We start from the raw sequence: 72,089 nt of genomic DNA, 5'->3' as shown, positions 1-72,089 counted from the left end.
TCTTTCCGACAATCATAACCTCAGTCTTTGATGCGTTAAGCTGGAGACAGTGCGCCGTCATCCAGCTGGCCACCGCTTTCAGTCCATTCCGAAACCTGGGGGCATCAACCTCCGCATCCCCACTGAGAGTAACCGCCAGCTGAGTGTCGTCGGCATACGAGACCATGATTAGGCCCCATTGCCTTGCGACCTCAGCCAGCGGTCTCACGTATAGATTAAATAACGTGGGACTCAGTGAGGAACCCTGCGGAACCCCCATGGCCAGAGGATGGAGTTTGGACTGAAAGGGAGGAATGGCCACGCAGAAGGAACGATCGTCGAGGAAGGAGCGGAACCACTGCAGGGCCTGTCCCCCAACACCAATCTCCTCCAGCCGGTGCAACAGAATGCTGTGAGAGACGGTGTCAAAGGCGGCGCTGAGGTCTAATAATATCAGCGCCGCCGTCTGACCAGCATCCAGCACCGTACGCAGGTGTTCCACCATCGCAAGAAGGGCCGTTTCCGTGCTGTGCCCAGCACGGAAGCCATTCTGCGTGGGATCTAGGACATCGGCCCGAGCGAGATGTTCTGACAGGGCCAAGTTGACATGAGCCTCAACCACCTTCGCCGGCCAAGGGAGTAATGAAATCGGGCGATAGCTCTCGGGTTTCACGGGATCCATCGAGGGTTTCTTCAAAATTGGAGATACCACCGCCTGCTTCCATTTGATAGGAACCACACCCGAGGTCAGCGAAAGGTTAATCAAGGAACACACCGCGGATCGACCTAGAAAAGACTGGTCTCTAAAGAGAGCTGATCTTACCGGATCCGAGGGAAAGCCAGACTTAACTTGCAAGGCAAGTGTATTAAATCACTCCGAAAGTAGCGGGGGAAAGGAGTGCAATGTAATGTGTCCTTGAGTACCATCATGAAATCCCGGATCGGGCCCAATACCCGGAAAAGCTTGGTAAATAGCTCGAACCTTCTCCAAAAAGAAGGAAGCCAGTGCCTCACAGTGGGAGATGGAACCAGCTGCCACGGAGGTGGGCCTTTTCGCCAAGAGATCTTTGACGGCTTTAAATATGGTCTTAGACGGATTCGAGCTGTTGCAGAATTCCAGTGCATAGAACGCCGCACGAGCTTTACAAATAGCTCGATGATAGGTCATGATGGAAGCAACGTATGCAGCTTTCATGTCAGCATCATACGTCTTCCGCCAGACTCTCTCCGCCCGTCTGCATATCCCCTTCAGGGCACGTAATGCCCCGTCATACCAGGGGCTCGGATCTCTGGTGCTCAGTTTACACGAGACGATGGGAATCAGAGAATCCAGCGCCCTAGCAGTCCATCTACAAAACTGATCATAACCCGCTTCCACGTCATCCAGTGGGCTCAACGGTACTTCCTGCAGAAGCCGGTGCAGGTCTTCCATCCTGAGCTTATTCCAATGACGCTTGACAACCCGCCTGAATGATGGACTAGAAGGGGTCTCCGGCAAAGAATACCGGATGGACACAAGAAAATGGTCCGACCACCCTAATGGGGAGATGGATACAATACTGGCCTCGATCAGATTAGTAAAAAAGGGGTCCAAAATATGGCCTCCTACATGGGTGGGTTGTGATACCTGTTGGACAAGCTGGAGAGCCTCTAAATCAGCTAAGATACTTTTCACCGCCGGGATGGTGTGACTGTCGAAGTGGAGGTTCAGGTCGCCCATAATAGAAAAGTTAGCACAGCCCATAGCTAATGCGCTGACCGCGTCAGGAAAGGCGTCTCTGAACACTACATCACTACCCGGAGGGCGGTAAACCACCATCCCAGAGAAGGTAAACTGGGGGCTGATTTGGATCTTAAAAGAGGCACTTTCGCAGCCATCGATGTTGAGACCATTCCAGTTACAGGTAAAACAGGACCTAACTATAAGAGCAATACCACCTCATCTAGTTGGCCGGTTCAGAGTGTAAATAGAATACTCAGGAGGGCAGGCTAAGTTGATAATGGCCACATCCGCATCCTGTAGCCAAGTTTCTGTGATGGCAAATATGTCCGGGGACTCATCCTTATTAAGATCGTGGATGGCCTGATGGTGCTTTACCATGGATCTGGCATTCACGTTCAATACCCTAAGGGTACGTACAGAGCCCTTACTCCTGGGGGCAGATAAAGTGTTCAACTTGCCGATAGACAATGGAGGCTCAAGCGCCCATCTCTTACAGGCACAATGGTAGGGGCCAAGAAGAGGATGAACAGGCGCTGACGTACACCTCGGAATAGCATGGCCGATGGTCCGGAGACTCTCACCAGAGTAGGTAAGCATCGCGATACAAGAGGCAGATCTTAACTCATGCGGCTTACTGGCCCGCAGCGCCCCGCGCGGCCTTAGCGCGGACGGGCGCAGACGGGCAGGACTCTGGCACGACTCCGGCTAAGCGAAGGCGCTCCCGCTGCGCGATACCGCTGCGCTAAGCAGGGAGCTTTAAATAGGCGTCTCCCCCAGGATTCTGCGCACTCAAGCGCTCGCTGGAGATGTCGGTCAACAACTACCCCACTCCAAGATGGCGACCAGTGAGGGAGCCTACCCCAGGAACCGGACCCGCTCGAGCAGCGGAGAGCTCCAATTATAGTGCAGGTGAGGGGGCTTCTAAAAGCAGGGGAACCACAAAACTAAAAAAAAAAAAATACAAAAAATGGGTAGATTAAAAGCGATGTCAAAACAAAGAGTGCGAAGCGCTAGCAGCAGTAACTTTCCTTGTCTGGGCAAACCAAGGAGCAGCTCGCCTTAAATAGGCGTCTCCCCCAGGATTCTGCGCACTCAAGCGCTCGCTGGAGATGTCGGTCAACAACTACCCCACTCCAAGATGGCGACCAGTGAGGGAGCCTACCCCAGGAACCGGACCCGCTCGAGCAGCGGTGAGCTCCAATTATAGTGCAGGTGAGGGGGCTTCTAAAAGCAGGGGAACCACAAAACTAAAAAAAAATAAATACAAAAAATGGGTAGATTAAAAGCAATGTCAAAATGAAGAGCGCGAAGCGCTAGTAGCAGTAACTTTCCTTGTCTGGGCAAACCAAGGAGCAGCTCGCCTTAAATAGGCGTCTCCCCCAGGATTCTGCGCACTCAAGCGCTCGCTGGAGATGTCGGTCAACAACTACCCCACTCCAAGATGGCGACCAGTGAGGGAGCCTACCCCAGGAACCGGACCCGCTCGAGCAGCAGTGAGCTCAAATTATAGTGCAGGTGAGGGGGCTTCTAAAAGCAGGGGAACCACAAAACTAAAAGAAAATAAATACAAAAAATGGGTAGATGAAAAGCGATGTCAAAACGAAGAGCGCAAAGCGCTAGCAGCAGTAACTTTCCTTGTCTGGGCAAACCAAGGAGCAGCTCGCCTTAAATAGGCGTCTCCCGCAGGATTCTGCGCACTTAAGCGCTCGCTGGAGATGTCGTTCAACAACTACCCCACTCCAAGATGGCGACCAGTGAGGGAGCCTACCCCAGGAACCGGACCCGCTCGAGCAGCGGTGAGCTCCAATTATAGTGCAGGTGAGGGGGCTTTTAAAAGCAGGGGAGCCACAAAACTAAAAGAAAATAAATACAAAAAATGGGTAGATTAAAAGCGATGTCAAAACGAAGAGCGCGAAGCGCTAGCAGCAGTAACTTTCCTTGTCTGGGCAAACCAAGGAGCAGCTTGCCTTAAATAGGCGTCTCCCCCAGGATTCTGCGCACTCAAGCGCTCGCTGGAGATGTCGGTCAACAACTACCCCACTCCAAGATGGCGACCAGTGAGGGAGCCTACCCCATGAACCGGACCCGCTCGAGCAGCGGTGAGCTCCAATTATAGTGCAGGTGAGGGGGCTTCTAAAAGCAGGGGAACCACAAAACTAAAAGAAAATAAATACAAAAAATGGGTAGATTAAAAGCGATGTCAAAACGAAGAGCGCGAAGCGCTAGCAGCAGTAACTTTCCTTGTTAGTTGCATACATAAAAGATGGTGGACATGACACATTTCTGCAATTATGAATGTTTATTGTACATTCAGTGGAGTGTTGTAGCTGTCGTAATATAGGGATTTGAAAGGTTTAAGTTGTAGTTTTTGGCACATGAAGGGCAGCTAATATATATATAGGTATGTGGTTATTCAGGTACACTGTAGAACTTGATGCTGGAAATCAGTGTTCTAGTCTCGGAGTTGCGTCCACATCCTGTTATTGTAGAGTAATGATGTAATGTACACATGCCTGAACATGTATTGTAAATACGGTGCTCATGTAAATAGCTGATATAGTTTTGGGTTGATTTTGCACTATATAAATATGCTTAAAAAAAAAGGATGAATAGCCCACACTTACTGTCACAGGTAAGATAGTTGCATACGCTATTTATTGCACAATATTATGTGGTAGGGCGGAGGAGCAGCATTTTACAAACACAATAAATACACAGACAAAGAGAGATAGTTGAAGTGGGTACGGGTACGTGTGCTTGACTCCATTTTATTACGTTGTTTTTGGTAACAAGTAGAATTGTAATCATGATATCATATACAGATATTTAATCATAAACGGTTTATGACTTCTGCTGTACAAAGGTAGGAGCAATATATGTGAAATAATACACAGAAGATTCTATCAAAAAGAGGTCATGTGGAGAAGTGTGGCTCAATGGTTAGAGCGGCAGACCCTGATGCAGAGATCTGGCCCGGGACCAGGGTTCAATTCCCGCCTCGGCGGGTCTTGGGCTCAATTTCCTCTGACCTAATAATTCTCGCTTCAGTGCCAATTCTAATCATGGGTACCACTCTGCAACTCTGGGCAATAGCTTGCTTAATCTCCACAACAACCCCGAGAGCGCTGGATTGCATGGCTTCACCTTGGGGGTGCCCAGAAGTGGGCACATCACAGGGAGCGGCAAGGAAGGGGTCCACAGCGGTATGCGTACAGCGCCAGGAAACCCTGGTTGGGGTATAAGTGTGCTTTACAAATTCATTTCATGAGTTGTGGGGCAGTTTGTGTGGAGCCTGTGATGATGCGTGGTCCAGGCAGATTGCAATGGTAAAAATGTGTTTTGACTATTGAATTTTGCCTTAACAAGGGCACGTGGCGATTATTTACGGTGTACTGAGTTAGTGGTACGTCTGGGGTTTATCGTGTGCTCACCCTGCGATGATGCGTGGCCTGAGCGGGCTGTGCTGAAATCATTCACTGTTGCATACTGGACTACATGAACTTTGAGGGGGCAAAAAAAAATAGCATCCATTGTTATCAATTACTGTGCAAACTACGTGTACTGATTGCTCCCCATAACAAATTAAACAATTACACTTCACTCAGTGCATTCTAACTTTCACAAATTGGGGCGTATGTCTGGTGGCGATGTTGAAGGTGATATCCCAGAGGTACTTGGTATTGCCGGTAGTGGAGGTACATTTTGGCGCAATCTTCTACATTGTTTGTTATCATAGTTCACAGGATGCAACGATTGAAGGTGCTTGCGCATACTAGCAGTGCCCCAGCACTATTTTTTACTCTGCTTTAAATAAATCGAGGCTGAATTTAATGCTCTCTGTAGTGTAAATGAAAAGGTAAATTCAAGTTGTGAACCCTACTGTGCACTGTGTACATGGAAGCTAGTAGTCAGTACAGTTATAGAACAATGCTTTTTTTCACTTATTTTAACAAAATCTGAATACATACATTATAATTGTGTCTGCGTTAAATAAATCAAGGTTGAATTCCCTACTGTCTGTAGTGTAGATGCAAAGGTGGATTCAAGTAGTAAACCCTGCTGTCCACAGTGTACATCTTAGGGTGGAGTGTATCATCTGCAATTATAGGGGAAGTGGAAGATCGAACATGTATGCAGAATGCATTTTATTATTCAACTAAATCTATAAGTGATATAAAAAAAATTGAAAGAAGAATACTAAAGGGATATTCTGTAGGGTGTGATAGGTGTTATACTTATTTTGGTTTCCACTGAGTTAGTGGTACCTGAAACAACACGATTCTGTGGAGCCTACAATGATGTGTGGCCTGGGCAGGCCATACTGATAGTAATGTATAGTGTCTTGTAAATTCTGGCTTAGTAAGGCCAAGTGGCGATTTTGTGTAGGTTTGAGGTACATTACTTTATTTGGTACTGCACCTTATACATAATGAATGAAGAATCACTTAAATTCTGCCTGAATACGGCTATGTGGCAATAAATTATGGTGCACTGAGTTAGTAGTACCTTTGGGACTGAGCGGATAGGCCGCACTGGGGATAATGTTTTTTGACTACAGAATTTTGCCTTAATAAAGCCTCGTGGTGATTATTTATGGGGTACTGAGCTAGTGGTACATCTGGTGTTTAGCGTGTGCTCACCCTGCGATGATGGGTGGTCTGAACGGACTGCACTCAAAGCATTGACTGTTGCATACTGGACTGTATGTACTTTGAGGGGAAAAAAATAAGTGCCATCAATGGTTATGAATTCTTCAGTAACAACATTATCAGAATCAGATGATTCTTCCAGTGCTGTAGACATTTTTGTCTCCAAAAAAGAAATTCAGGTTTCCAATGAAGAAAAAGTGAGTTTCAAATTATGACCTATGCTATCCACAGTGTATACTATCATTAAGTGTACCTGTGCACTTGCAGCGTGAAATTTATTATTCAAGTAAATCTATAAGTGATATAAAAAAAGTTGTTAAAGGAAGCATGATAAAGGGATATCGTATAGGTTTTCGATTAATGTTATACTTAGTTTGGTATTGTAGTCTGCAAATAATAAATCAACACATGACCGCAGTGTAGGCAGGAGGCAGCGGTTAGCAAGAACCCACGACCACGTGGCATTGATTAGATTGGTAATTTAGTGTGTGTGAAGGCAGCGATGATAAGTGGTGCAAAGAGTTAGTGGCACCTGAAGCAACAAAGTTCTGTGGAGCCTTCGACGATGTGCGCTCCGAGCAGGAGGTACTGGTAGGAAAGTCTTTAAAATCAAGTTTTCTAATAAATATTGGTTGTCCTTTCACGGTAGTAAGTCACAGTAGATCTCTGTAGAAATCACTTCAAGGAATCAAGTGATGAGTGAAGAAGTTTATTCAGAGAGACAGCTTAGACAACCACCTTCAGCATAACACCAGTAAGATCTGATCAGGTAACCACACAGAGAATGTTACAGTGGGGATGTACAATAACAATTCTAACATGGAATGCCATACTAACATGGAATACTACACACCTTCCCCCCTAAAAGAAAAACTAAAAAAATGGAGAAAAAAAAGTTAGAAAAGACAAAAATAAAAATAAAAGGAAGGAAAGAAGAGCCTCAGCATAAGTAATCATGTAACTTCACAGGAATTTGCTTGATACGAGAACTTTTCCTCTGTATTAGACAAGGAACAACATTTTGTTGGGAAGCAGAACTTTGGGAAACAGGAACAGTTTCTTGAAAATTGGATTTATTGACATCACTTTCATTAACAACTGGGGAAGTTTGAGGAGGAGGATTAAATGCAGGAATTGGAACGGTGAGATCTGGGCTCTCCTGCAAAAAGGTGTCAACCATAGCAGAATAAGAATTACCATCCTCAACAACAGAATTCTTAGGTATGTTAACTAGAGAGGAGTTAGATGGACATGGATTATTGTCTTCCAGACTCAGATTCTTGCATAAAGATATGGCTGAGATACCCGCCACCCCCTCTCAACACAAATCCCCAAGGATGGGAAGACGGAAACGGTTCTGAGCTTTTGGAAGGCGGGAGGGAGTTACCCTTCCCGGCCGTATTTATTAAAATATGAAACAAAAATTAAAACATTAAAATAACAGTTTCATATCATGTACAATTTCAGTTATACAGTACGATGTTCTTGGCTGACCTTAACACATCTCTAATGCAAAGGTTCTCCTAGCCGATACTAAACATCCTGCAAATGCATTTCTGAACATTGAAATTGTACATCCTAACGTTACGGGCCAACGGCAAGGTCGTAACCGGTGTCAGATCCCCACTACCAATTCCCCCCTCACTTGTGAGGGGCGGGCGCACAGAGGACTGTACCTCTGTGCCAACTTCCAATTTCCCTTGCCTTAGCGGGGGCCCCCTGTTAACTCGACGCCATCTTAGTGGTCGTCCGAGGACTCGTGTGAGGTGTCTAGAAGGTAGCGTAGACCCCCCTCCCACCCCACACAACTTACCACACCTGCCGTCGCAGATGTCCGGGCCCCGGGAAATTCCAAGGAGGGGTCCGTACCCCCTCCTACCCAGTGAAGGGGCCTATGGCCGCCTTCCCTTTCGGCGTCCCATCCTTAGATGGGACCGCCTCCCGTTTGAGGGGCCAATGGCCGCCTCCCCCCGGGCGCTCCCATCCGTAATGGGTGACGCCCAAACCTCTAGGGATCTTCCAATTACTGCTCACCGATCATGACCTTACCGCCCGACCAGAAATAAATACGACATTTCAAACTAAGCTAACGAAAAGGAAATTACATTCAAACGATTTCACGTAGAACTCTACTGAGCATCACCATTAAACTTATTCGCAAACGTTTCAGCTAAGAAAACATGTTAAAACGAAAATCATCCTTTATTATATACACATTACTAACTTTATTCCAAGACAACCTGTCAGAGAAACCCACTCTACTGAGCATCATCATTAAACTTATCCGAAAACATTTCTGCTAAGAAAACATGTTGAAAACGAAAATCATCCTTTATTATACACACATTATCAACTTTATTCCAAGGCAACCTGTAAGCGAAACCAATTCACGTCAATCAATTTTATTCAAACAAATCACTGTCAACAGGGGCTGGTGGGTGGGTCAAAATTGGCTCTTCGTTCCGTCTCGAGCTCACGTGCAACGCGGGGGTGCAGCTTCAGAGCACAGGAACAAGAGGATGCTTCCTTGGCTTGTCGCTCCTTTTATCCTTCGTCGGGCGGGCGTAGACCCTCCTCCAATCCGCCCCCCGGGCGTGGCTGGCGGTGTTGGTGTCTAGGACAACCCCTTCTTGGGCGGGAAAAGGCGCGCCCCAGCTACGCCGCTTCGGGCATACCAGCCGTGACGCGCCTCCCGCCCAAAATGGTTTCCCGGGGGGATCGGGGTACTCCACCATACGTTCGGGGGGACCGAGTGGTCGCCCCTTTCCATATGGCTGAGATACCCGCCACCCCCTCTCAACACAAATCCCCAAGGATGGGAAGACGGAAACGGTTCTGAGCTTTTGGAAGGCGGGAGGGAGTTACCCTTCCCGGCCGTATTTATTAAAATATGAAACAAAAAGTAAAACATTAAAATAACAGTTTCATATCATGTACAATTTCAGTTATACAGTACGATGTTCTTGGCTGACCTTAACACATCTCTAATACAAAGGTTCTCCTAGCCGATACTAAACATCCTGCAAATGCATTTCTGAACATTGAAATTGTACATCCTAACGTTACGGGCCAACGGCAAGGTCGTAACCGGTGTCAGATCCCCACTACCAATTCCCCCCTCACTTGTGAGGGGCGGGCGCACAGAGGACTGTACCTCTGTGCCAACTTCCAATTTCCCTTGCCTTAGCGGGGGCCCCCTGTTAACTCGACGCCATCTTAGTGGTCGTCCGAGGACTCGTGTGAGGTGTCTAGAAGGTAGCGTAGAAACCCCCCTCCCACCCCACACAACTTACCACACCTGCCGTCGCAGATGTCCGGGCCCCGGGAAATTCCAAGGAGGGGTCCGTACCCCCTCCTACCCAGTGAAGGGGCCTATGGCCGCCTTCCCTTTCGGCGTCCCATCCTTAGATGGGACCGCCTCCCGTTTGAGGGGCCAATGGCCGCCTCCCCCCGGGGCGCTCCCATCCGTAATGGGTGATGCCCAAACCTCTAGGGATCTTCCAATTACTGCTCACCGATCATGACCTTACCGCCACAGGCCCGGATAGTTGACCGGCTATCCGGACCCCCCCCAAAAACTCCTACTTAAAAGTCATGGCTACAAATTCTTTAACCAAGCTATGAAGTCTCCTATGAGTAAATCATTCCCCACCCGGGACAAATGAACCCCGTCCTCCAAATACATTTGATCCCCCCTGATACACCCATGTGGAATAGAATGCAATGTATTTGTACGAAACAATCTACCAAGTTTGTTATTTACTTTCTTCACAGAGTGATTTAAAGCAGACACAGAATTAGCCCCCCGCCACACCTTCCGTGGGATCATGTGGGACCATGCAATTGTGCACCCAGGGACCCTCTTTGCTAACCAACTTACAGTGGATAGTATTACCTCGAAAAGAACTCGCCGACCAATGGTCACCAAATCATTGCCCCCAAGATGCACTATGAGTATAGATGGCGGTGACCTCGTCCGCCCTAACAAACCCTCCATAAAACCCTGAAACTGGTCAATACAGAGCCCGCCCCTTCCGTAGAAGGTCACCCTGTACCCGTATTCCCCAGCCATGTGAATCATGTCACCTGCTTTGAATACGTCTGCGGCACGCCTCACGTATGAGTGGCCCACGACCCACACCACTCTGTCCACAGCCGGTGTCCTTTGACCGCTGGTTCCCAGGTGTCGGGTCGACTGCACAGTCTGCCCCGCCTCGTAAGCATGCGAAACTGAAAAAACCAAACAAAAACAAGAAGCGTGAGTTCATGATATTAGCCTCATAACATGTTCAACCGCACGTACCGTTTATAACAATTCGAGGACCAACGCCCCGACTGTTTTACTTTATCAACACTCAGACCCCTGGCTGTGGCCTCTGTTGCAGCCCCTATCCTGAAGGAATGGGTCCCGAACTCACATGGGTTTAACCCTGCGGCTGTAATTGCCATCGCAAGCACCCGTTGGAACTGAAACCTCGTCAGCGGGGTGGCATCGGCGTGCCTCAGTAAGCTTCCCCCCCATGCTGCCACCCTCTGCGCCAAATATTCCTCCACGCAGGCTACTGGGCATATGGGCGATCCGGGAATACGGCGGACTATTACACACTCGCCGTTTGCTCCTTGATCGGTCTTGGACCTGGCAAAGGAGACTACCATTGTTTCCCCCGCAATGCGGATGTGCTCTCGCACAGTCCCCCCCCGTATCCTGCTTATTCCTTGCTACAAGCTCGCTTACCCTCCTAGCCCCGTGAAATGCTAATGAAAAAGCGGCTTTAAACAGTACTGTCTCATATTGTGATGAACATGTTGCAGGGAGGACTGACATCAACAGGGCCAACCTTTCCAGACCTATCGGGTGCCTATCATCCACTCTGCGACCCTCAAGGCGTTGCCACCCACGTAGCGCCTTCTGAACCACAAACGACGCTGTGGGGTCCTGAAGACCATGAGCCCGAGCCATGAAAGAAATGGCGGCCCGGTGCCTTTTTGCCGTGGCTACTGTTTTGCCTGCCTGACGTAATGATAACAGAAACTTCAGGACATACTCCTCTTGGCCCCATAGCTCCCCCCCAGCAGAACCCAAAAAGGACCAATAGGAACGGAACGCCCCTTCGTATGCCTTCCTTGTTCTGGGAGCTAGACTCTCTCCCACGAGGTCTTGTAGTCCGGGGCACCGAGAGACCAGAGAGCTTCGGGAAAAGGTGCCGCCACCGGGTCCGCTGAGGGTAGAAAACCCCAGAAGGCCTGCATACGGGAACGAGAAAGCGCATCAGCAGCCTGATTTAACACCCCTGGCACATGCCTTGCCCTAAAGTGGACGTTTAGTCTCATACACAGCAAAACAATTTCCTTCAGCAATCTCAAGATCCACCTACAGCGGGCAGCCTGACTATTGATACACTCAACAACAGTCATATTATCCGACCAGAACACCACAGTGCGGTCACGAAAACCCTCGGGCCATGTTTTCAAGGCCACCAGAATAGGAAACAGCTCAAGAAAACCTATGTTACCTGTGAGCCCATTCTCGTGCCACCACGCCGGCCAGGTTTGTGCTGACCAGTGGTTGCCAAAAATGGCGCCAAATCCCACACTCCCTGCCGAGTCTGTCCACAACCCTAACTCCTCCGAGGAGACCCCGGGTTTGCTCCACACGACCCGACCGTTGAAATCCGCCAGAAATGCCAACCATATGAGCATGTCCTGCCGGACCTCAGCCGAGAGCCTTGTGCGGTGGTGGCCTTCCTTAAGGCCAACCATGGCCTGCGCAATTGAGCGTGAAAATGGGCGCGCCATTGGGATCACCCTCAGGGCAAAATTCAGTTGACCCACGACCTGTTGTAACTGATGTAATCTCACTTTGGTCGCGCTAATACATGCTTTGAGCGATGCCTCGAATTTCGCCACCTTTTCACTGGGCAAGCGGAAGCACCCCTCTTCGGAATCGAGCTCTATTCCAAGAAACTCGAGTGAAGTAGACGGCCCCACTGTCTTACCGGGTGCCAATGGCACGCCAAAGCGCCTCATGAGATCACAAAATGCATTCAAAGCTCGTGTACACTCTATGTCCCCAGGTGCCCCCAGGAACAGAAAATCATCAAGATAATGCATCACATGAGTAAACCCTGTTATTCTTGTGAAGGCCCATTGCAGAAAACAACTGAAACCTTCAAAATAAGCACAAGAGATGGAGCAACCCATTGGCATACATTTATCCATGTAATAGCGACCCTGAAACATGAAACCAAGGAGATGCTGATCGTCTGGGTGTACCGGGAGCAACCGGAACGCCGACTCGATATCTGATTTAGCCATCAGCGCTCCGGGCCCTAGGCGATTCAACATGGCGACGGCCTCATCGAATGATGCGTACCGTACTGAACAGACATCCGGTTCAATCGCATCGTTCACCGAAAGACCCCTTGGAGCTGACAAATTATGTATCAACCTGAATTCCCCCGGATCTTTTTTGGGGACTACGCCGAGGGGTGAACAAACAAAATTAGCAACTGGCGGGTTATCATATGGTCCAGCGACCCGACCTCGGGCCACCTCCTTACCAATCTTTGCTTGCACCACCGCCGCCTTCTGCTGCACCGATAGCTGATTCTTACATTGCGCTTCACCCCGAAAATCCCCCGCCGGGATGCGGAAACCATATGAGAAACCATCTCGCAACACCCCAGCGGAGATATGATCAGGGTATTCGTTTAGCCAAGGGATCATTGCCATGATATCAACCGGGGTCGGTAGCGGTGCCCCCTGGACCATTTCAGACCTGTTTGGCGCTACCCCTACTCCCCGTTTCACTAGTCTTGGCTCTGCACGTGGTCTCCGGATGGGAGGACTGACCACAACCCGAACATTCGTGCCTGAATTTACAAGAACCCTGAGGCCTAGTACATTTGCCCCTGTTAAAGCTCCAGCAGACCCCTTTCTTCCCCGTGCTGCCGCTAGTCTTTGTGTTCCGGTCGTTGCTGGAACCTGCTCGAAAGGGCGTCCCTGACGAATGGCGGGAATACCCGGCCATCTCACTCCCCACTACTGGTGACTTCCCCACTTCCATATTTTGCCATGAAATGGAGTCAAAACAATCCCATGTCAGGGATGCATCATGTTCTTTGGATTTACGAAATATATTGTCATAGGCAAACCATTGATTTCCTCCATATGTTTCATAAAAACCCATGATACGCGTCTGATACACAGCCAATTCTCCCAACAAATCGGGCCTACGTTCCCCCATAATTGCAATGAACATTCCGAACGCTCTGCCCCAGTTGCCTATCGATTCATCAACTCTAAAACCGGCCATCTTGGCTCGCCATACACTAGGATGCAAAAACTCTTTCTGGTTTTTTACATGCTCAATTTCGTAGTGATCGGTCAACAAGGAGAATATGTTTACATATTTATCTGCCCAGATCCTCTCCTTCACCTCCTTCGGGATATGTTGTACAATTTTTTCCCTCCTTGAAGGTACCGATCCCTCCCCAACCATCGGCAATGGCTTACCTGAAGATGCCGCTGCAACTGCCGACCCTGACGTACCAACGCCTGATTCCGGGTGACCCACGGGCGCCTGCGGGGAAACAAAAGGACAAGGTGGTTTTGCGGCCTCCCGTGCCTGCCGCAACTGCCTCATTAATTGCTTGGCCTCCTCGGCCGTGTCCCCTGGAGCAACGGAACCCACGCTGTTACTACCCAACCATGCCGCCAGCTGGGCGGCCAACTCCGGGGGCATGTCCCCCTCGTTCACCGGGGTAACCACCACAGGGATCGGCTGCCCCTCGACAGGAACCGGCGCGGGAGCCTCCACTGGTCTGGGAGGGTTCGCCGGGGGAGCCTCCGGAACTGGGACCTCGTCCTCATTTGCCCCGTTCCTGGCCCTCTTCCTTCTCCCGGCAGGGACCTCCACTGGGATGGTTCTTTTTGGCCGTCCTGTACCATCCCTGGCCGCCATTTTCCTCTTCATCTCCGCCATGTCTTTCACCAGCATCCGGAGCATTTGTTCGGTGCTAACCTTCTTTGCGACCCTTTTGCCCGGCATTCTCTTCACGTAGATGAAAGGTCCTGAACAAGACTTGCAGCGCTAGAAGAGAAAAAAGAGAAATTACAAATTTCAAAATTGGCTCTTCGTTCCGTCTCGAGCTCACGTGCAACGCGGGGGTGCAGCTTCAGAGCACAGGAACAAGAGGATGCTTCCTTGGCTTGTCGCTCCTTTTATCCTTCGTCGGGCGGGCGTAGACCCTCCTCCAATCCGCCCCCCGGGCGTGGCTGGCGGTGTTGGTGTCTAGGACAACCCCTTCTTGGGCGGGAAAAGGCGCGCCCCAGCTACGCCGCTTCGGGCATACCAGCCGTGACGCGCCTCCCGCCCAAAATGGTTTCCCGGGGGGATCGGGGTACTCCACCATACGTTCGGGGGGACCGAATGGTCGCCCCTTTCCACACTCTCCTGAAATTCCATACCTTACCCCCTTCAACACGAACAGCTTTTGAAAAAACTTCGATCACCTTGCAAGGATCTGACCATTTGTTCCACTTGTTCCCAACAGACCTTCCAAACTTGACTCGAACAAAGTCACCAACCTTAATCTTGCTACTCTGGCTATTTAGGGACAAGAAATTGTTTTTCATTTTCTCTTGGTATTTCAAAACTCTATCTTTAACCTCATCACAATTAAAAGAAGATTCAAGCGGGAGTTTGGTTTTCAACCACCAAGGGAGAAGCTTAGAACTAGGTTTTCTACCCCTAAGCATCTCAAAAGGGGACAGACCTGTGACCGAATTAGGAGACGTTCGATAAGACAATAGCGTAGCACGTAGAGACTTTCTCCAATCAAGGTTACTCTTAATGGCCAGTTGAATGGATTCCTTGATAACCCTATTGAAGCGTTCCGTTTGACCATTGGCCTGAGGATTATAATTGGACACTCTCTTATGCACAATCCCACACCTATCAAGAAAAGATTCAAATTCTCAACTGATAAATTGTGGGCCGTTGTCAGATACAATCTCAGCTGGTATTCCTTCCTTACAAAAGACTTCATCCAGAAACTGAATAACTTGTGTGGAACCAACCTTATCCACAATTTTAAGTTCAGGCCAATTAGAAAAATGGTCGATCAAGACTAAAGCAAATACCTCCTTATTGGGAGACAAAAATAGAGGTCCAACAATATCAATACCAAGTTTTTTCCAAGGACAGGTTACAAATTCGATAGGGGAGACATTCGTGGATAAAGGCTTGACAGTCTTGTCACTTTTGGCACACGGGGAACACGAACTTACCCATTTATCCACCATTCTATCAATCCCAGGCCACCAGTAAAATTCACGGATACGTCTCTTGGTACTGGACATCCCCATATGGCCTTCATGCGCCATTGAAACAATCCTTTCTCTCAAAGTAAAAGGAGGAATGATCTTGTCACCTCTGATTACGAAACCTTGGTCAAACATAAGTTCATCCTTGATTTAAAAAAATGAGAGAACATCACCAGAAAGATACCTTTCTTGGGGCCAACCATGTTGCAAGTAATCCACCACACCAGATAAACATGTGTCATTAGTCATTGCTTCTCTCCAAGCAGTCTCAGATATGCCATCAGACGAACCAGAGGTGCCACATTCATTAACATCGTCAATGTTAAATACGACATCAGAATCACATTGTCCAGGGCAAATAGAGTTAATTAATGGTAACCTAGACATACAATCGGCGTGTACATTCAGACGACCAGGGATGTACTCTACAATACACTGAAACTCTTGTAGTTTTGCTGCGAGACGGGCCAAACGTGCAGTTAAAGTTCTACCCCCACCAGCTGCCAACATATTTATCAAGGGCTTATGGTCAGTTCTTAAACGGAACCTAGTTCCCCAAATAAACTGCCTAAAATGCTCACAGGCCCAGGTGCATGCTAAGAGCTCTTTTTCTATAGTGGAATAGTTAAATTCAGCACCACGCAGTGTCCTTGAAGCATATGAAACTACGTATTCATCCCCTTTGTCATTCTGGATTAAAACAGCACCTAAGCCTACATTGCTTGCATCCACGCATACTATGCATTCTTTACCCAGGTCGAATGGTTTAAGAAAAGGAGCATTCGCTACTTCTTGCTTCATTAAATCAAAAGCAAGTTGTTGTTTGTTACACCAAACAAACTTTGTATCTTTCTTTAACAGGGATCTTAATGGATGTACTTTAGAAGCATAGCTCTGAACAAATTTGCTATAAAATTCAGTTAAGCCTAGGAACGACACTAGTTGTTCCTTGTTCAACGGTGCTGGTGCCTTTAAAATGCTCTGTATATGATTAAACTTGGGTTTGATACCATCTGAAGATATTTCGTGACCAAGATATTCGACTTTGCTTTGCCTGAATTTGCATTTTGATAACTTTAAAGTTAAACCTTTTTCTTGAACACATTTTAAGACTTTTTCTAAATTGGCATCATGCTCTTCATAAGTCTTTCCATAAATAAGGATATCGTCTTGAAAGGCGATGGCACCCAAACAACCCTCTAAGACAGTCTTCATTAGTCTTTGGAAGACCGAAGCCGCACTGGCTAAGCCGAAAGGCATTCGGCAATACTGAAACATGCCTTCCGGTGTAATGAATGTCGTTAAAAACTTTGACTCTTCATGGAGCAATACTTGATGGTATGCACTAGTTAGATCTAGAGTAGAAAATACTGAGGCACCTGACAAAGTGGAAATGAGTTCATGGATATGGGGCAAAGGATGTCTATCAATCCAAATTTCCTTGTTTAAACTTCGAAGGTCAACACATAGACGGAGTTCGCCATTACTTTTGAGGGACAAAACTACTGGCGAAACCCATGGAGAGGATTCCACCGGCTCTATGATTTTCTTGTCAACTAGATCTGCTAAAATTCCCTTCAATTTTTCACGGTAGGCTAAAGGGACATTTCTTACTCTATGCCGGATGGGAATAGCTGAATCTTTGAGAATGATACGGTGTTTGAAGTTTGTGAAGGTTCCCAAATTGTCTGAAAAAATGGATGAAAATCTTTGCTTCAATTGGATAATGAAGTCATTTTCAGGAGGGACAACATAGACAGGAGGTGAAGCGTTTGGATCAAGCTTGATGCCAAGATCATGCTGGTGAGGCCAACATAATAAGGATGCACCCTTAGAAGAAACATAAACTTTCCCCTTAATCGTCCTGTCTTTAAACTTGATGTCTGCCCACATGTAACCTTCAATATCAATCTTCTTGCCAGTGTACCCACCAGGGTGTACATCAGGTGGTAATAACTCAGTAGAGTGCCAATAACGATCAAAAACGTTTTTGCCAATTAAAGTGTACCAAGCACAAGAATCTATTAACATAGGAATCTCCTTACCATTAATAGTAATAATGTCAGAGGGAAACCCTTCACATTTTGAATCACCTACACATAACAGAGTGTTGATCTCGGAAGGTTGTTCAGCATCCTCACATTCTTCATAAGATAAAAAGTTCACTTTCTGAGAAGACTTACACATTTTGCTAAAATGGCCAGATTTTTTACACTTGACACAGATTTTGTTCCACGCAGGACATCCTCTATAGTTGCCTACATGGTCGTTTGCGCCACATCTATAACAAATAATTTGAGACTTTTTGATGGGAAATCTATTTTCTCTTCCAGAAAAATCCTTTTTAAAAGGAACAGAAGTTTTCTTAAAATTATTGAAACTTTTTATCAATGAGACCTCAGGAATAACTACCTTATTTTTGACATCTTGGTTTCTGATTTCATTTACAAACAGTTCAGACTGTTCTATGCCCTTGGCAATGTTTAATACAGCACTGAAAGAGGAATCAGTACCCATCCAGAGGCGTTCTTGAATTTTTTTACTCTTGGTGCGCATCATAATTTGATCTCTAAGGACCTGTTCGAAATTTATAGTTTCAAAAGCACAGGACCCAGCCAAAGTGCGCAGCTACGTAATTTTCTATGGATTCATCATCTTTTTGTATTCTGGAATAAAATTTAAACCTTTCCATTACAACATTGATCTTTCTTCCAAATCGAGTGCTTAGTTGCTTTATAACTATTTCAAAAACATTTAAGTCACCAGAACCAACATTTTCAATGGGAGGTAAACTTTCTAACTCTTTGAGTCCTGCACCACCTAAACAGTTTTTTAACAAAGCTAACTTTCTTTTAGGAGAACAACCATCCTCTTCAATGACATCCACATAAGCTAAAAATGTGGGGTACCAAAGATCCCATTCAACTTTTGGATCACCAGCAGTAGGTAAAAAATGTGCAGGAGAAGTAATATTGTTAGACATTATGAATCAAAAGTACTTTTCTATATCATAAATGACAGAATTAGAAGTGAAAATATACCCAAAATAACAAAAGTAGTCACCGTTGTCTGTAGAGAAGGAGCAGGAAACATCCACAGTCAAGTCTTTCAATTTGCTCTTTTCTTTTTAAAAAAAAAAAAATGGTAAACGTTAAACATATGTAGAAAGAATAGTTAATGTTGAAAACGGAGTACTCTGCAGTGAAAACGGGTTGAAATCAGTTAAATGGTTAAAATTACGATCGTGGCTTCGTTGCTATGGAAACGATGAAATAATAACAACCAAGATGGCCGCTGAAACGCATACGTAGATACGTGATGCGTGGTGACGTTATACTGAAGCGTTGTGCTCCTTCGTTGCAGGTTGGCGTTGGAGAGGCATGGGAAAAAGCGCGCAGCGTGCGTTCAGTGAGTTCTCCGTTTATCTTTAAACGATGTAGTAATGGTGCAACAACGGCAGCGCGCGTTCGGCAAACTGCAGGATTGAATAATGCAATGTCACAACAAGACAGCGCAAGACGGCAAAAATGTCCAAATAGTATTGGCAGGGAAAATGCGCCACACGAGCAGTGCTCGATAGTTCAAGGGCGGTTAGAAATGGTTTTCTAAACAAAGAGAGCCCCAAAAAAAAAACGGTAAAATAGAATAAATAGGATATAACTCCCGCTGGTGCAATCAAAGCACTTGATACTGTAAACAGCCGCTGGTGCAATCTTCATACACAATAAAAAAAATTGTAAATACCTGGTTACATTTGAGCGCTGTAAAGGCGAACGCTTCCAAGTAAATCTTTAGAAACACGAGGTTCTTCTCTGGACCAGTGGGTCATAAATCCCGATCGTCGCCAAATTCATGTAGAAATCACTTCAAGGAATCCAAGTGATGGGTGAAGAAGTTTATTCAGAGAGACAGCTTAGACAACCACCTTCAGCATAACACCAGTAAGATCTGATCAGGTAACCACACAGAGAATGTTACAGTGGGAATGTACAATAACAATTCTAACATGGAATGCCATACTAACATGGAATACTACAATCTCAAACAACTATGATATATTTTCTTCCAAATGAGACATCTGACTCAATACGGTCACGTGGCGATGACTTGTGGTGCAGTGAATTAGTAGTACCTTTGGCATTTAGCGTGTACGTACCCTGCAATGATGCGTGGTCGGGTAGAGGGAGGCACAGTAATTGAAGTAATGTCTTTTGTCAATTGAATTCTGCATGAATTCCATTTAAAAGTGATGGTATGCCTCATTACTGACATAAAACTGTTCACTCTTCTTTGTGATGATTTATGATGCACTGAGTTAGTAGTATCTTTGAGCTTGTACGTACCCTGCGATAATGAGTGGTAAAGAGGGGCCGCGTTCGAACCAATGTCTTTTCTCTATTGAATTCTGCTTGAATACAACCACGTGGCGATGAATTATGGTGCAGTTAGTTACTGGTACCTTTGGCACTGAGAGGGTACGTAACCTGCGATGATACGTAGTCCGGGCAGGCCGCACTCGGAGCAATATTGTTTTGTTTTTTGCCTAGTGAATTTTGTCTTAATAAGGCCATGGGGAGATGACATGCGGTGCAGTGAGTTAGTGGTACCTGAAGAACTCAGTGTGTGCGCACCCTGCGATGATTCGTGGTTCGGGGGGTCCGCCCTGGTACAATGTCTCTTGGCTGTTGGAATACGTCATGTGCAATTGCCATTCCACCTGAATCGTGAGCCCTCACAATGTAGATCGAAGGCAGTTGTCAGCACAGATATCGCCGAAGGATTTTTGTGACTTATGTAAAAAAAAATCTGAACACATACAGTAGAATTGTCTCTGCATTACCTAAATCAAGGCTGAATTCCCTCCGCTAAGATTCGTCCACCGGCGCCAAAGTTATTCCAAATATAGAATGTTGCGGATTTCCTACAGAAACTAGGTTTTAACTCTAACTACCTACTTGCGACCGCCAGTAATATCTGTGTGTTTGAATCTGGGCATACTAGATGAGAGAGTGAATTATATAACCTGACCAATATGAATTAAGCAGGGGATTCAATTGTGCCCCCGCTTTAGGTCAATGAAATGCTCTCGTAAAAGTACATTGGTCAAATATTAGATCAGGTTGTGCAGTTTTAAAGTATCTAAAATATTTAAATGTTTATTTATTTACATGTTTTATAACTTGTATGTATGCACAGATGAAATGTACAATGTAAGCATGTGAAACAAAGTATTTTTTCCATGTTTGTTACTTCTGGTGGAAAAATAACGCGCGCACTGGCACTTTAAATCTCGGCACTTGCTCTCAGCAACTTGCCATGTGACCAAGCTTCGCAAGAGGCGAAACGCGTAATGGCGGCGGCAGGCTTGCTGGAGAATAAAGACTTCAATTGAGCACTGAATCTGGGTCTGTTCCTTCGTCATTGTATAGCTGTGTACTGGGGCGGCTGCTTCAGCTTGACGAAATTACGTTCATTTATTCTACCGAAAGAAAAACTTCCACGGTACGAACAGAACCCCTCCTGACCTTTGGGCTACGCGGCAGGAAGTGACCCCTTGACTGGTTTCCGGACGAGGACCTACGTGACTCCTGGAGGAGTATGCTGCAAGTGCCCCCGAGCTCCGGTGAGAAGTAATCAGCTGCTACAGCCGACATCGAAAGTGGAACGAACGCCGTTGGTGTTTGGATGATCGAGCGGCAGCAGATTTTAAACGGATTGCTCGGTAAGGAGTGTGCTGGTGACTGAGGCGGGTGATTGAGAGCCGACCGGACACCATTTTGAAGTAGAGCGAGTTTTAGCTCCCAGCCTAAATTGCCATAATGTCCGCCAACAAGTTGCGTGAACGAGAGGAGGCGGCAGAGAATATGTTTCTTGACTCCCCGGCCGGGGGGTCGAATGCAGCTCCGCAGGCGGCACAGACTGCAACAGGGAATCCCACCACCCGAGACTTGTTTAAAAAACTAGAGAAGCTGATGCGCTCGGAACAGTCAAAGTGGTGGGAACATAGATCCCTTTCTCGGTACTTGGAGGTGAACAGGGTGCCGAGGGGGCTCAGAATAACTTTAGCCCCAAGTTACGAGAATCCCGACCCTGCAATGTTGAAAGACTGGGCGGAATCCAATCTTGAATCCTCAACGAAATTGATAAAAATTTTAGTAAAATATGCAGCAAGTGACCGCATAAGGCTACAGGGCGATATTGAGAAACTTGAGGAAGAAATTAGTGCCCTGGGCGTGAATGAACAAGTTAAAAAATTGCGTGATGAAATGATGATTCGGCTCAATAAGGAGGAAGAGGTAATAAAGAAAAGAAAAGCATACAAATTCGAGAGGGACAGACTCGATTACCTCAATGGCCAAATCTTTACCTTTGCCAGGAAATATGACGCTGTGAAAGCGAGGGTTAAGGGAATGCAAAACAGAAACCCTACCCGGCGTGAAACTTCAGTGTCTGTCTCTGGTTCAGACCTTAGTTCCATCATCGAGAGCGAGACAGAAGGGGATAATATCTCTGAATCTACCTTGGGGTTTACCAAAATGACTATGGCAGAGGAGGTAGACTGTCTCTGCGTAGATCGGAGAGATACGTTGCGCTCAAGAACGAAACAAACACCAAGCGCAACTTCAAGCGGAGCCAACGCCGGAAAAGAAACCGGATCCGCCAGAGGAAAATCAAGGGGAGCCCCAAGGGGACGGTGGAACAGGTCCCAGAAACGCAACCCGGCACAAGGGGGTACAACTCAGTCATAAACCTCACAGGGACGGCTCTAACAAGACAGGAGGAATCAATACTGTCCCTTGGTTTATCGTACTGTCCACCATGTGATTTCAATTATGCGGACGCGAGAATGGACACTTACAGGTTTGTCCGCAAACTAAAATTAAATAAGTTTCACAGTACACAGTCCAAACGTAACCCTGTGAATGCAAATAGAAGTCCCACTTTACTAACTGTAGGTGATCAGGATGCAATTGATGAGATATGGTCCCTACAGCAAGAAACCATTGGCAGTCAAACAGGAGAGACCAGTTCAAATAATGACATTGCAGCAGCCGGTTTAACTCCATTCAAACCCAAGTCCACGTTCCAGCCAATTATGCTTCGTGACAATATCGATGTATACCACGACTTAGTAGTTAAAGAGTTGAAACAACTATACTCTGTTACCAATGGACGGCGGAAACATATGACGAAGCAGAATCTATGCTATAACCAATTGATTAAAAAAATAGGCAGTGATGATAACATTGTGGTACGTCAAGCGGACAAGGGGGGCAATGTTGTCCTGTGGCCCCGGACTTTATATCTTGAGGAGGCCGAAAAACAATTGAGCGACATTGCTTGCTATAGGAAAAGTAACTGGCCTACACTGAGGGCGACATGGGGGGATCAGAAAGCAAAACTCCAGGCATGGAGGAGTGCAGGCATCATAACGGAGGATGAGTTTAAATTCATGAGGAATGAGTATCCGGTGGTGTCTACATTCTATCTGATCCCCAAAGTACATAAGGACTGTGAAATACCACCGGGTCGCCCTATTATTTCGGCCATTGGTAGCTCCCTGGAAAATGTATCCAGGTATATTGACTTTTTTTTGCAGGACTGGGTGAAAGGGCTTGATTCTTATGTGAAGGATTCAACTGATTTTATCAACAAAACTAAGAGACTAGAATGGAGCCCAGGATTTCTGTTTATGACCCTGGATGTATCTTCATTATATACATCAATAGGACATAGAGATGGACTGAAGGCAATTGAACACTTTTTGAACAAGCGTCCTATATACTTTGGGGTACACAACAGAATGTTGTTGGCAATGATTCAGATGTGTTTGGAGCAGAATTTCTTCCTATTCAACAACCAAATTTATCAACAAGTAAGAGGTGTTGCAATGGGGGCCTGTTTCTCCCCGAGCTACGCATGTTTGCACATGGGGCTCTGGGAGGAACAGGTCCTGAGGGGGGAACTGCGTACCACCATGGATCAGCATGTAGTAACATACCTAAGATATATAGATGACTTGTTCTTTATTTGGAGAGGAACGGAAAAATTGGCAAAACAGTTTGTTGACAACCTAAATGCTAACGGCTTGAATTTACATTTTACATCATGTATTAGTGCTAATGCTGTGAGTTTCTTAGACATGGAGGTCTATGCAGAAAGTAATTGCATTCGGACCAAACTGTATAGAAAGCCCACTGCGGGCAACACCATCCTGCATGCCTCTAGCCACCATCCACGCCACCTGATCCGCAGTATTCCCTATGGTGAGTTACTGCGGATCAGGCGGATTTGCAGCAGCGATGAGGAGTGCGAACTAGCACAGAGAGCCAGTATCAACAGGTTCCTAGCCAGAGGGTATTCCAAAAATGTACTAGAGAATGCCCAAAAGAGAACTAGGCTTATGTCCCGTGAAGTTGCACTATTACCTAAGGTTAAAGAGGTACCCCAGAGTGGTGAGCTAATTAGGCCCCGCATGATCATTACATACAGCCGTCAGCATTCTGCCATTAGAAGAATTTTCAATCGTAATTGGAACCTGATATTGGGGGATCCAATTATTGGCAGCAAGGTTGTCAACAGTCCACTCGTCACTTTCAGGAGGTCTGTATCTATGGCCAGATCTTTAGTCAAAAACAGCTTGGAACCACAGATGTCAAATACCTGGAAGGCCCTGGGGAGGGGTTTCAAAAAATGCTCGCAGTGCAAAGCGTGCAAGCATGGAATTAATAAGACCAATTATGCTGTTCCATTCTCAGAGACCCCAAAAGAGATTTCCAAGCGTTTGAACTGTAAAACAGATTATGCGGTCTATGTGCTGGAGTGCAGTTGTGGGCTCCGGTATGTGGGCAGTACCCGCCTGCCGGTGCACCAACGTGTGCTCCAGCACATTAGAGCCATCAAAAACAAAGATCAGGCCTATCCTGTGGCGAGGCATTTCGAGTCAGACCATAATTCCAATCCAGCTCATCTCACATATTTTGCAGTAGACACAGTTTGGCCCATGAAGAGAGGTGGCAATCGAGATGCGAGGCTTCGTTTACTCGAAACCAGATATATTCTGGAAATGAACAGTAAGCAACCACATGGGCTTAATGCAACTGAAGATTTGTATACATGTCTGTAAATAATTTGCATTATTTTAGACATACAATCTTTTTTGAGCATGTGCTTTTTTTAACAACCAGATGTTAGGACTGTTTTGACAACGTGTTCTAAGAATAGCATATGGCTAATTCAGTTGTAAATATACTATTAGTAGGATATCAAGACTGTGGTAGATATTACTTTTAAGAAGGGATTTTCGTTGATATGAAATATACAAACACATAGGTATATTGATTGTTGTCGTTTGTGCCAAATGCTCTGACTACAAGTACTTATATTAATGGAACATCATGTTCATTAATACATTCTGCCTTTTCTCGTTTCATGTATTTATGAGAGCAATAACATCTAGAGAGGGCAACCTTGGATGGCTATCCATGGAATTTTTGTGTTGAAACAAGAACATATAGGATGTGGATTTTTTCAATTTATCACTTGCACAAAAAAAGAGGAAAAGTTAAAAAGAAAAAATTATACAATTATGCACTCATTGTTCTGTGCCGGGTATGAAACCTACACCAAACAGCGTAGTTATGAATTTTCCAATGAAGTACATGCTCACTTGAGCTTTATTTTTTCACAAACAATATTTGATGCTGCCCACTTGGGCTTTATTCTGTGTGTTTGAATCTGGGCATACTAGATGAGAGAGTGAATTATATAACCTGACCAATATGAATTAAGCAGGGGATTCAATTGTGCCCCCGCTTTAGGTCAATGAAATGCTCTCGTAAAAGTACATTGGTCAAATATTAGATCAGGTTGTGCAGTTTTAAAGTATCTAAAATATTTAAATGTTTATTTATTTACATGTTTTATAACTTGTATGTATGCACAGATGAAATGTACAATGTAAGCATGTGAAACAAAGTATTTTTTCCATGTTTGTTACTTCTGGTGGAAAAATAACGCGCGCACTGGCACTTTAAATCTCGGCACTTGCTCTCAGCAACTTGCCATGTGACCAAGCTTCGCAAGAGGCGAAACGCGTAATGGCGGCGGCAGGCTTGCTGGAGAATAAAGACTTCAATTGAGCACTGAATCTGGGTCTGTTCCTTCGTCATTGTATAGCTGTGTACTGGGGCGGCTGCTTCAGCTTGACGAAATTACGTTCATATATATATATATATATATTTTTTTTTTTTTTTACCTACTGGCGGTCGCTATAGTTAGGATCTAGTTTCCGTAGGAAATCCCCAACATTCTATTTTGAATAACTTTGGCATCAGTGGACAAATCTTCGCGAATTTCTCCAGGAAAATGGCCTGCTTAGTTCCGCTCCTTCCCTGAAAGTTTGGGGGTGATTCGTCAAGCGGGGGCCGAGAGAAAAGGGGGGTCCCAAAATGTGTTTTCCCCATGCAATTATCCATGGGGACCTTTAGCCAGGGCTACAGCCCGAACGGCTGCACGGAATTACACGAAATTTGGCAGAGAGGTAGAGTTCTGTTTGCAGATTGTGCTTTTTGTTAATTGGTGTAAATCCGTTCAGTAGTTTCTTAGAAAATTGCAAGTAAAATCATAGCGATATCTAGAGTCGGAGTTCAGTATGCATACTGAAATCTGTTCAATTACGAGCGCGAGCTGCATGCTGATTGGTTGTGAACTGTCTGTCAACACTCGAAACCAGGAAGTGTTGACGGCCATCTTGTGCCTCGCTAGAACCGAGTCAGAAGAAAACAGTAAAACAAAGTTGAGAAATTAGGGAAGGGGGTAGAGTAGAGATATTCTGACCCTCTAGGTTTGCTTATGGGGTCGTATATGGATGTTTAGGCTTTATTTTGGTTTTAATTTTTTTTAAAAGAAAAATCGCGGCGTACGCGTATGTAAATACCTACAATTACGAGTGGGAGCTGCATGCTGATTGGCTTTCAATACTCCAAACCAGGAAGTATTGGCAGCCACTTTGTTTGTCGGAAGAGCAGAGTCACAATAAAACAGTAAAACAAAGTTGAGAAATAAGGAAAGGGGGCAGGGTAGAAACATTCTGAGCCTATAGTTTTGGTCAGGGGGTGGTACATGGATCTTTAGGGGCAATTTTTATTTAAAAAAAAATAAAAAATGGCGGGGTACTCGTGCAGTACTTGTACGCGGTGGAAAAGGTGGGAAAAAAAAGTAGCAGTCCGTTTTATTCATTAGGTCCCCGGGGGAGTAAATTACGGGGGAAATTTTTCTGCATAATGGGGTATTTTAAAAAATATATATATGTTTTGAGCTCTCTCTCTCTGTCTCCGTACACGCCGCGGGGAACGCCACATTTCTTGGGCATTGATATGTAAAATGACCTTCCAGCTCTGGGTATCTGCATTGTCTGGAGTTTTTTATTAATGTTGGGAGGGTGGGCTTGATAATACGTCCTTGTTAAGTCCCATAGAAGCCTATGTTCTGGTGGTATCATGGGGTTCTATGGAAAATAACAAGGCCGTTTTATGAAGCACATTATCGCCGCTTTATCAACAGTTTCCTGTCGATAAAAAAAGGGGCGATAATGTATCGCTTTTTGTATATAAAGCTTCCCTTTTTTTTGGTGTAGCAATTGTACTCTCTTTGCATGATCAGCGTCGTTTCGAAGTTCACGTTTTTTTCTTCAAGTTCAACGAGCAAACCTTTCTTTATATCAGTTAGTAAATCTGTCGCTTTCTTTTCCCGGTTCGTGTGATTCATCCGGTGCTGTACTTTTGTACAGTGTTAATAGTCATATTTTTTATATATTTATTTGAAAGGTTGTGCCGAGGCGCCAAACGTTGATTACGTACTCCGTCCACCGCCATTTTAGTAGTTTCTCACCGTTGTATTTATTATATCAGTTAGTTAGAACTCAGTAGTCTTCAATCCTAGTCTTACTATAGTATTTCAACATTATTTTTATGGTGGACCGTCACCATAAAGGAGACAGTGGCAGTGTCCCTGACCCGCTTTGTGACCTGACCTGAGTGTAAGCTAACGCGCTGCGCTGAAATAACGCTATTCTTTGAAAATTGTTCTGAATGTTTTGTACACTCTGACTAGTGCTTTTTAAAATTCACTTTCCCCTGCACCACACGCCACTTTACTGATTGTAGGATCCGTTTCCCTGCATCGGTTCGCTGGGACACTTCCGGTCGGCCAGCATGCAGAGCGGTTAGCGCTCTAGTGCACAACTTCCTGTGGCTATTTAGGCAGTACAGGGGCAGCAGCGCTTCGCGGAAAGGAGACAGTGGCAGTGTCCCTGACCCGCTTTGTGACCTGACCTGAGTGTAAGCTAACGCGCTGCGCTGAAATAACGCTATTCTTTTAAAATTGTTCTGAATGTTTTGTACACTCTGACTAGTGCTTTTTAAAATTCACTTTCCCCTGCACCACACGCCACTTTACTGATTGTAGGATCCATTTCCCTGCATCGGTTCGCTGGGACACTTCCGGTCGGCCAGCATGCAGAGCGGTTAGCGCTCTAGTGCACAACTTCCTGTGGCTATTTAGGCAGTACAGGGGCAGCAGCGCTTCGCGGAAAGGAGACAGTGGCAGTGTCCCTGACCCGCTTTGTGACCTGACCTGAGTGTAAGCTAACGCGCTGCGCTGAAATAACGCTATTCTTTTAAAATTGTTCTGAATGTTTTGTACACTCTGACTAGTGCTTTTTAAAATTCACTTTCCCCTGCACCACACGCCACTTTACTGATTGTAGGATCCGTTTCCCTGCATCGGTTCGCTGGGACACTTCCGGCCGGCCAGCATGCAGAGCGGTTAGCGCTCTAGTGCACAACTTCCTGTGGCTATTTAGCCCTCACAACATCCTGAGCGCCCAACGGTCGCGCGCAGCCCCGCCGAAGACCCGCCAAAGAGCTGCCCGTCTGCGCCCGTCCGCGCTAAGGCAGCGCCAGGCGCCAGGCACTCTGCTCCTCATCCTGGCATTAAGGCGGTAAGATGTGTTACTCCAAATCCGAGCTGCTGAGCTTTCAGCATTCCTCCTGCTCCTGCACCAGACGCAACCCTGCTCATATACACCATCCGCTTGTTACTCCCTCCCAATTGTGCTCTACTTCCAAACGTAAACCCAAACCCCTCCCTGTCCACACCTTCAGGCTAGGACACCTTAACGTAAGATCCATGTATAAACATCATTCAGAAATTCATGATCTTTTAATTGACCATTCTCTAGATGCCCTGTTCATGACTGAGACATGGCTCCTTGACGAGATGGACTCGGTCTGCAACCTGGCAACTCCTACAGGCTATTCTATCTATACTGTGAACAGGGGCACGAGAGGGGGCGGGCTAGCGCTCATAATCAAATCTCACTTTAAGTGCCAACTCGATAAAGTAGACATCAGAGGTAGCGAAAGTGCTCGCTTCTCGATTAAAGTCAACCCCCAGTTCTGTGCTACTGGCCTTCTGGTCTATAGACCTCCTGGTGCTGACATTCCTTTCACTAACTCCCTTCTACAATACCTGAATACCAATGTTATTAACTCTGCCAACTTCACGATTATTGGCGACCTTAATTTGCATCTTGACAAGAACACCGAGTCTAAAGCTGCAACTTTTTTAGCGGATCTTGCGGCTTTCGAACTCAATCAACTTGTCTGTGGCCCTACCCATAGAGCAGGACACCTCCTTGACCCCATTTTCTCCAACATCACCGGCGGGTCCTCTGGCACACCTATTCCCATGACCTGGACGGATCACTATTTAGTGATGTTAACCATCCCCTGTAACTCAAGTCCTGCAGTAGCATCCACTCCCTCAGTTCAGAAACGGCCATGGAGAAAACTCCGCCTTGAAGATCTACATGATATCTTGGCATTAAATCCTCTACTCCCGAGTGACGACCTGGATGCAGGCTACGATCAGTTCTGCCTCTGGATTACCCAGGCCCTCGACACTCTTATCCCTGCCAGATGGACCAAGGCCCGCATTCACACGGCGAGTCCATGGTACAACTCAGAACTTGCTACCTTGAAAAAGGAATGTAAGAAGGCAGAGAGACGCTGGAGAAAAAGTTATGATGCCAGCCTTAAACAAGAATATGTCCAGCTCCAAAAAACTTACCACCGTAAAGTCTGCAGAATAAGAGCGGCATATTATGCCAGTGAAATTAACAATAGCTCTAACACCTCAAAATCGTTTTTAAAAATTCTGAAAGACCTCACGGCAAAAAAATCTGTCAACGCCATCACTACCTCGCCCGACCTCTGCAACAACATGGCTAATTTTTTCACAGATAAAATCAAGAAGATATACGACACCTTCCCCAAAGGCCCACAGTCACCGGTCACCTTTGATCCTACTAGGCCTTCCCTCACTTCCCTTCCTACACTTGACCGTGAGACTTTCTCTAAAATCTGTAGAAAGATTAAATCCGGGTCTCCGGCAGATCCCTTAAAGCCTGACCTTTTCTGTGACGCTCATGTACTCATCACAGATCACGTCCGTGACATCATCAATCGGTCACTCTCCACTGCCAGTGTTCCTATCAAATGGAAGCAGTCCCCTATTCTAAAAAAACCTACTTTAGATCCCTCACTTCCGGAGAACTTTAGGCCGATCTCCCTGCTCCCTTGGCCTGCTAAAGTGGCCGAGGCACACGTCAATAACATCTTGTCCAACTTCCTCCTCACCAATAACATCCTGGATGACTCCCAACACGGGTTCAGAGCTGGCCACAGCACCGAGACAGCCTTGCTCAGTGTTTCTGAAGACCTCCGTTCCATTCTTGACGCCGGCGGTACTGCAGCACTGGTCCTATTGGACCTCAGTGCTGCCTTCGATACGGTGTCACATGAGGTCCTCTTGATGAGACTGGAGGAAATTGGAGTCACAGGGGCAGCCCTGGGGTGGTTCAGAGACTTCCTGTCTAACAGGTCTTTCAAAGTCTCCACCCCCCCTTACATCTCGAAGGAGCATAGCATTGGACAGGGAGTGCCGCAGGGCTAGTCCCTTAGCCCTACCCTGTTCAATGTCTATGTCCGCCCGTTAGCGGAGGTGCCAGAAGGAATGGAATGGCTTTGGTATCATATGCAGATGATACCCAGTTGGTGGTGGCTTTGAATAACAACAGTGGTCTGGAAGCCCATCTCTTTAAACAGACACTCATTGACATCACCAACTGGATGACGGCGAATTTTCTCCAACTAAACGCCGGTAAAACCGAGATTCTCCTCTTGGGAAAAAACACCGCTTCCTGGGGAGATAATTGGTGGCCTGACATTCTAGGCCCACCCCCCAAGCCAAAAGACTGTGTCAAAAATCTAGGTGTCTGGGTCGATTCGGATCTAAAATACACCATCCACACCAAGAAAGTGGCCGCCACGTGCTTCGGCATTTTACGCAACATCAGGCCTATCCTGAAGTTCTTTGACTGTCGCACCCGCCAGCTCATCGTCCAGGCGACGATCCTTTCTAGACTGGACTATGCCAGTTCTCTCCTTTTGGGAGCGAACCTGGCCGAAACCACCAGACTGCAGAGAGTCCAGAATGCGGCTGCCAGGGCCTTGGTCGGCCTCCCTCACCACTCTTCAGTCTCAGGAACCTTAAGAAAACTGCATTGGCTCCCGGTGGGAAAAAGGATCCAGTTCAAGGCTCTATGTTTAGCCTTCAAGATCCTCAAAACCGCCTCTCCCCTACTGCTGAATCCCCTCTTGTCTGAGTACACACCTAGCAGATCTCTCCGCTCAGAGGGACAACATCTAGCGATCATTCCCCGCACTAGACTTGCCAGAGTTGGTGGACGATCTTTCAGCCTCCTTGCTGCCAAGCTATGGAACAGCCTGCCTGTAACCATACGGGGGATGCATGATCTCTTAGCCTTTAGAAAGGCCATCAAAACCCATCTTTTCCAATAATCTGTTTTTTTTGTGCACCTTCATTCTGCACTCTGGTCAGCTCGCAGCGCCGGGACGCCCCTTGGCTGGGGCAGCCGCGCGCTATACAAATTCCCATAACATAACATACCCCTCCCCCACAAAATAAAAGAAGTATGTAGTTTTTTAAAATTAACTTTTACTAAACAATAAATATAAACGAAACTCAATTATAACTATATTCGAACTGGCAAAATAAGTTAAACAATGTTATAAAGAAATTGTGAAATGGATTCCAAAAGGTGTCCGATTGTTAATCTGCAAAAGAAAAAAGAAAATTAGAGTTTAGAATTATGTAGCTGTGAGTAAATGAGCTGAAGCATTACAAGTTGTGGTAACTCTACAGTTTTACGTGTGCAGTGTGACTCGTATATTCCTGTTCTGTTATAGTGCCGAATTCAAGTGGTGTCTATATGGAAGTGCCTACTGCGTTACTGACGCGCGTTATTGCGACTTATTTCTAATGCATTCCTATGAAGGATTTGTAGATCTAGGCCTGTGTGCTTACCGTTGTATAAAGCTTGTGGCCAAACACTGCAGGCACTGGCATGGACAACTTCAGCTGGGCCGATCTTCTAGACGTCCAAGCAGACAGCAGTGTCTAAGTTTAAGAGAGAAAGAGAAATGATGTCACAGAGAGTCATCACTTTACCCATGTTAAAAGTGACTCAAAAGTGGCGTAATAAGGTTGATGATCTGTTTGTCAGACTGTTGTAACCTATTGGTTGTCACTACTCTGAGGTAATTATACATTTTACAGAGAAGCTGCTGTACACTACGCACTCTGGGCCATAATATCAAGCTTGGACGACAGAAATTATTGCCAATTTATCGGCAGGAAAGTGTCACTAAGGTGGCGATAATGGGTTTGATAATATGCTCTATGGAATTCCAATCGAAGCTCATGTTAGATGTCCTTCACATATAACATGAGCTTCGATTGGAATTCCATAGAGTATATTATCAAACCCATTATCGCCACTTTCTTGACGATAAAGTGGCAATAATTCTGTTGCCAAGGTTTGATAATATGGCCCTCTCTCCTTTCATAAATAAAAGTTACACTACAGTTTTACAAGTGCAGTGTACCTGGTACATTTTACTTGTTATAGTGCCGCGTTCAAGTGGTGTCTATAGGGAAGTGCCTACTGCGTTACTGACGCCCGTCATCGCAACTTATTTCTAATGCATTCCTATGAAGGATTTGTAAATCTAGGCCTGTGTGATTACCGTTGTATAAAGCTTGCGGCCAAACACCGCAGGCACTGGGATGGACAACTTCAGGTGGGCTGATCTTCTAGACGTTCAAGCAGACAGCAGTGTCTACATTTAAGAGAGATAGAGGAATGATGTCACAGAGAATGAGAGAGAGAGAAAACATTAAAACTGTGTCGCAGAGTCTGGAGCTGAGATTTTTTGTTGAACCAGACGTAGATTTACTAGCTCTTTGTATCACTTTACCCATGTTAAAAGTGACTCAAAATGGGCGTAATAAGGTTGATGATCTGTTTGTCAGACTGTTGTAACCTATCTGTTGTCACTGCTCGGAGGTAATTATACATTTTATAGAGAAGCTGCTGTACACTACGCACTCTGGGCCATATTATCAAGCCTTTGGCGACAAACATTATTGCCACTTTATCGGCAGGAAAGTGTTGCTAAAGTGGCGATAATGGGTTTGATAATATGCTGTATGAAATTCCAATCAAAGCTCATGTCAGATGTCCTTCACATCTAACATGAGCTTCGATTTGAATTCCATACAGCATATTATCAAACCTATTATGGCCACTTTAGCGGCCGTTTGCTGCCGAGAAAGTGGCGATAATTTTGTCACCAAGGGTTGATAATATGGCCCTCTCTTGTTTCAGAAATTAAGCTAACACTACAGTTTTACGAGTGCAGTGTACCTGGTCCATTTTACTTGTTATAGTGCCGCGTTCAAGTGGCGTCTATATGGAAGTGCCTAATGCGTTACTGACGCCTGTTATGCCGACTTATTTCTAATGCATTGCTATGCAGGCTTTGTAGATTTAGGCCTCTGTGCTTACCGTTGTGTAAACTTTGTGCCAAACACATTAGGAAGTCGAGTTGACAACTTGAGTTGAGCAGATCTTCTAGACGTCTGTTGTAACTTGAGTCTTCCTGCTGCTCAGCTAGATTGCATGTGATGTGGAATGTTGGATGAATGGAACGTTGCAACAACGTACAAGCAGACAGCAGTGTCTAAGTTTAAGAGAGAAAGAGAAATGATGTCACAGAGAGTGAGAGAGAGAGAAAACAACATTAAAACTGTGTCGCAGAGTCTGGAGTTGAGATTTTTTGTTGAACCAGACATAGATTTACTAGCTCTGTGCATCACTTTACCTATGTTAAAAGTGACTCAAAAGTGGCATTATAAGGTTGATGATCTGTTTGTCAGACTGTTGTAACCTATCTGTTGTCACTGTTCGGAGGTAATTATACATTTTACAGAGAAGCTGCTGTACACTACGCAATCTGGGAAATAATATCAAGCCTGGGCGACAAAAATTATTGCCACTTTATCAGCAGGAAAGTGTAGCTAAAGTGGCGATAATGGGTTTGATAATATACTCTATGGAATTCCAATCGAAGCTCATGTCAGATGTCCTTCATATCTAACATGAGCTTTGATTGGAATTCCATAGAGCATATTATAAAACATATTATGGCTACTTTAGCGGCAGTTTGCTGCTGATAAAGTGGCGATAATTTTGTCGCCAAGGGTTGATAATATGGCCCTCTCTCGTTTCAGAAATAAAGCTAACACTACAGTTTTACGAGTGCAGAGTACCTGGTACATTTTACTTGTTATAGTGCCGCGTTCAAGTGGTGTCTATAGGGAAGTGCCTACTGCGTTACTGACGCCCGTTATGCCGAATTATTTCTAATGCATTCCTATGAAGTATTTGTAGATCTGGGCCTCTGTGCTTACCATTGTGTAAACTTTGCGCCAAACACATTAGGAAGTGGAGTTCACAACTTTAGTTGAGGAGATCTTCTACATGTCCAAGCAGACAGCAGTGTCTAAGTTTAAGAGAGGAAGAGAAATGATGTCACAGAGAGTGAGAGAGAGAGAGAAAACAACATTAAAACTGTGTCACAGAGTCTGGAGTTGAGATTTTTTATTGAACCAGACGTAGATTTACTAGCTCTTTGCATCACTTTACCTATGTTAAAAGTGACTAAAAAGTGGCGTAATAAGGTTGATGATCTGTTTGTCAGACTGTTGTAACCTATCTGTTGTCACTGCTCGGAGGTAATTTTACATTTTACAGAGAAGCTGCTGTACACTACGCACTCTGGGCCATAATATCAAGCTTGGACGACAAAAATTATTGCCACTTTATCGGCAGGATAGTGTCACTAAAATGGCGATAATGGGTTTGATAATATGCTCTATGGAATTCCTATCGAAGCTCATGTCAGATGTCCTTCACATCTAACATGAGCTTCGATTGGAATTCCATAGAGTATATTATCAAACCCATTATCGCCACTTTCCTGACGATAAAGTGGAGATAATTCTGTTGCCAAGGTTTGATTATAAGGCCCTCTCTCCTTTCATAAATAAAAGTTACATTACATTTTTACGAGTGCAGTGTACCTGGTACATTTTACTTGTTATAGTGCCGCGTTCAAGTGGTGTCTATATGGAAGTGCCTACTGGGTTACTGATGCCCGTTATGGCGACTTATTTCTAATGCATTGCTATGCAGGCTTTGTAGATCTAGGCTGCTGTGCTTACCTTGTATAAAGAGTGCGGCCACCGGAGTTCACCACTCCACTTGAACTCTGCTTCTATACGTCAAAGTATATTCAATAAGTTGCAGAAAATTCCATTGCTGGTGCTCGATAGGCCGTAGTTGCTTCTGAACGATGTTTGCTGAAGGAAACAAAAGGAGATTTTGATTAGTCATTGAAACTGAGTTGCGTAACTACTATCAAAAGTGAATTTTAATGTGGGTTCTTAATATTCTGTTGTTAAGACTGTTGTAGCTCCAGCAAACAAAGGAAGATCAATAAGTTAATAAAGGCCTGGGACGGCGTCGTGATGCAGAAAAAAAATACTATCATGGACGCACAATTAATAATAATAGAGACCTAAGCACGTGGCGCAGTACAGAAATACGACACAGAAATTTATGCACGCACAATTTTTAAGATTAGAGGTGTATAGGACCTTGTAACTTATAAAGAAATATTTCAATTTTGTAAGTACAATTTAAAACCATTGAGGGGTAGGAAAGCCATATGAAGGATAAAAAAATAGTATTATGCATATACAATTTACAGTGGAGGCTGATGTTGTGACATCTTCTCTTACCTTTGTTTCTGTCGTCTTTTGTCGTGTCTTGAAAGGGTGTGGTTTCGCTGAGTCTAGGGTGTTTTCGACAGTCTGTGTGTCATCGCAGCAGAGGCAGGCAAAAGAGAGCGTTCTCACGTCGGTGCCCGCATTATATGGGAACTGCGGGGGCGGACCAAACCAAGCCCAGGGCCGTCATTGGTAGCGTTTTCGCGGTCTATAAGAATGATGGCCCTGGGGGAGATCACATTGGCTAATGTATAGGTTTCTAGGCTAAATGATAGCAAGCATGCTTGGTGGTGGCATGTGGGTAGTGTGGGTAGGTGTGCACCGCGCATGTACAAGTATGAGTGTGTGCACAAACAATTAACAACAGAGAGAGAGATGGGGCAGTGTTATAATGTACGCAGAGGCAGGCCTAGAATCGGATCTGCAATGAGTCAGCACTTCTAATCATTCTCCTTAGCGCGCTCTGAGCTCTAATTTGTCACTGAGAGGGTGATCGCAGCATAGTTTGCAATGCTTATCATACTCAGCGTATACCCGCGCATACAGTACGAATATGCTTTGACATTCGCGTCGCATTAAAGCTTCGTTGTGACGTCATGTACGGCGTTCTGTAGGCGAAAGGGGGCAATATTTCTACTTGGTTTAAAGCATTTATTTATGTATTTAATGTAGATACTAAGGGCAGATATTTGGGATAACTATGATTTTTTTTAAATACTTTTAATAATCCTATATTACTTTTAAAAAGAATTACACAAATCGCGGAAGAAGATCATGCGTACTTGTATTGAAAGAGCTGCGCAAGCGCTTCATAGGCGTACGCAAAGCCATGTGACTTTAAAAGTAGAGATTTGATTGGTTCGTAACTTTTCCTATTGCGAGTAATTATTCGACTTTGACTTTCTAAGAAGAAGCATTTGTTGTGAGAATCTTCTCAAATAGAAGGAAGAGCACCATAATAAGAGCCATGGAGTCATCTTCCAGCAGTTCTTCAGATGGAGATTTCATTTGTGAAGATCCTCCAAAGAAGAGGAAAGAAGCTCTAATTTGGATGTTTTTCACTTTTCCAGAAGGTCAAAAAAAGGTTAATGCTGCAAAAGTAACTTGTAAAATTTGCCAAACAACTCTTTCAAGGGGTGATCCATGTAAAAAATACTCCTTTGGCACAGCAAATGTAGTGCGACAAGTGAAGAACTTGCACCCCAAGAACTTTGCTCGAGCTGAAAGACGGAGATTGTAAAAGACCCCACCTGCTGCTACACCAAGCACATCAACTGCCGCAGCATTTTCAGAAAGCAGTCCACACCCATATATTGATTCTGACTTTGCTAAAGTAAAATTTCTTTGCATTTGTTGCGATAAACTTTTGTGTTATGGGGAACAGTCTATCGACCTGATAAAACACAGGATACAGGATCATTGCTGTCCTCGACATTAGTTGTTCTTTTTTTCATTCTTTTGTTCCGCTTGGAATTTGTTGTTAATGCACTGATGATGACGTCACATATAACATCACTCATGACATGGTCAGTGACATCACTCATGACATCACTGACGACATCTCAAATGACATCACTGATGACATCACTGATGATATCATCCTTGTGAAAGAATGGCAGACCTCTTTTTGGCGTAATATAACCTTTGATACACACCTTCTGGAAATAGAAAGTACAAATTTTAAACAAAAATGGAGATAACAATACCAATTACCAACAACCTAGTCAGTAATTCAGCCATCTACGTACCCATGCACTCATTTACCAAAAGTTCTATATAGTCACTTATACATGTACTCACTCATCATATGTACTCATATACTTATAAATACTGTTACACACCGACACTCATCCATACAGTTACTCACACACATACTCACACATGTAAATAAACTATCAAACATCCATTTGTTTGCATATACAGCAATACACACACCACTACATTTACTTTTACAGAAACGTACACATACTTACTCTCTTAAACAATCAGTGATAGAAACACATACTTATTTATACAGGAACTTTTTGAATCTGTCACTGTCATATATCCTTACTTATATACATCAATACTCACACATGTTTAAAACATATGTACTTACTCATAAAGACACTATTGAGGCAGTCATTCACTCACTAGCACACCCATTCACACATTCATCCACCCGTGCAGTCCTGCACACACGCTGTCTTCAAAACACATACAAACAGTGAGTCAGTCATTCATGCATCTGTGCTCTAAGTAATACCCACCACCAAACCATACAGACAGTCATTCTGATACTCAGAAAACCAACTAATAACCCATATAGACACTTGTGTAGCTACTCACCAACCCATGCAGCCACTTATACACAAAGTGAGACACTGATACAGATATTTACATATTTAAACATTACTCGCTAATACATGTATTCACTAAGATACACTTAATAAGTCAGTTATACAATGACATTGACAAAGAAAACATCCATTTAGACACTTTAGATATACATATATAAAAATATTTATTTTTCAGAAAGACGCACATTCAGTGGATAATGTCATCAGTGATGTCATCAGTGATGTAATTTGAGATGTCATGAGTGATGTCATGAGTGATGTCACTGACCATGTCATGAGTGATGTTATATGTGACGTCATCAGCAGTGCATTGCGGGCGCTCAAGATATAGTTAGCTGAGCTAACTATAACGGAGGAATTTAACAGGTTTTGTATGAGAGAAATGTTCAGCTAACTATAACGTGTGAAAACTAGGGTTTTTTTCAATGAATTAGCATGGTTTTTTAAATGCTAATTCCTAACTATAATGTGTGTGAAACCTATGGTTTTTTCAATGAATATATATATATATATATATATTCGGCACTGAAGTTTCCAGCCATCACCTTTCTGGAAAACACTTCATAATTGGGAAAGTGCAGCACACGGATGCTGTAACAAAGGACTTTGGGATGTTTTCAAGTGCAAGCATCAATCGCACATAAGGAGAAAGCCATTTTTTATTGAGCATATTTCATCAAGTAAGTGACTCTGAAATACAACACAGACTGGTATTGTGCTCACAGAAAGAGAAACATGTGGAACAAGCACGCAGTCTAAGGTGCTATTATATTATAAAGAGACTAATGCTTACCTGATGCATTCTGGTACTTGCATGCACGTAACCTCGGTGTATTTAAATGAGGTTAACGTTGGCATATTAGGTCACATGACACGCCGCAAGCAGAATGAGCTCACCTGTGATCAAGACTGCCTCAGCAGTTGAAACGCGTTAGGTTTGGAGATGAAGGCATTCTTTCTGGCCAAATAAAGCACAAGTTACCCCACGAAGTCCTGGTCAAGCGTGCTTCTTATCTTTGATGGGAGGTTTTGTTTTGGATTTAAATGGAGGTTGCCCGCCCCCAGCACTATGACCGCCCTGGATAGAGGTCGCTGCTCCCTGTGGGAAAAAAGAGGTGGATATATATATAAGCCTTCACTTATTTGGGTTCCTGTTCGATGGATTTATTAAGCCTACCCGGGCTTTAGTGAAGCTCACCGCCTGTTGGCGGGTCCGCTACGGCACCACGGAGGTGTTGTAGAAGCCGGAACAAAAAGCAGCTGGTGCATTGCAGGGTTGGGCCGGCTGCAACTGCAAATTTTGGCATCAACAAAGCGTGGCAGGACCCCTTCAGGACTTTGACACCAATATTGGTTTCAATTTTCGGGACATTTAAAATGCATTCACTTGGAGTCACCGTGAGCAATTAGCAGCATTTTCACATCTTGCCATGAATGCCACTGAAGAACTGAGAACATCCTGAAACGCGTCTGGCAATATGGAATGGTGTTTTACTCCTCGAACTGGGTCCTGCTGGCAGGGTGCCAAATACGAAATAAATAATCGTGAGCAGCATCTTATTCTGTGAGGCTGCACTTATTTGGGTTCCTGTTCGATGGAGATATATATATATATAGTTAGTTAAAACAACAGAGGGGAAGGACTGTACTTACTTCGCAGCGCTAGGAACAGTTGGAGAGGGGCGCTGAGGAAGGCTGATATTGCCGAAATGCATTCGCCGAAACCATCTGTTCAATAAAGTGCTCCTGATTGTCTCCCTTCGGGTCACAGCCTTTTTCTTTGGAGGAGGTAGCTGCTCATACTTTGATGCGTATGCCAGTGCGCATCTACGTGTACCCCCGCTGCCAAAAGTTGGTCTGGATTCTCTGGCAAACTCGGCTGAAAAGGACAGTGCAGTAGCAGTAACTTCCAGAACCCACCTCCACGCTTGGCGGAGACTGCGGCAGGGGATATTCTATCCTCTAATTGGGTAATCAGGTACCTGTGTTCACCCACGCGAAGGATTCCAAGTAGAAGGGTTGCAGCGGCAAAGCAGGGGGACTTGAGGGGGCACGGAGTTGTTTCACATGGCTTACCTCCCATCGACATCCTGAAGCTGTGCCTCCTACGGACACTCTCTCTGAAAATATCACCCCATTCAGGGTGCATCCAGTCACACGGTGCTGAACATTGGAGCATTGTGGGTTATGCAGTTCCACTACGCGGGACTGCACGAGGATGCAGATTACATAAAGGGGGTTAGTTAAAACAACAGAGGGGAAGGACTGTACTTACTTGGCAGAGCTAGGAACAGTTGGAGAGGGGCGCTGAGGAAGGCTGATATTGCAGAAATGAATTCGCCGAAACCATCTGTTCAATAAAGTGCTCCTGATTGTCTCCCTTCGGGTTACGGCCTTTTTCTTTGGAGGAGGTAGCTGCTCATATATATATATATATATAAAACACAAGTTGCCCAAAAGAGGTCCCACCCACATAGGCATAGCAGAACAGGGCATGCTGGTCAATGTAGTAGTGCCCATAGTAGCTTGACACAGTTCCATCCAAAACCCGGTTGGGAACCACTTTGCACATTGAAGAGTTCACTAAAATGTCTTACCCAAGTGGGCACATGAAAATCAAAGGGCTGCTTCCAAGCCCGCCAATGTCAATCCAGCAGCTAGGTCCCCTCACTTCCAAACAGCACTCGGCATGTTGAACGCCATGGATCCGCATAGATCGCAACGGGACATCCTCGCAGCCAGGCTGCCGCTCTACATGAAAAACACATGTGAAGGGGTTGACACACACAAGAAGCATGCCCTGTTCTGCTACGCCTATGTGGGCGGGACTATACAATTGAATAAATGAACGTTCCACTTTAAACCGCTTCCCACAATTTATTTGACGAGAGCCAGTGAAAAAGAGAATTACTTTCTCGAAACGCGTATGGCAGTCACGTTACAGGAAACGGAGAGCGAGCTGAAGGGTCTGCTACCAGTGGCTGTGTGTGTCAACCCCCCAACCCCTTCACAGTGCGATATCCTCTTTTGGGCAACTTGTGTTTTATATATATATATATATATATATATATATATATATATATATATATATATTCACTGAAAAAAATCATAGGTTTCACACCAGTTATAGTTAACTGGAAATTTTACTGTCATAAAACAATTGAAATTCCACGTTATAGTTAGTTGGACTCACTATAACTTGCGCGTGCAATGCACTGCTGATGACGTCACATATTACATCACTCATGACATGGTCAGTGACATCACTGATGACACCATCCAGTGAATGTGTGTCTTTCTGAAAAATAAATATGTTTTATATATGTATATGTAAAGGTCGATGGAAGAATACATGTTTAAATAAGAGTCTAAAAAGATATTTAAAAAAAAATTGATTGGTTAACTGGCTTATTAAGTGTATCTTAGTGAATACATATATTAGCGAGTAATGTTTAAATATTTAAATATATGTATCAGTGTTTCACTTTGTGTGTAAGTGGTTGCATGGGTTGGTGAGTAGCTACATGTGTGTGTATATGGGTTATTAGATTTTTTTTAGTATCAGTGTGAGTGTCAGTATGATTTGGTGGGGGTATTACTTAGCACATAGATGCATCAATGATTGACTCACTGTTTGTATGTGTTTTGAAGACAGCATATGTGCAGGATTGTATGGGTGGATGAGTGTGTATATGTGTGTGTTAGTGAGTGAATGGCTGTCTCACTAGTTTCTTTATCAGTAACAAGATATGTTTTAATCTAGTATTTGTGAGTATTGATGTATATAAGTGAGTATATGTGAGATTGAGAGATTGTAAGAGTTCCTGTTTAAATAAGTATGTTTCCTACCTTGGCGTCCTCTTCGATGAGAAACTAGAATTTAAAAATCTGGCCGAAAAGCATGCATCCAAATTGGTGGCCTCTACGGGTGCTATAATGGCATATGGAAGGAGGCTTGGTAGGTGATCACCGGAATAGATACTAAATTTATACAAAGCTGTATCCTGCGCAAAAGTGTTATATGGAGCAGAAGTGTGGGGCTGCAAAATTAATCACATACAACAAATACAATCGGAGGAAAATAAATTCTTCAAAAGACTACTTAAGGTCCCTCATAGTACCCCGGCACATATAACCCATCTGGAACTGGGAGAACCCTATATCGAGGATAAAAACAAGATTCGACCTCTTATGGCCTGGATCAGGATATGGACAAACCCAGAGGCCAGCTTTAGTAGACAGATAATCATGGACTGTCTAAACCGGGACAAATGGGAACAAATCACATGGTTAAAATACGTTAGAGATACCCTGGTCCGCATTGGCTGTAAAAACATGTTCACTGACCCAGAGCAGCTGACCACACAGAATAAAACATTGCTTAAAAATTCATTTGAAGCATGGTCAACTGATAGGAGGGCGCTCACTGAAAACAAAAAACCCTCGGTAGCGGCTCATGGGCCAGTGGTATCCACAAATTTTAAAATGGAACCATACTTGGCTGTACTGTATAATGCGCAGGAAAGATTTTATATGACCAGGTTTCGTTTGAATTTATTACATCATTTATTGGCAAGTCCTGCTGGTTACACATCTACGGTAGAGGCGAAGGGCACCTGCGGCTGCGACTCTAGGTCTCCGCAGGACACCCTTCACTTTGTTTTATTATGCCCTCGCTTTTCAGAACCTAGAAAGAAGTTTTTAGTAAGGATTTTGAAAAACCGAAAATTTAAGCACGCCAAAGATGCCATTTTATTTTTGCAAAAGGCACCTAATCCTCATACTTTGTTAAGTGTTATTGGCTTTATTAAATCTGCTATAAAATTGAGGAACATGAGGGAAATAACTGTAGACTCCACTTGAACGCAGACTGAAACCCCCATTACCTGAAAATGACAAACTGTACTCTTTTTTATTATATATATGAAATTTTTAATAATTTTTATATTAACTGTTTTTATATAAATTGTACGTATGTATTTGTTATGCACTTTAATGGTATCTTTTTAAGTACCGAATAAAGGAATTTGAATTTGAGTATATGAGAGAGTGAGAGATTGTAAGAGTTCCTTTTTTAATAAGTATGTGTTTCTATAAGTGATTGTTTAAGTGAGTAAGTATGTGTAAGTTTCCTTAGAAGTAAGGTAGTAGTTTGTGTATAGTTGTATATGCAAATAAATGGATGTTCAATAGTTTATTTGCATGTGTGAGTAACCTTTGGATGACTGTCGGTGTGTAACAGGATGTATAGGTGTATCACTACATATGATGAGTGAGTATATGTATGAGTGACTATATAGAACTGTTGGTGAATGAGTGGATGAGTATATAGATGGTGTAATTTCTGAATTGGTTGTTGTAACTGGTATGGGTATCTCCATTTTTTTGAAAATGTTAGTTTCTATTTTTGAATATGTGTTTCAAGGGTTACATTACACTGAAAGGAGGTCTGTCACTCTGTCACAAGGATGGTGTCATCAGTGATGTCATGAGTGATGTCACTGACCATGTCATGAGTGATGTAATATGTGACGTCATCAGCAGTGCATTGCACGCGCAAGTTATAGTGAGTCCAACTAACTATAACGTGGAATTTCAATGGTTTTATGACAGTAGCATTTCCAGTTAACTATTAGGACCCGTACCCTCCAGATATGCCCCCGCCGCCCAATACCCTAGACATGCAAGATCCCCACATTTGAAATCACCAGAAATTTAGGTGGGGTTAAAAAGGCCATGTTTATTCACACATTATATAAACATGACAAGCAATAACATGCATATCAAAATCACAAGTTATAACATAACTACATTTATGAGCATATCAGCTCCATGAGCATATCAGCTCCATCACCTTCCCAACCCTAAGGGAGGAACACCATCTGGTTCGCATCTCGCAACTGGGTATCCTACGCCAAGTGCCGTGCACCTGCCCCTTAGAGTGGTGGGTCCCGCCCTTCTATCCTTGTCTGCCATTACCGGGGCCCACCTCTCGACCACCAGGCTGCCCAGGGTCGCCCGGGAGGCTCGAAATCTGTCGCCCTAGCCTCCCCAGCCGGTGGTCACTTCCTCCCAGTGGAGAGCTTGCCATATCCCCCCTCAGAGCTGGCCTATGGAGCCCGGCAAGTGGGCTCCCATCCATCTTGTTTAGCCACTATTTACTGATCGCAGGTCTCTTCTCCGCAGAACGCCCCTCAAACCATTAATCTAAGGGACGGGTGGGTGGGAATTTCGGAAAGCCGGCCTGGGTCTCGAGAATGGCCAGGAGCCGGAGTGAGCAGTCAGGTATCCAGGAGTGATAGCGGGAACAGAGACCCCAGTCACAGGGAGTTGACCCTAAATAGGCCCAGAGTCTCCACCCCCTGACCCTCGGGTCACGCGATATCGCCAGAGCGGAAATGGGTCGGCCGGACGCCGATTGGGCCGTCCGCTCGACCAACCACCAGAGACCAGGAGCGGGCGGGGTCCGGAGAGGCCGGGTCCTAAGTGCGCGCGTCGTGATTCTCCACGCTTGTCATAGGACCCGTACCCTCCAGATATGCCCCCGCCGCCCAATACCCTAGACATGCAAGATCCCCACATTTGAAATCACCAGAGATTCAGGTGGGGTTAAAAAGGCCATGTTTATTCACACATTGTATAAACATGACAAGCAATAACATGCATATCAAAATCACAGCGGGCTCCCATCCATCTTGTTTAGCCACTATTTACTGATCGCAGGTCTCTTCTCCGCCACAAGGGTGGCCAAGGCCCACAGGTCTGACACCCTCCCCACCTGCGTTCAGAATAAATGACCAGAGTTCTTGGATAAACGTATCAGTTCCACAGTTCGACAAATGCACCCCATCCTGGTGGCACATTGCCTCTCCGGAAATCATCCGGTGCTGGAGGTAGCGCAAGCGGCCCTTCACTGAGCACAACCTTGCTAGTTCGCCGTTCAATCGCCTCACCGAGACGTTCAAAGATCTAGGACGCACTCCTGGCCCTCATGCCCTGCGTGATATCATGCCAGACCAGACTAGTTTCGTTGATGGGAACACATGTCCCAGCCAGGCAAACTCTGCTAGTAGGGCTTCCTTGACAGCCAAGCGCCCCCTGTCGACCATGTCGTTGCCTCCCAAATGCAAAATAATCCAATCCGGCGATTTGTGCTCCCGTGCTCTGAGCTCCTCGACGATCCGCCTCAAGTGTCGGATCCGCATCCCTCCAATGCCATGCCATACGAATTCGGTCTCGCCCAATGCGGCCGGTTTCACCACCTCTCTTCGCTGCAAGCGCACCGCCGCGCGACGCACGAAAGAGTGCCCGATTACCCATACCACGGAAGCGGGCATACTAATCAAAAGGAGAGAGATGGAACCGTTAGACACTGCACACATATGCATTACAATAATTCAGGCCGTACATATCGTTTGTAGCAATCAGAGGTCCAGCAAGCTACACCTTTCACCATGATGGGGGCAGACCCGCCCCTGCCGCTAAAGTTGTGGCGCCAATCCTAAAGGAATGAGAAGAGTAACCCGCTGCTCCCAGTCCCAGGTTCCCCAGGGCCAACCCAAAGACTGCCTTAAACTGGTATTGAGACAGGCAATACCCGTTTTCGTGGACGAAGAGAGCCGACCCCTCCCTGCTGGGCGTCGGGCTAGGTACGCCTGCATATGGGATACGGGGCAGGCAGCTATCCCTGGGGCAGGCCGCAACTGGATGTTGACCCCCTTTCCTGTTTGGTCTGTTTTGGACCGTCTCAACCGCACTACTAGGCCCCCCGGGGAAATGGAGATATCCTTGAGCTGCAGGCCCCCCCGTGGTCTACTCTGGAGGCCCCCACAATCTCACCCAGGCGGAAGGCCCCGTAAAAGGCCAGGCAGAAGGCCGCCCCAAGCATGATTCCCTCGAATGGTGACTGGCAAATAACAGGCAGTACCCCCAAAATATCAATCAAGGTCGGGAGATCCAAAGGCCTACAACAGTCCCGCCGTGTCCCGTCTAATCGGGCCCATCCCGCTAAGGCCTTTCTGATCAAAAATGAAGCCCCAGGATCCCGCTCCCCCGCCAGTTTAGCAAAGAAACCTATCGCGGCCAGGGCAGCCCTAGCATAGGACACTGTTTTGCCCTGATCCCGCAGAACCTGTAAAAAGGCGTACATCGTTTCAGTTGCGAAGACCTTCCCCCCACCCAACTGTTCAACAAATGATTTGTAAACATTAAACTGCGACTGATAGGGGTGTTTGGTGCGATCATTTAGAGCGGCCCCTACCAGCCCCGCTAAAGCGGGGCTCCAATTTTCCACAGTGACGTAGGGAACGTCGTCATGCGCACTTCCGCCTGCGGGTGGAATCTCCGGAAGTCCTGCAACTTGGAACGAGACAAAGCGTCAGCAGCATGATTATCAACACCAGGTATATGCGCAGCTTTAAAAGTCAAATTCAATTTCAAGCATGCCAACACCAACAACTTCAGCAACCTCAGCACGTGTGGGCAAGTCGCCCCTTGCCGATTGAAACTTGGACCACCGCCATGTTATCCGACCAGAAGGTCACGACCCTGTCCCTGAAGCGCTCTGCCCACACCGCAACAGCCACCCAGATGGGAAAGAGCTCTAAAAAGGCTAAATTCTTAGTCAAGCCTGCTACGTGCCATTCCGCTGGCCAGACCGCCCCGCACCAGGCAGGGCCCAAGATTGCCCCAAAACCAACACTACCAGCTGAATCGGTGTACAATCCTAGTTCTTTACTGGACACTGGCGGCGCGGGCCACACTACCCACCCGTTGAAATCTGTCAGGAAATCCTGCCACACCTTGAGGTCCTCCTTCACCCCTGCTCTTAACCTCACCCGGTGATGCTTCTGGGTAAGACCCACCATCGCTCTGGCTATAGACCTCGAGAAAGGGCGTCCCATGGGGATGATCCGCAAAGCAAAGTTTAGCTGCCCCACAAGCACTTGTAACTGGTGCAGCGTCACCTTTGGATATGCCAATGCTACCTCAATGGCTAGGGAAAAGGCCTTTACTTTCTCCATTGGCAATCTACATTCCCCCGCTACTGTGTCAATTTCAATGCCCAGGAAGGACATGAACGTGTCAGGGCCGACTGTCTTGCTCGGTGCCAGCGGCACCCCAAATTCCTTTAACATGGCCACCAGCTGGCTTAGGGCCAACGCGCAGGCATCCGACGATGCGGGACCCATTACCATGAAATCATCTAAGTAATGCACCACATCCGTACATCCTGACTTTTGCGAGAACACCCATTGCAGGATGGAGCTAAAGGTCTCAAAGTACCTGCAGGAGACCGCACAACCCATAGGCATACATCTGTCGTAATAAAATTGCTGTTGGACCTGAAAGCCTAACAAATGGTAATCCTCAGGGTGTACCGGCAACAAGCGGAATGCTGACTCGATGTCGGTTTTTGCCAGTAACGCCCCTCGGCCTAGCTCCCTCACTTTCTGAACCGCGGCATCAAAGGACGAGTACGTCACTGAGCACACCGCCGGGTCGATGGCATCGTTTACCGATGCACCTTTCGGTGCGGATAAGTTATGGATCATTCTGAACTGTCCCGGCTCCTTTTTGGGCACCACTCCTAAAGGGGAGCAGACAAAGTTCTCCCAGGGAAGAGCCGGGAACGGGCCTGCTACTCGGCCTAAGGCCCGCTCTTTCTCTACCTTTGTGACCACTACTGAGGGATGGGTTCTTGCTGAAACTTGGTTCCTACACTGAGTAATAGGAGGGACATGCGATGCTGGTATACGAAAACCGCTGGAAAAACTTCAAACAACATCCTGGCAGCTGCCCTATCCGGGTACCTGCCCAACCAAAAGATCAGTTTCTCTATGTCAACAGGAGTAGGCAGATTAGACTTGGGGAGGCTTGATATCCTTAGGGGCGTTGCACCCCCGTTCTTTGGATTTCTTATTGCACATTGACTCAGGATGGGACTGGTGACCGCAGTAGGCGCATGCGTGCTTGAACTTGCACTGCCCGGGGGGCCACGTGTACCCTTTACCATTGAATGCCCAGCATGTACCTTTCTTCTCGCCCGGCCCTCCCTGGGAAGTCCGAAAGGGCTGCCTAGCCGGGTGTTCCCTATTGCTTATGCTCTCTAACCAAGCATTGACCTCATCCTGGTCCCAACAAATGGAGGGGTTTTCTTCCTTCGCCCAGCGAAACTCCCTATCGTATGTCAGCCAGGCAGAACCGCCATGAGTGGCGTGCGCCTTTACAATCTTATTAGTATAAAACACCAGCGGAATCGCCAACTCTGGCCTTTTCTCCAACAACACCGTAACATAGATCTGAGAGCCGAACAACCAATTGGTTATAGTCTCCTCTATCCTAGGTCTCCGATCTCGGAAGGAATGATCCTTCCCATCCCTGTCCTTGTAATCCTCTTCTCGCCTCTTCGGCCTGATAAGGGAGAATATATCTACGTAGGCACCTCTCCAAATCTTCTCTCACATTTCCGTACTAACATGCGTAGCTAACATCCCTGACTGGGACAACAAGTTCCCCTGACTAGTTCCCACCTCGCTGCTCCTTAGCGTAGTGTCACCAGGCTTACCTCCTGTAGGTGGCACCGATATCGCTGTCGCGGGGGGCTGTGCTCCAATCGCTATGCTGGGCAATGCTTTGCGCGACTCGACTAAAAGCGCCAACTGCCTCTGAATATCCTGCAATGCGCTCTGTATAGTGACCTGCGGAGGCACCCATGGTGCTGCCGCCCCAGCGCTCCCTCTCTCTAATACCCTTTCCGGGGCTGCTAATTGGCCCACTAGGGCGGAAACTGACGCCAGCAAGCTATCCAACGGATCGCCAACGGCTGCCACTGCGGCCACCGGCTGCGGTGGGAGTGGTGCCGGAGGGACCGTGACTAATGGTACCGCGCCTCCCGGCGACAACGCCCTAAGCGCCTCCCTAATCTCAGACAAAACTGACCCCACCGGGTCTGCTGGTGTGACCACATCCGGCTCAGGGTCCGAAGGAAAGACCCGTTCTGCATCTAAAGGAGGAGTGGAGACGGGACCTACTGATCCCTTGTCCTGTTTCCTCCCAGCAGGGCCAGGCCTATTCTTCGTCCCTTTCCCTTTTGGCTACGCCTTGGCCTTCTTCCTTAATGGCGGACAGGCAACCTTCGGTAGCACCCCCCTGCGCGGCCGCTCTACTGCTTTGGGCTGCTCCTCCCGGGAAGAGTCACTCTCGTCCCCGCTATCGGGGGTCTCCTTGTTCAACTTTTTTAGCAGCAATTTCATAATCTGCGCTAATTTAGGTTCAGAGTCGTTTCGCTTTTGTCCACCCTTTTTGGCGCCATGCTAACTATCGCGTGCTTCGCACTACCTCGCTATAGCACCTAACGCGCCCTGAGTTCCCTGTTCCCACACCCCTAAGCACCGTTCACGCAGCCCGGCAGGAGCCCGCACCACGAAGAACCCCGCACACAGCCGTAAGCCCCGTAAGGCAGCGACACTCCAATCCCTACCCTGCACCCACCGTGACTCACGGCTGCCCACGAGGCCCCCGAGGCACTTGACCCCTTACCTGGCTACACGAACGATGCGCAGTCCTTCTGCTTCTAGAATTTCGGAAAGCCGGCCTGGGTCTCGAGAAAGGCCAGGAGCCGGCGTGAGCAGTCAGGTATCCAGGAGTGATAGCGGGAACAGAGACCCCAGTCACAGGGAGTTGACCCTAAATAGGCCCAGAGTATCCACCCCCTGACCCGCGGAAATGGGTCGGCCGGACGCCGATTGGGCCGTCCGCTCGACCAACCACCAGAGACCAGGAGCGGGCGGGGTCCGGAGAGGCCGGGTCCTAAGTGCGCGCGTCGTGATTCTCCACGCTTGTCAAACTGGTGTGAAACCTATGGTTTTTTCAGTGAATTTAATAGGTTTTTTTAAATGCTAATTCCTAACTATAACTAGTGTGAAACCTATGGTTTTTTCAGTGAATTTCAAAGGTTTTTTAAATGCTAATTCCTAACTATAAGTCTCACTTTATAAGTAAGACTGTTAGCGCTCTAGTTGTTCTTTAGAACACTCTGGTACATTCTGCCATTGGGCTATAGTTGCGCTACATCTGGCTGATATTTGGGCTACATTTGTATTTTTTGTCTCTGGTGGCCATCTTTGGGCTACATTGGGCTACATTGGGCTACATTTGGGCTACATTTGGACTCTAACATATATATAGCCCAATGTAGCCCAATATATATTTTTTCAAAGTAAATGTTCTTAAAAACCACTGGAGCATATATCTTGAGACATAGCAAAGGCACATCGGGCTACCAGTCCCTACAATTTTTCAAAAATGTTTTTTTTTGTATATTTTTTTTGTATTTATTTTTTTGCCCTGGAGCGCTCCCGGTGCGCGCCCGGTGAGCGCCCCGGAAAGCGTAGTATTTTGAAGCGCCCCTGTGCGCGAACCGGGAAGCGTCCCGTTAGCGCCAATGTCGCGATCGAAAACAACATCGTGATGCGTCGCGTGAGCGTGACGTATCGCGAAGCCGCGCGATGTGTCTTATGACGCGCTGTGTAAACGCACCCGGAAGCGCTCCGCGGTGCGGCCCGGTGCGCGAAACGTAAGCGCGCCGGAGCGCGTAACGTGAGCGCATCGGGTCATGTGACTTGAAAATAACACTTTTCATTGGTTCTCATCATTTTTTTTCTCCAAATAATGAAAGCCCCCTCCTTTTTTCCTCATTCTAACTTTCTTCATTGAGAGAGCAAGAGCTATTTTTGAGCAAACAATGGCATCACTTGTAGCTGCAGCTGGTGCACCCCCACCACCAAGAAAAGAAGGTCCACCACCACAGTTTCTTGGAGGACAAGAAGAAGAGGAGGAAGAAGAGGAGGAGGAGGAACAACCAAGGCGCTTCCTGCCTGAAGAACCAAGGCAAAGGCACGTTAAAGTGCACTTTATTTGGCAATTCTTTTCTTTTCCTGAAGACCAGAAAAAGGTGAACGCCCCCAAAAAGTCACCTGTCTTATTTGTGGCAAAGTCCTCTCCAGGGGCAATCCCAAAAAGAAATATTCTTTTGGTAATTTTACCATGATCCGCCACATGGAGAGGTGGCATCCAAATAACTTAGCCCAGGCTGAAGTACTGGAACTTCGAAACAACCCACCCCCTGTGGCCAGCACCTCCTCTACTGTACACTCACTTTCTGGTCCTGAAGCACGCCAAATGGTGCCAAATATTCAACAAAAATTTGGCACCATCAAAATTGTTTGCATTTTCTGTGGCAAAACATTATGTTATTGTGAACTTAGTGTCACCTTAATAAATAATGCTATGGACAACCACCAATGCAGCAAGAAAAGGAAGCAGTAATTATTTTCTTTTTTTTGCTTCTGTTGAGCCATTTCCAATTCCCTGTTTTTTGTTTGTTCCCTTAAAAAACACCAAAAAAATATAAAATTGTTCAAAAACACCAAAAAAATGTTCAGAAAAATAATAAAAAAATATAAAACAACAAAAAGAATTTAAAAAAAGTTCTTTTCAGAACTACCTCCCATTTATAAAATATTGCTAAAAATTTTAAACTCTGGCATTCTTTTTTCTCTTTTGTGCACTTCCCGGTGTGCTCCCCGGTGCGCGTACCGGGCGCTCCATCCGCGAAAATCGAAAAAAAAAAACATTTTTTTTTGCCCCGCGAAGCCCTTTTATAGCCCCCACATTAAACCTAGGGGTCAGGGTGGGTCTACCCTGCCCCCTTATGGTCATTTCCCCCTTTGTTTTGGCCACCTCTTGTGTCTCGATCCTACCGAGACACAAGATGGCGGACGCTCCGGACTGTTTCGAATGTTTACAGACACCCGAGAGCCAATCAGCTTTCTGTGCTCAAGTCGCGTACCGCGCCCGGTACGCGCCCCGGTGCGCGTACCGGGGCGCGCTTATAGATATATATATTTTTTTAACCTAAATTACTCAAAAACCACTGGAGCACATATCTATAGACATAGCAAAGGCACATCGGGCTACCAGTCCCTACAATTTTGGCAAGTTTGGTGCAAATCCATTCAGCCGTTCGGGCTAAAAGTGAGTTTGACCGCCCTATGGAAATTAACATGGGGAAAACACGTTTTGGGACCCCCCTTTTATCTCGGCCCCCGCTTGAGGAATCCCCCCGAAACTTTCAAGGAAGGACCGGAGCTCCGCGAGGCAAATTTGAGGAAGTTTTCAGGCAGATTCGTCAACCGGCGCCAAAGTTACTCCAAATAGAATTTTGAGATTTTGCATTGAAAAAAATCCTAACTATAACTACCTACTGGCGACCGCCAGTAGGTAATATATGTATATATATATATATATATATATATATATATATATATATATATATATATATATATATATATATATATATATATATATATATACACATACACACATATGTATATATTACCTACTGGCGGTCACCAGTAGGTAGTTATAGTTAGGACAGTATGTGCAGCTCCCCGGCGCATACTAGAGGTACCTGGTGGGCTAGTTGTCCCTCAGGGGACCTCTGGATTAAAGATGAATTAATTCCCCAACTTAAAATGCGCCACAGGGCGTGTTTGCACACATATCACTTCAGGCCCCGCCCCCTGCCTTCACCACTGTGCAAACGCGCCTGTGGCACATTTTAAGTTGGGGGATAAGTCTCCTTGAATCCTGAGGTCCCTTAGCAGCCAACTAGCCCACCAGGTACCTCCAGTAAGCGCCACATAGCATTATAAAATATGGAGTAGCATATTTGAAACAAATGAAACAACAATACAAGTTTCTAAAAACCCACTCAGTGATTCCTACATCTACACATACATCTAAACACTTACCTATAGATTCACTCATACATGCTAACAAAGATCAATAGAACACTATTAAATATACTCATACACCTACATCAACATTACACAACAGCACACATCCTACTCACTTATGCAAACAGTTGATCATACTTATATTTACTAAGCTACACACTTACACAAACACTGCTTTATTTATTGATATAGATAGTAACTCATACTTAGTATGTTATAAAATCATTATTACAAGTATACAGTTATCCATACGTCACTCAAAAAATGAGTCCTTTGTATAGTTATTTATATACAACAACTGTCACATACACTGCTTTTTATATTTCTAGTTTCTTGGACATGTATCATTGAGAAATATATTTACTCATCACAACACCCATAAAGAGATTCACTCACCCAAACAACTGTTTCCACAAACAGTCTTAACCTTATATATCTACTAAATCAACTATTTACACATCTTTGGACAGTCACACACCTCCCACCCAACCACACACACATTCATTCACAATCCCATACAAATACTCACTTAACTAATTAATAACTAATATAGACTTTCACATAGCTAGAAACCAACTTATGTAGTAGTTTATACAACAAGAGATAGAGTGATACAGGTGAATGAATGAATGAATTTAGATTTCTAGAGCGCACATAGCTGCCCTGAGGCGTCCAAGCGCTAAGAATACCAACTGAGGTTAAAATCAGGAAAAGGAAATGTCAGCTCCACTATTTATGTGGTGAACAAGAGCGTTTTCAGCTGTTTACGGAAGGAGAGGATGTCGGGATTAGATCTTAGATGCTGAGGAAGGGCGTTCCACCTCTTGGGTATATTGTAAGAGAAGGAGCGGCCTCCGGACCTTGATTTCTTTATTTGCGGCACAATGGCTAGATTTGCAGAGGTAGAGCGCAGCTGTCTGGTGGGGAGATAGGGTGTGATGAGAGGGAGATTAATTGCCGGGCCTAGAGACCAGAAGGTCTGGTATGCAATGCAGAGTGATTTGAAGTTTACTCTTTCCTTTACGGGAAGCCAGTGCAGTTTCCTTAGTCCGGAATTTACTGAGGATCTGCGGGGGATTTGTAAAAGCGTTCATGCTGCGCAGTTCTGTATTAGTTGCAGTTTGCGTAAAGTGAAGTCAGGAGCTCCGAGATACAATGCATTTCCATAGTCCAGCCGTGATTGGATCAGGCCCAGAACCACAGTTTTTCTTGCTTCAAAGGGGAGTAGAGGTAAGATCTTCCTGATGACTCTCAGGATGCCGAAACAGATGGCAGAGAGTTTTATTGCCTGTTGATCGAAAGACAGGGACCTGTCGAGCCAGACACCGAGGCTCTTAATGGCGTCTTTGGGAACATGGGCAGGACCTAAACTGGAAGGCCAGAGAGTGTCTATGGAAGATGGTGCAGTGTGACCCAAGAGCATGAGCTCGGTCTTGTCTCCATTAAGTTTGAGATAAGACTTGGTCATCCAGATCTTGACCATCTCCAGGCAACCAGCAAGATCTACACTCACCGAAGGTCCTCCTGCCTGTGCCAAGGAGACCACCAGCTGAGTATCGTCCGCGTAGGTAACGATCTTAATACCATACGGACGGACGATCTCTGCCAGTGGCCTCATGTAGACGTTAAATAGCGTCGGGCTCAATGATGATCCCTGCGGGACTCCGCATCCCAGAGGCTTGCTAGAGGAGGTGACATTGCCCTCATACACCTGGAAAGATCTGTCACTCAGGTAGGACCTGAACCACTCCAGAGCTCTGTCAGATATTCCGGTGTCCAGGAGACGCTGCAGAAGGATACCGTGGTTAACGGTATCGAATGCCGCGCTCAGATCGAGGAGGATGATTGCCACCGATCCTCCCCGATCTAAGATTCTCCTGGACTCCTCTGTGACTGCCAGCAGTGCCGTCTCGGTCCCATGCTTGGGGCGGAAGCCAGTCTGGGAGGGATCGAGCAGTTGGTTTTGCTCAAGAAAAGTTGTTAGTAAGCTGTTTATATATTTCTCCAAGATTTTGGCTGCCCAAGGCAACAAGGAGATCGGGCGGAAGTTGTTGAGATTCTTGGTGTCCAGGTTAGGTTTTTTGACAAGAGCCCTCACCATAGCCTGCTTCCACGCTACTGGGACTGTGCTGGTAGAGATCGAGGTGTTGAGTACTCCGAGCAGTGTGGGAAGGATGGTTTGAATAGCAGAAACTAGAACATATGGGGGTGCTGGGTCTCTAGGGGAGCCTGACTTCACTTGATGCATGAGGGAGGTAAGGTGATCCAGCTCCAACTGGGGGAATTCCGCCAACACCGGAGGGCGGTTGGATGTATTTTCTTGAGGGGGGCATGAAGATGCTTTAGTCAAAGCAGTCTGTTCTGTGGATGGAAAGGAAGAGTAGATGAGATTAATTTTCTGGGAAAAGAAGTTGGCCAGATCTTTACAACGGAGCTGAGGGTTCTCAATTCCAAGAGGGGGTGTGGGGAGGGTGGTGAGGATTTTTACTATTTTGTAGATCTCTTTCGAGCTGGAGCTGGCCTCTGCGATCTGGTTTGAATAGTATAGGGATTGCGCACTTTTTATGTCTTTTTTGTATGTCATGATGGCCTCTCTATAGATAGTTTTGTCTGCTTCCGCATATCCCAGTCGCCATTTACGTTCCAGTCTCTTACAAAAACGCTTTTTCTCCCGTAGTTCATTAGAGTACCAGGGAGCTGAGATTCTGGATCTTTTAAAAACCATTTTCTTCAGGGGGAGCGTGGCGTTTAGAGAATTCTGTATCCATTCATTAAATGTTTCATTGGCCTGCGAAGGAGTCTGACCGACTAGGGGAGTCAGGTATTCATAAAGTTTAAACACTATCCCATATATTTAGTGAGACACTTTAAATTCGTGTATATATATATATATATATTCCATATGTGAAACCGGATACTTGGAGACTCGCTCTCATCGTGTTGAAAGTCTTTATTCTGCAATGTGGCAATGATCAGAAGCATGGTAGGTACAACAAGGATTATCAGCAGTCAAGTTCCCAACGCGTTTTGGGCGTCTATTCGCCCTTTATCTCGGGATGGCAATGAGAAGCAGCTGGCAGATTCCATTAAGTAGTTCAAAGTCCCGCTCAGTGGGCGTGTGCTCTGACTGCACTCTGGTAGTGGTAGTCTTTTGCGAGTAATGTAACCTTTAGTAGGAGCCGCCGCCAGTCTTCTATTTGTATTTATCAGCCACAGTGGATTTGCTGCATCCACACAAAGCCGCTATCATACCACTAAAACACCTCACAGAGCACACGATGTTCCTTACTGCTCTGCACTTATGGCATTGCTGGACCCGCTCGTCTGCGGGGAGGGGCTCTCCGCGACCTAGGTGGTCTAGGTGGTCCTAAAACGTGTTTTCCCCATGCAATTTTCCATAGGGACCTTTAATCGCAGCTACAACCCGAACTGCTGAACGGAATTACACCAAATTTGGCAGAGAGGTAGACCTTGGTTCAGAGTCTTGCCTTTTGGTTAAATAGTGTAAATCCGTTCAGTAGTTGCTGAGAAAATCAAAAGTAAAATCAGATATATATCCATGGACGCTCTGGATCCGCGCATCCTGAGCACACCCTTACGATCACAAGCTGCATGCTAATTGTCTGCCAACTGTCTGTTAACATTCCAAACCAGGTAGTGTTGGCAGCCATTTTGTGCTTTGGTAGAAGTGTGCGTGAAGAAATCAGTGTAACAAGTGTGCAAAACTTATAAAGGGGGGATGGTAGAAATACCCTGACCCTCTAGACCGGCTTAGGGGGTCCCGCAAGGACACTCAAGGCCCCAAAAAATATATATATTTTTTTAAACAGAAAAATGCATGCAGGGTGCGCAGATCCTGCTGTGGAAAAAAAAATGTGGGCTCCGCGCTTCTTTAATAATTAGCCCCCGGGGCCAAATTACGAGGGTAAAATATAAAATTTGTTGGGGGGGCCAGAAGGGCCCCTTAGCCCCAGGGACCGCCACCCCTCGGGGCTACAAAATAAATGGGTGGGGGGCTCAAAGGCCACCCCCAAGCTCTGGGGATGACCACCCCTGGGGCTTTTTATATTGTGGGAGGGGGGCCGTGAAACGTTGAGGGCCCTGGGGACCACCACCCTCCAGGGGCAGCTTCTGCAGTGTCTCCGGGTGCCCACCCTCGGGCCACTGCTATTTGGTATGGCAGGGTGGAAGCCGAGGCTCCCGCCCTGCCATGGCAAACTTGGTTTGGATTTTGAAAGAGAGAGCAAGGAAATCTGCTCTCTCTTTCAAATTGGAAAGCAGATTGCTTTTCCCCATGGGGAGCTGCATGTTAGCAGCTCCCTGTGTGGAAAAGCAATGGCGGCTCCCGAAGGACGCGGGGAGCCGGCTGGGACCGTGGAGGCATTGGGCTCCCCCCATGGTCCCCAACGTTGTATATAGGTCCCGGGAGATAGGGTCCCCGGGGAGAATAAAAATTAGTGGTAGGTGGTAATTTTTTTACGGTAAGTTTTGGAATGTCGACAATCCTGTTTCTCACTTAAATAGTCACAAAGTATTTAGTGAAGCCCACACTGTGAAGCGTTTCAGAAAACGTGAAACAGCAGTGTTTGACTGGGGTCGGAAAAGAATTGCGCACTGACGATTACAGAGTAGGCAAATTGTACATGGGGTATTGTAATGCCAGTGGCTGCTGCTCGCGCCCTCTCTTGAGGCTAATTCGAAGAGTTGTATACTCCTTTTGCTCCTAATGTACACAGCGCTCCGTCGTCTCTGTTTGCTTTCCCCTCTGTCATGTAGAGGTCCTTGGGGAAATATGACGGCTTCCCTACAGCCAGCATCTCTGAAAAGGTAGAAGAGCTAGTAAAGAGTCAGCCTGGGTATTACACTTCCAGTCATAAACACCATTATTTTCCTAGTAAACTTTGAGCCCCGGCACTTACTCTTTTACAAATCTTGTATAAATAGATGTTTATCACAATAAATAATAGTCAGGTGTTTTCAGAAAAAGAAGACCTATACACTCAGTTATTTATGTTTATAAAAAGTAACCTTTATTAAAACAGAAATAAATAGAAATGTAACTTTAACAGAACAGTATTATAAAAAACGTGGGTTGGACCCCAGTGGAAGCAGCGTAGGAAACCTGCAAGACAAAAATGAAACATAAGTATTTGTGCTATGTGGAAGAGGTAAAGAAATTTAGTTCGAATGAAAGGACCATAGTGAGAATGGAAGGGAGGGGCAGTGGGTGGAAGTGAGAAGGGGAGGGAGAGTTAAAAGAAGAGAGGCAGGAGGAGATAGAGCGTCGGCGTATTGCACTCAGCCCTTAGTGTGTACCCTCTGTCACCCGTTTATCTAGGATGCAGAGATCTGCAAGATAGACTGTGATTTAAGAAGTCCTTAAAATTAAATACATGAAGCCAGATATTATGGGCTATATTATGAAGGAAGGGCAATAACATTATTGCTGTTTTAGCGGCAAGAAACCACCACTAAAGCGGCGATAAGGTGTTCATAATATGCTGTTGTGAATTCCCTTAGAAACACAGGTTTTGGTGTGAACCTGGGATTCTATGGGAATTCACAAGGGCAAATTATCAAACCCTTATTGTCGCTTTAGCAGCAGTTTCCTGTTGATAAAGTGGTGATAATGTTATCGCCGTTCTTTGATAATATAGTCCTACATTATTAGTTACTGGAAAATCGCTTGTATTCACCTGTGCACCGAGAGTTCTGCACCCCAGTCCCTTCCCCCGCAATGCGCTCAATTGTAGGTCTTCCACACTGAGGCTTCACAGCTCACCTACCACCACTGGTGTGTCCCACGACGTGTTGGTGCAAGCCCCGAGTCCGAGGTACATTTGTATGGAAGACCAGGTCTCCAAAATGGAAGAGTCTTTAACTGCCATGGAAGGTAATAGAATTCTCAGGGCATCATTGCAGGAGAGCGCTCTGGCTTAGCCCCTTTTTAGCCAATCAAGGAATTTCTGTAATGGAGAAATAATTTAATGGTGGAAACGTCTGGAGGTAAATGAAGGTTTATTTTAAGCTTGATAGAAAATAGGAGTTGAGTGCATCCTTCGTTTTTGAAATACGATCAACCATTAGTGGTAATCGTGGTTCAAAGAAGAGTTGGAGTGCACGAGAATACACAAGATTAAATAATAATATGTGATGGTAAAGTTTACATAGAAAGAAATACAGCACATGCTAGAAGCTTAATGTTCGCGTGTAATGCAGTGGCGGGAGCCTGTGTGCATGTACACTCAGTAAGGAGCTAACTACAGTGTCCTAAAAGCCAACACCACATGTCAGTAGGGGAGCGCTGCCTGCTGGCTCAGGTCTATGGTACGGTCCAGTAGGTCCTTAAAATTAGACCGATGTGACTGAATGAGGTCAGAGATCACAACATAACACTTGGCAATATTGCTTATTCGCATGTGCACAGTCTGCCTGATGCATTCCACCCCTCTCGCAGCACCGCTCTGAAGAGGTGTCTGTAGGGCAGCGCTGCCCACTGGCTCAGGTCTACAGAATAGTCCAGCACGTCTTTAAAATGAGACAGAGATGAGACTGAATTAGGTCAGAGATTATATCATTCCGCACAGCAATATCGTTTGTTCGCACCTGCGCAGCGAAGCTGATGCACCCCACACCTCTTGTCGCACCGCTCTCAATTGGAGGCCCTGTGCACCTAGGCCGCTCTGCTTACCTGCTGTCACTGCTGTGTGAGCAAACTCTACAGGCAGCAGTGCTCATAATTCAGATGGAGTGTTGATTGCAGGAGAGTGTACACCTCATGGATCCCTTTCATGGACAACGGGCAGTAGGGCTCACAATGTAGAGCTGTGTTGTGATCTGAAAGATAGTATAGAATTAGTAATTGCAGAGTACATACAACTGCACACGCATATTTCTATGTTTCGCCTCTGCGCACCCAGGCTGCTGCACCCCATCAACTCCCAATGCAAGGAGGTGTCTGTGCGCTCTTTTGCTCCCAGGGTGCTGTACCCATCCACTCCCACTGCCCAACGGTGACTCCCCATTCCTGTACACCCAGACTGCTGCACCCTATCCGCTTCCACTGCCCGGAGGTGAGTGCCCGTTCCTATGCACTCAGGCTGCTGCACACTATGCACTCTCATTGTCCAGAGGTTACTTCTCGCTGCTGCGGAAAGAAGCTTCTCTGCACACCTTGTGCCACTAGCGTGTTTGAAAGAGGGTCCATCACGTGCCGAAGCAACCTTCTCAGGCATTGTCAGGATGGCCACGCATTATTCCAGGCTCCACAGACGTTGAACTCTGGTGGTGTTGGGGGGGACGCCAATTTGTGAAACACAGCCTGTTAGATAAAAAGCAAGATAAGATTGCGCGTTATTCGTTCATCAAAGGAGAGGAAGAGAGAGAGAGTAAGAGTGACAGAGTGACACTGAAGAGAATCTTCGCAGCTCACCTTTCTGTCACCTATGTGTCTCCCACCACGTGCCGGGACATAGTGCACCCTGAAGCTCCACATCTGAAAGATAGTAGAGAATTAGTAATTGTAGGAAAGTCCAGTATGCATGAAGGAAAAGACAGAGACAGTAATTCTCTTGATGTGAATTGATCTTCAGAACATGTCTTGTATGCAGCAAGAGTTAAGGAAGAATGACTGAACCTCCGCTAAATTCTACTTCTCAACCTTCTCATATTTAAAACATAACATTCTGAAAGCGACGCGAGGAAGCCACGAGCTGTGACACGATTGTCACGCTTGTGTCTGAATGCTTCGATGTTCCCAACACACATTACCTCCTTAAAAACAACCATTTGCAATGCAATAGGTCTCGCATTATTAAAGTTTGAGCTATTGGCATTGCTAAATAATGCAACACCAATAGCTCAAACTTTAATAATGCAAGACCTATTGCATTGCAAATGTTTGTTCTATGATAGAGTTTAACTTAAAGTGATATTGCAGAAACCATTATGTATGACACAGATTCTTTAACAGGAATAACAAGAAGGAAGACATTTCGATTGGTAATTGCCACTATCTTAATCTGGAGTATAATAATACCACCCTGTTACACCCCTCCTCCTCCCCCCCATTAAAAATACAACCATCTGCACGGTCCAACCTATTTTAATGGGCTTCGATTTATCAACAATTGCTAGAAGTAGTATTGTTTTCCATCCGGGTATAGAAAACAAGTGGTGCACATCCACACATGTGGTTTCAATTATCACACCTGTGTCTGGGCACGATAATTGAAACCCCATGGCCTATTGGTGTCAATTATGCTCAGCAAGCGTGTAATAGACACCAACAGGCCATGGGCGGAGCAATGCACCCGCCTCTGGCCAATTGCGTGCAGTCTCTTAGAATTTTGTCGCACGCAAAGGCCAATGGGGTAGCACGGAAGGAAACGCACACCCACCAGCGTGTGCGATTCCTAGGTTATGTTCATATCCCCGTTTTTTCACGTACAAAATGTCTTGAGCTGCGCACTGCAACGAAGGCATGAACTGTACTGCGCACAGTAACGCAGGTGCGAGCCCTAAAACAACTGAGAAAGGAAAGGTTGTCAAAATAAGATGGTCAATTTAAGGGTAAATAGTATAAAAAAAATACTCATCTACTTTGCTACCGATGTGGAAGCAACGCCCGACTATAAAAACTGTCCTGCTATTGGAAAAAAAAATCAAAATGCAATAAGACAGGGTATATATGACAGCGTACACTGCGTCGGGCTGCGTCGCCTTTTTTTATCCTGTCTGCTGCACCCCATCTACTCCCTCCGCTGCGCACCCAGGCCTCACAGCTCACCTTTTCGCGGACAGGGCACCTTCTATATCATGCAGTCCCGCTCTGCCACCATGAAGTCTCACATTTGGTGCTGAGTCTTGATATCGCAATGGCAAAGGACATACTTGTGCACCCATCATCATCGCTGGTTGCTCACCCGCTCAGTCCTTGCGGTACCACTAACTCAGTGACCAAAGAGGGCACGAACGTGGTGGTGGGCCACCCTGTTCGATGGTTCGGGCCTACATCAGCTGTACGGACTACCAGGACGGGCCATCACAGCGTATACCATGGGAGCAACTGTAAAATGGGGAAGAGCATGTGCGCGCTGTCTTTTTTATTGGTAGGGTCACTTGTCTTGTGACGCCTGTGCTTTATGGGTGTGGTGTGGCTGTATACTAGCCATGAGAGAGTGTCTGTGCCATTCTGACAACTAGACCTGTAACCAGTAGATCACTACAATGAACATCTGGTTCATGTAGCGTTGTTGTCTTTTCCTGTAAGTGGTAGCGTTGTTGTCTTTTCCTGTAAGTGGAAGCGGAGTGGGCTGGCCTGACGTATGCCAGTGCTGTATGAGGCTGTGAAGAATGACTCCGGAGCTAAGGGCATGGCTCGGTCATGAGCTATGTGAGAAATCAAATGATTTGGGTGTCTGTGCTGTAGTGCTGCCGTCACCCGGGTCTTAAACACAAATGTGTCATTATGTGAGTGAAGTCCCACAACATGGCCAACATGGAAGGTACGGGGTATCACTGACCCTATATTCATGCATAGTTCCACATAAAAAAGATGGTGGACATGATCATTTCTGTGGATATGAATGTTTATTGCACATTCAGTGGAGTGTTGTAGGTGTAGCAATAAAGGGCCATGAAAAGTTCAGGTTACAGTTTTTGGCACATGAAGGGCAGCTAATTAGAGTGAGGCTCGTGGTCGGAGTTAGGCTGCGCCAACATATGTGGTCAATCGGGTACACTGTCAAACTTGGTGCTGGAAATCAGGGTTCGAGCCTCGGGTCGCATCAGTATCCTGTGAATGTGGGCAAATCACGTCATCTCAGCGTGCCTGAAAGTGTAATGTAAAAAACGGTGCTCATGTAAAACGCTGAAATACTTTTGGGTCGAGTTCACGCTATATAAATATGCTACAAAAAAAACTCTGGCAATTGCAGACACTTAAAAATGTACTATACACTTTGCTTGCAGTACTCTAATGATTCAGTCTCTACAATTGTACTTTAAGAATGAGCGAGAGGGGGGAGGAGCTACGCAGCGAACCAAGATGGCCGCATAAGCTCCCGGCTCCGCCGTCCTCCGCCGGCGGCACGTCTATCCTGTTGTTCATCCTCTACCCACGCCCTATGCCTGGATGTACGAAGGTTACCTGATGCCAACGGTGCCGTCCCGGACTCCCTACCTTATTCAGCGACGGAGTTATGTTGTGTCCCATTTTCGGCCTTCTCCTGGGCTGCCACCGGGATCTCGATTTCTGAGCTGTCCGAGTGGGAACTGATCAACATCGGCTGTGGGACCGAGATTGTGGCCGGTCTTCCGGAGGTGGATAATTCTTTCCACTTTTGACTCGTGATCTCGTTGATGGATGGTGCCGGAGAAGAGACATCGTGACGTGCTGCGATCCTCCTGCACCGTGGCTGGGGGCTGTGTGCCTGATCCTCGTTTCCCGGTCCGGGGGCTGACGGGCTGCACCCACGGCCGGTGACTGTGTTGAGCGTGCCTGTTTGGGGCGCCCCTGTTGTTGAGATCGCTTAAATGTGTGCCCGGAGCCCGGCGATGTGGGCTGGAGATTGTGTCCGCCCCCCGTCCTTTGGGCCCCGGGATGGAGGGGACGGATAGCGCACACTCATTGAGTTCCGTACTGGCAGCAATTGGGGCGCTCCGCTCACAATTCACCATCACATATGTCTCCCTGGCGGCAAAGCTTGATGATGCCTGCTTGCGACCGGCCACTGACGACGCAACACCTGAACAGCAGTTTGTGGTCCAGTCGAGTGATTTGATCCGCCATCTTCAGGTGCCCGAGCGGCAGCCCGACTTCGTTCCTCTGGGAGTCGACCTCACTTCTCCTTTGCCCGCTACAGTGCCTGGTCTTCCCTTCACGTTTCCTATCCGATGGAATATTATCGCTGGAGGTTCTGATCGTCAATGCCGAGTCTCAGGGTCCTGTTCAAGGGAACTGCCATTTTTCTTCATCCCGGCCCGTCTGTATAGCGGAGACCGCCATTTTGTGTCCGGACTTTGTTCCACCTTCAGTGACTCGGACTGCCATGGTCGCTTGGTCTGCCTCTGGTCGGCTGTGGCTTGGTTGGCGCGTGCTCCGGAACGGATTCGCACTGGACAGGGCTGAGTCCGACTTTGAGTTGTTCTTGCTCCTTGCCACTGCTTTAGACCGTCTGAGACGCTTCCACTGATTGCATTTGCTGTGACTTTGGCGATAGATCTCCCCGTGACACTTGCTGGGTTGACTTCTACTTTCCTGGGACTGCTCAGTTCACTTTTGCTGGGATTGCACCGAGTATCTTACCGGGCCTGGGGTGGGGTGGGGGGTTTTCTTATTGGTGACTGTCCTCCCCGTGATAATGCTGAATGTTTGCTTTGATTGACGATGATTGTGCCTTGGGGAGGTCACTGCCGGCGGGGGGTACCGGGTGTCCGGGAGCGTGTCTATTTCTCTCCTCCTTCACTTCTTGTACTTTTTCCCTTCTGTGGGGCAGTTCCGGGGCGACAGGCACGCTGTTAGTGGGTAGGCCGTAGCCATTACAGGGGTGCAGGGTGGCGGGTGCGGGGGGGGTTTGGTATTTTAGTTTGTTTTGTTCTATGGTCCCTATCGCTCTTTTCCGGCTTTGGGAGGGTTCTTTCCTCTTTAGTAGGGTTGGCTGTCTCTTGGTCTTGCACCTTTCTCCTTTTTTGGTATCTTAACATACCTCTGTTTCTCTGTTCTTGGGGGGTGGGCTCTCTGGGGTGATACTTAGAATGTTGCTTTCTGTGATATTGCTTATTGTCCAGTCTTACCACAGCGGCTGCCTAGATTACATAGTTGCTGTATTCATAGCCTATCTCCGACTGTAAATGGGGTACGTCCCCTTTGTCTCTTTTGTGCATTTCTCATGTAAGGTGTGATGTCCTTGTTGTTGCAGCCCCTACTCTTCTTCTAAAATTTAAAAATGAAAACCTCATATCCTGTGTTGCGAGCCTCACAGCCACGTCTGGTGTACTTTGAAATATCCTGATTGTTGATTGGCCTAAGTTTCTCCTGCTCCTCTTGACTGTCTTTGCGGCCGGCCATGATGGTTGTGGGCCTGCGCATGTATCTCCTTATTTTTTGAATAAAGGTTTTCAAAAAAAAAAAAAGAATGAGCGAGAGAAAGTTACATAACCAAAGTTTTTCCTACTGCCAGAGGTAAGATGGTTGCATATGCTCTTTACAGCACAATGTAATGTGGTAGGGCCCAGGGGCAGCATTCTGCAAACATAATGAATACACAGACACAGATAGATAGTTGAACTGGGTACGGGCACGTGCTGTCAGGAACCCCAATCAAGCCTTAGGTGAGAATTTGAAAAGAAAAACATTGGCCTCCACCTTCTTACCTGAATTCAAGTGCCCTCAGTGGAAGAAACTAAACTGAAGAAGAACTTGACTGGTTGAAAAAACTAGAAATTCAATAACATAGCACTTGTTTTAGCCGGATTCTTCTAATCAATCAGACCTTGCAATTAAAAGAAAATCTATAGACAAAACTCCTCAGAGAGTTGCTAGCTTCTAATAAGGCAGAGGTGAGACTAATTCCAGTTGTATAAGAGTAGTAAGGTCATAGTGACAGTACAGTATTAGAAGGTTATAAATGTTATGTTATCTTACAGGGTATCCTGTTTAATACCAGAAGTAGAAGCCTGTGCCTAGAGGTGTGTCTCTCTTGTTTTGTCTTAAACTTCCCCTTTCCCCCTGGACTAAGTTCAGAGGCAGTTTTAAAAGTAGCTGTCACTGGTTTTGGTCAGTGGGATTTGGGTAAAGATCATCTGTTCCCGAGGGGACCGCACCAGAAAGTTTCCTTTTCTGACATGTGCGCTCAACTCCATTTTATTACCAGGGTCACATATCCAGTGATGTCTGTCCTGGGTGAATGTGGGGTGAGTGTAAGCCAGCCCTCTGGGAATCGTTGCTGTTGGTAACAAGTACAATAGTAATCATCAAATCATACACAGATATTCCATCATAAAGGGTTTATGACTTGTGCTGCACAAAGGTAGGAGCACTACATGTGAAAAAATACACAAAAGCTTCTATCGTAAAGGGTTCATGACTTGTGGTGCACTCAGGTCGGGGCGGCAGATCTGAAATAATACACAAAACATTCTATCATAAAGGGTCCATGAGTTGTGGTACACTTAGGTAGGGGCATCAGAAGCATTCAGCATCTGCGGACCCAGCAATAATATGTGATATGGGTGGGTCGCACTGGGATCATTGGCTGTTGCCTACTGGACTACATCATCTGTTATCGCGATTCGAACAAAAGATGAAGCATGTATGCAATACATTGTTGAAACATGTAGGTTTCAGGGACATTATAGTTCAAATTGTGAGCTGTGCTGTCCGCAGTGTAGACTGCCATTCAGTGTTCGTTTGGACTTGCAAGATGAATTTGGTTATTGTACTAAACCTAAGACTGATATAAAACAAGTTCTTGAAGGAAGGATACTAAAAGGATATTGTGTAGGTTTGAGGGATGTTATACTTAGTTTCATACTGCACTCTGCAAATAATGAATGAAGAGTCAATTTAATCGGGAGCCCTGATGACCGCAGAGTAGGCAGGAGGAAGCAGTTACTAAGGGTCCACGGCCACGTGGCGTTGAGTAGAGCTGCACAGTATTGGCAATTCATCGTGTGTGCAGCCAGCGATGATAATGGTACACTGCATTAGTGGCACCTGAAGCAACTATCTTGTGTGGAGCCTGCGATGATGTGTGGTCCGGGCAGGCTGCACTGGTAGCAATGTCTTTTGTCTTGTGAATTCTGCCTTAATAAGGCCACGTGGTGATGATTTATGGTGCACTGAGTTAGTGGTACCTCTGGTGCTCAGCATGTGCGCACCCTGTGATGATGTATGGTCGGGGCGGGCCACACTGGGAGCAATGTCTTCTGTCTAATGAATTGTGCCTTAATAAGGCCACATGGCAATGACTTGTGAGTTATTGGCACCTGAAGAACTCAGCGTGTATGCACCCTGCGATGATGCGTGGTCCCGGTGGGCCGCACTGGTACAATGTGTCTTGCACACTGGACTGCATCATCTGCAATCGCCATTCCACCTAAATCGTGAGCCCTGTTGTCCGTAGTGTAGTTCGAAGGCAGTGGTCAGCACAGACATCGAGGAATGCTTTTTGTCACATCCTTTAACAAAATCTGAGGACATAGAGTACAATTGTCTCTGCATTAAATAAATCAAGGCTAAATTCAATGTTGTCAGTAGTGTAGATCTAAATCTGAATTCAAGTTGTGAACCCTGCTGCCCGCAGTGTAGATCGAAGGCAGTTGTCAATACAGACATAAGCCTGTGGTGCTATGCGCTGGGTTCGCAGGGGGCCTGTGTTGAGGAGGCCCGTGGTCATAGCGGCAGCCATGTGGCAGGGTGAGGGCCACCGCTCTGGCAAACTCTTTTATCTGTGCACAAGTGAACCACGCCCAGGGCGTGCCCTATGTATTTATACTCTTATGCTGGTGTTGCGTACATTGAACCAGCTTTTAGCGCAAATTAGGTCTGAATGGTCTCTTTCCTCTTGCACTCTAGTATCTAAATAGCACACTACTGGGTTGTGTTTGAGATTTGATCTTGACAATTTATCACTATAACCGTAATATTTTCACATTTGTTGTCCCTCTGTATATCCATAACTGGACGTGCTATCTTCACATTAACGCTCGTCTTTACACAGGAGGCATTTTTAGTTCTCTGTCTTTTGCTATACCAACCATTACTATTGACATGGCATTCCACTCTCAGAGCCTCTGATAGGCAAGACTCACGACTGTGTTTTTTTATCCAGTGCCAGATTGGTTACCGCTCCTCTCGGTGTCCGATTGGTTACTGGTGAGTCACGAGGTTGCTTAACCATTCAATCAGGCTGAAGCGAGACACAACGTAGGGTGTTATAATCATTTGTGCCGATGGCGTTGACCCATTTTCCGACCCTTCGTGCCTTTATCTACCCCGTCCACCATGAGCACTTTGTTCTCCGGGGTCTAACAAAAGAGGGCTATGCAGGTGCCAAGGGGGTGCCTGGCTTACAGGGCGTGAGTACGGCCGAGCAAAGATAAGTTCTTTTGCATGATTGTTGGCTCTCTTGCTCATACCTGTTACTTCCTTTTTTTCCACAGGGTGTGCCATGTTGCTACCACCCCCTCCCGAGATCCATGGTGCTTTCAATTTAAGGGCCTTCTGTAAGAACGTTTTTAATTTCAGATCTATTGCGATTATCTATTTTGCCCAACTACACTAAGCAGCTCAGCTGTCCGTTTTCATTACATAATCATGTGATAGCTTTGACTACAACATGGGCATACAATCACCTTTTTGCCTGTACTTTCTAGCATAATCATGCTATGAGACTTGTGTAGGGACATTTGTCCCTGCATCTCCACAGGGGTAATGTTAATCCCTTATGAGCACAAGTTCACTTTTGACCTCACTCGTGTTCAGGATACGACTACAATCTCACAATAAGAGCACTAGAGCATGTTTTCTTTAATCATACAACAAGCGACATTTCAATATCTAATTGAACTTGTGTTCTCTCTCTCCCCCGCATTTTTCTATGTTTTGTCTGTTGTATGTGACTGTCTTTGTCTCACAGAATAAACTCGGTTCCACTCCAACACAATGGAATGTTGATATAGTGCTTTTTCTTTTTAACACTAGTAACCCCAGGCTAGGGTGGGCCTTAGCGATCCATACCACCAGGGTTCAACACTAACTTTTTAATTCACTGGTCCTGACAAATGCCTGATATACCATTTCACATAGGCTGAAACATTTTGACATTACACTAGGATAAAATTGTACTTGTAATTTTGGTCCATTATCCTCACTTTATTTTCACTTCACACACCAAAAAAACCCAGCTCTGCAGTAACCTGGTGTTACAGCACATTAGGGTGGCATTCAGCCACTCCTAGTGGGACCCGATGATGAAGCATGTCACCAACCAGGTTGGTGAGTGAGGGCTTTCAAAACAACTTAATAAGGTTTCCTTAACAGTCAACCTAGACTGTGAGCTAGACTACTTGCTTACTCTTATTGTAGTCATTATTGTTGTGACACTCCTCTGTTGTTTTTTTGGAAGACAGCATGTGTGCAGGACTGTATAGGTGGATGAGTGTGTGCATGGGTGTGTCAGTGAGTGAATGACTGTCTCAATCGTGTCTTTATGAGTAACTACATATGTTTTAAACTAGTATATTTGAGTATTGGTGTATATAAGTGAATATATGTGAGAGTGAGAGAGTGGAGGAGTTCCTGTAGAAATAAGAAGGTCTTTTTATAAGTGATTGTTTAAGATAGTAAGTATGTGTAAGTTTCTGTACAAGTAAGTGTGGTAATGTGTGTATACCTGTATATGAAAATAAATGGATGTTTGATACTTTGTTTGCATGTGTGACTATGTGTGTGAGGAACTCTATGGATAAGTGGCGGTGCGTAACATGATGTATAGGTGTATGAGTACATATGATTGGTGAGTACAGGTATGAGTGACAGTATAGGGACTGTTGGTGAATGAGTGGATGTAAGTGTAGATTTTGGAATTACTAAATAGGTGTGTTGTAAGTGGTATTGGTATGTCCATTGTTTTGAAAATGTTAGTTTCTATTTTTGAGTATATGTATCAAAGGTTATATTAGGGTGAGAGGATGTCTGCCACTCTATCACAAGGATGACGTCATCAGTGATGTAATCAGTGATGTCATTTGAGATGTCATCAGTGATGTCATGAGTGATGTCACTGACCATGTCATGAGTGATGTAATATGTGACATCATCAGCAGTGCATTGCGGGCACACAAGTTATAGTTAGCAGAATTAACTATAACGGGGGAATTTCAATGGTTTTGTACGAGTGAAATGTCCAACTAACTATAACTCCCCTGAAACCTATGTTTTTTTCAGTGAATTTCTAAGGTTTTTAAAATGCTAATTCCTAACTATAACGTGCCTGAAACCTATGTTTTTTTCAGTTCATTTTTAATGCTAGTTTCTAACTATGCTAGGACATGTGAAGAAAGGAGAAAAACACACAGAAAGAAGAAAATGAAATGCAGAAAGCAACATACGTCCTCAAAGACAAAGAAAAGCACAGGAAGAAGGAAGACATGCAGAAAGAACAAACAGAGGAGCAGAAAGAGTACTCGTTGCAAAATCAGCCTGTACCCTCAACTTTTTCAGGTGGGTACTGGTGGTAACTGACTCTGACTAACCAGTCCTAGAGCCAGTGCTATGCTAAAAGAAACTTATAATAGAGTTAAAACACCTACATACACTAGGGAACACTATGCATTGGGGTACCCCTGTTATTAGCATGACCTCCTCTGTAAACCCCTAGTATATAATAGGGCAGGGGGATGAAAACTACCTCTTAAAATGCGCCACAGGGTGCGTTTTCACACGGGGGGGGACTGAGCTGATGTGTGCAAACACACCCTGTGGCCGTTTTAATTTGGTGGATAAAGTCCCCTTGAATCCCGAGTGTCCCTTGGGTATAACTAGCCCACCAGGTATCTCCAGTTAGCACCACAGATTTGCGTTGCATAGAGGTGTAAAAATGGGCAGGGCCTGGACCACCTCTCTGCAACGCAGCACAATGACGCTTACTGGAAGCACCTGGTGGACTAGTTGGTCCCCATGGGCCCTCAGGAATGAAGGGGAATTATTTCCCCAACTTAAAACGCGCCACAGGGCGTGTTTGCACACGTCACCTCAGGCCCGGTCCCTCTCTCGACCACTGTGTAAACGCGCCCTGTGGCAGTGCTAAGTTGAGAGATTAAGTCCCCTTGAATCCTAAGGGTGCCTAGGCTCAAACCAGCCCACTACGTACCTCCAGTAAGTGCCACAGAGCTGCGTTTCAGAGAGGTGTAAAAAGGGGCTTGGCCTCTGAACACCTGTCTGCAACGCAGCTCCCTGGTGCATACTGGAGATACCTGTTGGACAAGTTGGCCCTCAAGGATCCTCACTATTGAGAGAGAATTAATTCCACAACGTACAACTAGCTACGGGGCGCGTTTGCACAATGGTGAAGGAAGGGGGCGTGGCCTGAGTTGGCATGTTTGTAAACAGGCCCTTTGGTGCATTTTAAGTTGGAGAATTAATTCCTCCTCAATCCTGAGGGTCCCTGGGGGCAAACTAGCCCATCAGGTACCTCCAGTATGCGCCATAGAGCTGCGTTACAGAGAGGTGTAAAAAGGGGCGTGGCCTCAGAACACCTCTCTGCAAAGCAGCCCCCTGGTGCATACTAGAGGTTGCTGGTGGGCTAGTTGGCCCCCAGGGACCCCCAGTGCTGCAAGGAGGGGGCGTGGCCTCCAGCGCAATGTCAGTCTTTTATTATTATTTTTTTTTAAGAATGGGGGCTGTGTGCCCCCCCTTCTTTTTCTAATTTATTGGCCCCCAGGGCCTGCCCCCTATATATATTTTTTTTAAATTAAAAATTTGGAAGGGGGTCACGTGGCCCCCCTCCCGAGGCCTTAGCTGGCCCCGGGGACCTCAACCCATGGGGCATGGCCTTTCTTTTATTATAATTTTTTTGGAGGGGGGCTGCGTTGCCCCCCTCCTCAGGCCACTTATGGCCCGGGGACACCAGCCCCCGGGGCCGGCCTTCATTTTTTTATTTATTTATTTTGTAAATAAAATTTTGGGGAGGTGGGCCCCGTGGCCCCCCTCCGGGGCCACTTGTAGCCCATCCACCAGGGCTGGCCCTCTCCGTTGGGAACTGTGGGGGGTTCCCATTCCCCCCACGGTCCCACCGCTTCCCCGCGTCCTCCGGGAGCCGGCATTGCTTTTGCTCATGGGGAGCCGCTAAGATGCAGCTCCCCATGTGGAAAAGCAATTTGGTTTGCATTTTGAAAGAGAGAGCAGGTTTTCCTGCTCTCTCTTTCAAAATGCAAACCAAGTTTGATATGGCAGGGCGGGAGCCGCGAGGCTACCGCCCTTCCAAAG

The sequence above is a fragment of the Lissotriton vulgaris genome, chromosome 5 (genome assembly GCF_964263255.1).
Source record: "Lissotriton vulgaris chromosome 5, aLisVul1.2, whole genome shotgun sequence".
Taxonomy (NCBI): Eukaryota; Metazoa; Chordata; class Amphibia; order Caudata; family Salamandridae; genus Lissotriton; species Lissotriton vulgaris.
Note: the sequence above shows the minus strand (reverse complement) of the source record.